Here is a 72,089-nt window from a genome sequence, read left to right on the forward strand (position 1 = left end):
GTCTTGTTTGTCTCTGTAACATTAATCATCTCCTGATACACATTATGTTTCTCCCATTAGAATATAAGCTCCATGAACATAAAGTTTTGTATATTTTGTCTATCAATATATCTAAAACTGTGCCTGACACATAGTGGGAGCACAATACATGTTTGAATAAGCAAAGTACTTCATAACATTTACTTCATGGTACTATAATTTATCTTTTCACTTACCTTGTCCCCACTAAAATCTTATCTAAGAAATCTTTTTCCTCTCTTTTTTGATATTTAATTACCTAGCTAATGCCTAGCATGGAATGTATTGGATGAATGGTTGGGTGACCTGCCAGAGATGTTGTAGAGGGGTTTCAAACATTAGATGTGGTTGGCCTAAACCCATGCTACCCAGATATTAGATACACATGGCAATGGAACATTTGAAGCTTTTCTGAATTGAGATACATTTACAATAGCAAATGCAAAATTTTCAAAAGATTTTGAAACCTTGACATAGAAACATGTAAAATATCTCATCAGCAATATTTTCATTGAGTATATGTTTAAATAGCAATATTTTGATGTACTGGGTTTAATAAATTATATTCTTAAAATTAAGTTCACCTGTCTTACTTCTTTAATCACCAAGAGCAAAAGCTTCTGCACAGCAGAGGAAACAGTCAACAAAACAAAGAGGGAAACCATGGAATGGGAGAAGATATTCGCAAAGGACACTACAAACAAAGGGCTGATATCCAAGATCTATAAAGAACTCTGAAAACAACACACACAAAACAAATAATCATGTCAAAAAAGGGGCAGAAGACATGGACACTTCTCCAAAGAAGACATACAAATGGCTAACAGACACACACAAAAAAATGTTCATCATCACTAGCCATCAGGGAGATTCAAATCAAAACCACATTGAGATACCACCTGACAACAGTTAGAATGGCCAAAATTAACAAGACAGTAAACAACTTCTGCTGGAGAGAACGTGGAGAAAAGGGAGCCCTCTTACACTATTGGAGGGAATGCAAGTCGGTGCAGCCACTTTGGAGAACAGTGTGGAAATGCCTTAAGAATGTAAACATAGAGGGGAGGAGTCAAGATGGCGGAGAAGTAGCAAGCTGAGACTGCTTCAGCTAGCCGGAGATCAGCTAGATAACTTATCTAAAGATTGCAAACACCTGAAGATCCATCGGCAGATCGAAGAGAAGAAGAACAGCAATTCTGGAAACAGAAAAACAACCACTTTCTGAAAGAAGATCAACAAGAAATCCAGCCGAGACCAAGTTCACCTACCAAGGAGTGCGGTTTCAACACCAAGGAGAGCAGCGGAATTCCAGAGGAGGAGAAAGCCAATCACGGAACTCATGGCTTTTTTCCTGTGATTTTTTTTAGTCTTGCAGTTAATTTAGTTTTTTCTTTTTCATTTTTTTTTCTTTCTTTTTCTTCTCGCCTTCGGATAAATTTTTTTTTTTTTTTTAACTGTTACCTTTTTCTTTTTTAACGATTTTTTACTAGTTTATCTAATATATATATTTTTTCTTTTTTACATTTTTCTCAGGTGTTTTCTTTTTTAAAAAAAAATTTTTTTCTTTTCTTTTCCTTTTTTTTCTTTTCTTTTTCTTTTTTTTCTTTCTTTCTTTTTGAACCTCTTTTTATCCCCTTTCTCCCCACTCACGATTTTGGATCTCTTCCAATTTGGTTAAAGCATATTTTCCTGGGGTTGTTGCCACCCTTTTAGTATTTTACTTGCCCCTTCATTTATTCTTATCTGGCCAAAATGACAAGACGTAAAAATTCAACGCAAAAAAAAGAACAAGAGGCAGTACCGAAGGCTAGGGACCTAATCAATACAGACATTGGTAATATGTCAGATCTAGAGTTCAGAATGACAATTCTCAAGGTTCTAGCCGGGCTCGAAAAACGCATGGAAGATATTACAGAAACCCTCTCGAGAGATATAAAAGCCCTTTCTGGAGAAATAAAAGAACTAAAATCTAACCAAGTTGAAATCAAAAAAGCTATTAATGAGGTGCAATCAAAAATGGAGGCTCTAACTGCTAGGATAAATGAGGCAGAAGAAAGAATTAGTGATATAGAAGACCAAATGACAGAGAATAAAGAAGCTGAGCAAAAGAGTGACAAACAGCTACTGGACCACGAGGGGAGAATTCGAGAATTAAGTGACACCATAAGACAAAACAACATTAGAATAATTGGGATTCCAGAAGAAGAAGAAAGAGAGAGGGGAGCAGAAGGTATACTGGAGAGAATTATTGGGGAGAATTTCCCCAATATGGCAAAGGGAACGAGCATCAAAATTCAGGAGGTTCAGAGAACGCCCCTCAAAATCAATAAGAATAGGCCCACACCCCGTCACCTAATAGTAAAATTTACAAGTCTCAGTGACAAAGAGAAAATCCTGAAAGCAGCCCGGGAAAAGAAGTCTGTAACATACAATGGTAAAAATATTAGATTGGCAGCTGACTTATCCACAGAGACCTGGCAGGCCAGAAAGAGCTGGCATGATATTTTTAGAGCACTAAACGAGAAAAACATGCAGCCCAGAATACTATATCCAGCTAGGCTATCATTGAAAATAGAAGGAGAGATTAAAAGCTTCCAGGACAAACAACAACTGAAAGAATTTGCAAATACCAAACCAGCTCTACAGGAAATATTGAAAGGGGTCCTCTAAGCAAAGAGAGAGCCTACAAGTGGTAGATCAGAAAGGAACAGAGACCATATACAATAACAGTCACCTTACAGGCAATACAATGGCACTAAATTCATATCTCTCAATAGTTACCCTGAATGTGAATGGGCTAAATGCCCCTGTCAAAAGACACAGGGTATCAGAATGGATAAAAAAACAAAACCCATCTATATGTTGCCTCCAAGAAACTAATTTTAAGCCCGAAGACACCTCCAGATTTAAAGTGAGGGGGTGAAAAAGAATTTACCATGCTAATGGACATCAGAAGAAAGCAGGAGTGGCAATCCTTATATCAGATCAATTAGATTTTAAGCCAAAGACTATAATAAGAGATGAGGAAGGACACTATATCATACTCAAAGGGTGTGTCCAACAAGAAGATTTAACAATTTTAAATATCTATGCCCCCAACGTGGGAGCAGCCAACTATATAAACCAATTAATAACAAAATCAAAGAAACACATCAACAATAATACAATAATAGTGGGGGACTTTAACACTCCCCTCACTGATATGGACAGGTCATCCAAGCAAAAGATCAGCAAGGAAATAAAGGCCTTAAACGACACACTGGACCAGATGGACATCACAGATATATTCAGAACATTTCATCCCAAAGCAACAGAATACACATTCTTCTCTAGTGCACATGGAACATTCTCCAGAATAGATCACATCCTCGGTCCTAAATCAGGACTCAACCGGTATCAAAAGATTAGGATCATTCCCTGCATATTTTCAGACCACAATGCTCTAAAGCTAGAACTCAACCACAAAAGGAAGTTTGGAAAGAACCCAAATACATGGAGACTAAACTGTATCCTTCTAAAGAATGAATGGGTCAACCGGGAAATTAAAGAAGAATTGAAAAAAATCATGGAAACAAATGATAATGAAAATACAACGGTTCAAAATCTGTGGGACACAATAAAGGCAGTCCTGAGAGGAAAATATATAGCGGTACAAGCCTTTCTCAAGAAACAAGAAAGGTCTCAGGTACACAACCTAACCCTACACCTAAAGGAGCTGGAGAAAGAACAAGAAAGAAACCCTAAGCCCAGCAGGAGAAGAGAAATCATAAAGATCAGAGCAGAAATCAATGAAATAGAAACCAAAAAAACAATAGAACAAATCAACGAAACTAGGAGCTGGTTCTTTGAAAGAATTAATAAAATTGATAAACCCCTGGCCCGACTTATCAAAAAGAAAAGAGAAATGACCCAAATAAATAAAATCATGAATGAAAGAGGAGAGATCACAACTAACACCAAAGAAATACAAACTATTATAAGAACATACTATGAGCAACTCTACGGCAATAAATTTGACAATCTGGAAGAAATGGATGCATTCCTAGAAACATATAAACTACCACAACTGAACCAGGAAGAAATAGAAAGCCTGAACAGACCCATAACCAGTAAGGAGATTGAAACCATCATTAAAAATCTCCAAACAAACAAAAGACCAGGGCCAGATGGCTTCCCGGGGGAATTCTACCAAACATTTAAAGAAGAACTAATTCCTATTCTCCTGAAACTGTTCCAAAAAATAGAAATGGAAGGTAAACTTCCAAACTCATTTTATGAGGCCAGCATCACCTTGATCCCAAAACCAGACAAGGATCCCACCAAAAAAGAGAGCTATAGACCGATATCCTTGATGAACACAGATGCGAAAATACTCAACAAAATACTAGCCAATAGGATTCAACAGTACATTAAAAAGATTATTCACCACGACCAAGTGGGATTTATTCCAGGGCTGCAAGGTTGGTTCAACATCCGCAAATCAGTCAATGTGATACAACACATCAATAAAAGAAAGAACAAGAACCATATGATACTTTCAATAGATGCTGAAAAAGCATTTGACAAAGTACAGCATCCCTTCCTGATCAAAACTCTTCAAAGTGTAGGGATAGAGGGCACATACCTCAATATCATCAAAGCCATCTATGAAAAACCCACCACAAATATCATTCTCAATGGAGAAAAACTGAAAGCTTTTCCACTAAGGTCAGGAACACGGCAGGGATGTTCATTATCACCATTGCTATTCAACATAGTACTAGAGGTCCTAGCCTCAGCAATCAGACAACAAAAGGAAATTAAAGGCATCCAAATCGGCAAAGAAGAAGTCAAATTATCACTCTTCGCAGATGATATGATACTATATGTGGAAAACCCAAAAGACTCCACTCCAAAACTGCTAGAACTTATACAGGAATTCAGTAAAGTGTCAGGATATAAAATCAATGCACAGAAATCAGTTGCATTTCTCTACACCAACAGCAAGACAGAAGAAAGAGATATTAAGGAGTCAATCCCATTTACAATTGCATCCAAAACCATAAGATACCTAGGAATAAACCTAACCAAAGAGACACAGAATCTATACTCAGAAAACTATAAAGTACTCATGAAAGAAATTGAGGAAGACACAAAGAAATGGAAAAATATTCCATGCTCCTGGATTGGAAGAATAAATATTGTGAAAATGTCTATGCTACCTAAAGCAATCTACACATTTAATGCAATTCCTATCAAAGTACCATCCATCTTTTTCAAAGAAATGGAACAAATAATGCTAAAATTTATATGGAACCAGAAAAGACCTCGAATAGCCAAAGGGATATTGAAAAAGAAAGCCAACGTTGGTGGCATCACAATTCTGGACTTCAAGCTCTATTACAAAGCTGTCATCATCAAGACAGCATGGTACTGGCACAAAAACAGACACATAGATCAATGGAACAGAATAGAGAGCCCAGAAATAGACCCTCAAATCTATGGTCAACTCATCTCCGACAAAGCGGGAAAGAATGTCCAATGGAAAAAAGACAGCCTCTTCAATAAATGGTGCTGGGAAAATTGGACAGCCACATGCAGAAAAATGAAATTGGACCATTTCCTTACACTACACACAAAAATAGACTCAAAATGGATGAAGGACCTCAATGTGCGAAAGGAATCCATCAAAATCCTTGAGGAGAACACAGGCAGCAACCTCTTCGACCTCTGCCGCAGCAACATCTTCCTAGGAACAACGCAAAAGGCAAGGGAAGCAAGGGAAAAAATGAACTATTGGGATTTCATCAAGATCAAAAGCTTTTGCACAGCAAAGGAAACAGTTAACAAAATCAAAAGACAACTGACAGAATGGGAGAAGATATTTGCAAACGACATATCAGATAAAGGACTAGTGTCCAGAATCTATAAAGAACTTAGCAAACTCAACACCCAAAGAACAAATAATCCAATCAACAAATGGGCAGAGGACATGAACAGACATTTCTGCAAAGAAGACATCCAGATGGCCAACAGACACATGAAAAAGTGCTCCATATCACTCGGCATCAGGGAAATACAAATCAAAACCACAATGAGATATCACCTCACACCAGTCAGAATGGCTAAAATCAACAAGTCAGGAAATGACAGATGCTGGCGAGGATGTGGAGAAAGGGGAACCCTCCTACACTGTTGGTGGGAATGCAAGCTGGTGCAGCCACTCTGGAAAACAGCATGGAGGTTCCTCAGAATGTTGAAAATAGAACTGCCCTATGACCCAGCAATTGCACTATTGGGTATTTACCCTAAAGATACAAATGTAGTGATCCAAAGGGGCACATGCACCCGAATGTTTATAGCAGCAATGTCCACAATAGCCAAACTATGGAAAGAACCTAGATGTCCATCCACAGATGAATGGATCAAGAAGATGTGGTATATATACACAATGGAATACTATGCAGCCATCAAAAGAAATGAAATCTTGCCATTTGCGACAACATGGATGGAACTAGAGCGTATCATGCTTAGCGAAATAAGTCAAGCAGAGAAAGACAACTATCATATGATCTCCCTGATATGAGGAAGTGGTGATGCAACAGGGAGGCTTAAGTGGGTAGGAGAAGAATCAATGAAACAAGATGGGATTGGGAGGGAGACAAACCATAAGTGACTCTTAATCTCACAAAACAAACTGAGGGTTGCTGGGGGGAGGGGGTTTGGGAGAAGGGGGTGGGATTATGGACATTGGGGAGGGTATGTGCTTTGGTGAGTGCTGTGAAGTGTGTAAACCTGGTGATTCACAGACCTGTACCCCTGGGGATAAAAATATATGTTTATAAAAAATAAAAAGTTAAAAAAATATATATATATATAAAACTAAAAAAAAAAAAAAAAAAAGAATGTAAACATAGAGCTTCCATATGATCCTGCAATTGTAGTACTGAGTATTTACCCCAAAGATACAGATGTATTGAAAAGAAGGGCCATCTGTACCCCAATGTTCATAGCAGTGATGGCCACAGTCACCAAACTGTGGAAAGAACCAAGTTGACCTCCAACGGATGAATGGATAAAGAAGATATGGTCCATATATACTATGGACTATTATGTCTCCATCGGAAAAGATCAATATGCAACTTTTTAGCAACATGGATAGGACTGGAAGAGATTATGCTGAGTAACATAAGTCAAGCAGAGAGAGTCAATTTTCATATGTTTTCTCTTATTTGTGGAGCATAAGGAATAACATGGAGGACATGGGGAGATGGAAAGGAGAGGACAGTTGGAGGAAATTGGAGGGGGAGATGAAGCATGTGAGACTGTGGACTCTGAGAAACTAACTAAGGGTTTTGGAGGGGAGGGGGTGGGAGGTTGGTTGAACTTGGTGGCGGGTATTATGGAGGGCACGTAATGCATGGAGTACTGGGTGTGGTGCATAAACAATGAATTCTGGAACACTGACAAGAAATTGAATAAATAAATAAAAATTATAAAAAAGAAAATCTTAAATTACATATGTGACTAGAATTATATTTGCATTTAGTAGAACTACCCTAGATATTTTGACAACCTCCATGTTTAAACTTTGATATTTACAAGCTTGTGAGGTTAGGTGTTGAGGGTGCTGTGTAGGTGGGCCCATGTAATTAACACAGAAGATGATTGATTCTCTCTAATCACTGCTCCTGAGGGATTGGTGACAGTAGGACCAAATAAGTACCAGGACAAGTAAGCGCTATGATTTATTACTCGACCTCATCTTTCTCATTCTGCCTTCTCTTGCCCCATAGTCCTCAGAGCTGCTATCAAAAAGCCAGACTGAATGGTTAGAATTTTTTCACCTCCTTTCTTAGTTTCATGCTCATCCTGTCAGTGAGAACAATAAACAGTTTAAATGATCCAAAGGTGAGCTACAAATTCAAAAAGGAAAATATAGTCACCTTGCATCACCTATACCCAGTAGACTTTCGACTTTGGAAAGTCTCTTTCTTCCTGTAATTTTAGTGATGCAGCCAATTCACCTGTCAGAGCTCTGTGCTGAGTTATCCAAATATAGGAAAGTAGAAGACACATCATCTGCCCTTTAAGGTGATTATAATGAAGTTGGGAAACAAAATTTATGTGTGTGGAAAGTTAAATAAGAACACAAAATAGTCGTCCAAGAAATTCTGGGCAGAGTGTGATTAAGGGCCAAATAAATGACCCAGGGAGTTAATGCTTTAGGAATTCAAATCAGTGTCAACCCCAAGGGTCAAGAAAAGTAGAGAAAACTTCCTCACGGAGGTAGTACCTAAGCTGGGGCTTAGGTACTACCTAAGTACCTAAGGTACTTAAGGTATTTAGGTACTTAAGGTACTTAGGATGATCTGTGTGCTGTTACAAAATCCTAGATTTCCAGAGGTTAAATGGCCCTTAGAGACATAGTGTACTCCCCATTATGTAGATAAGGAAATTGAGACCCAGAGAGAAAAGTCTCATAATGAGTAAGGAAAAAGTTGGGATTAAAACCAAGATTTCTTAGTTCCCAATCTACTACTCTCTCCTTCAGGTGCTAAGGAAGAATGGTGTTCTAGGTCCAAAAAAGGCCCAGAAGCCTTAACACTTACTTCTCAATATGCCCCCCTCCCAACACACACACACACACACACACACACACACACACACAAAACACATACACAAACCCCCCCCCACACACACCATCACATATACATATACACATCCTCAAACCTTATATGGGATCTCTTCCTGTTTGTTTGTTTTTTTTTCCAAGACCAGTTTAACTTAGCAGGTGATACAGATAACACTGAATTCAAATTCCAGGTCAAACACCAATTCCTTTTTATTTAATTAGAAATGGGCCATGTGTTGATGAATGGCCTCTCTGATGTAACCTGCCATTTCAAAAGCTTTAAGGTTGAGAGGCCCTCCTTCTGTTCCTTTTTGTCCCATCACCACAAGGTATACAGACTCAATCTGAACTACAGTCACTGCCTGGCTGCCCCGACTCTGGCCTTTGGTGCGGAGGTCCATGGTGTTGTTGCCCTCAGTGTAAAGGTTGTCCCGAATCAACAAGCATTTGGTCCCTGCAAGGGTGATTCCCTGAAGAAACAACTTCTCTCTCCCCTCTCTCGCCAGCAAGATCTGAATTTCTTCCTGGGTTAGTTGAAACAAGTTGCCTTCGGAGTAAGAAGCTAACAACCAGGGTGGAGAATTGGTGATAATTGCTGCATCACAGCACATCCCAGTTTGTAGGAAGAGGGTAATGCAGTCTTGCCAGACCTCTTCACTGATATCCCCTATGCACTGCATGATTCAAGTAAGCTGTCTCTAAATGATGAATAATGTGCTTTCTAGTAATTTGGTCTGAAAAGAAGTTTTTTAGCAGTTGGCTTAAGATGACTGATAAGCTGAGACTGAAATAGCCTAAAAATAGTCTGTTTCTGATGGCCAATCCCCAGAAGCAAAGTGGAGGAGGTCTTGGTGGCTTGTATGGCCCAGCTGTCCTCTGCTGTGATTTATCAAGCTACCTCTTGAGCATGAGTGAGGTCACAAAGGCTCTGTGACTTTTTAGTCATCATCCACCACATCATGGGTGACTTTTGGTAGCAGCTTTCTGAGGCTGTACCTCTAGCTATTGAGATAGACAGTGGAGCAAAGTATACCTACTTCCATAGGATACTATAGGAAGAACACCAACCCCCAACAGTGGAAAAGCTCTCAAAGTAGAATATAGGTGGGCAATATAGGGCAATATATAAGTGGACAATATAGTTGGAAGTTTGTTTATAAAACAGGACATATTTGCTGCAGTAACTAGCATTTCAGATGTTGGCTAATCTTGCTGAGGCCTGAGCTCTAGGTACAAAGTCAAAAACCCCACAGACACAGATCTTTTTGGGAAAACCACAATAGCTTCTTCATGGTTTCCCTGCCTCCAGATTCCTTCCCTCTAGTTTATCTTCTGGCCCACACCAGTTGTGAGTCTAGAGTTATTCATTCTTATCTAGCCATTCAGCAAGTATTTATCAAGCATTCATTATGTGCCAAGTGTTAGGGTCCATAATCAAAGGAGTGAGACTGATACAAAGCGAAGGTCAAGCAAAGCTTTCATCAAGAATCAAACTGACCAGTCAGGGCCGTCTCTTGCAAAGATGCAACCCCTCCCAGCCTCACAGACTAACTTTTATAGAGGTAGTTTAGCTGGGCTATACACAGGTGGCCAATGAGATTGCAATACAAAGAGAAAACTGCACAGTCATACAGAGGTCTGCCACACAGAGAAAAAACTGCTAGGTAACACTCGGGTGGCCAATTGAATTTCAATTTACTCTAGTAGATATATGCATGCCCCACTGATTGGATGTCTTCACCTGGCCTGACCCGCCCTTGTATCTAGGCTTTGCAAGTAAGTTCTTTGGGAGGGATGGAGTCAATCTAAGTTCACTGCATAAACACAAAATTACTCCCTCTGGCTAACCAGGCCCTTATACCAAGTACTCTTCTAAGCACTGGGACACAGCAGCAAACAGAGAAAAACCTCATGGAAGTGACATCAGAATGGGGGAGAAAAACAAATAATTTGAGGCCCATACTTTTCCCCCATATTTCCCCTTTTTAACCCCAGGCTTTCTTTACTCTAGTGGGGGTCCTATTTGACTTCTGATTCTTCTGAAACCTTTGGCAAGCTACTGCCTGTCCCTTAATTTCCTCTGAAATGACATCAACTTGCTTTAAGAAGGAAGTGTTAGGGGAAATGGATAAATTTAATGGTAGATAAAATCTTGGGTAGCTTTGAAAATTTATTTCTGCAACAAGTATTTATTAAGTATCTACTGTATGCCAAGTCTTTTCTAGACTTTGGAGATCTAGCAGTGAACAAAAGTTCCTGCCTCACAATTTGACAAAAAATAAGTGACATTTATAATATATTGGGCTTTCCAACACCCAGACATTATTTTTTCCATCACAAGGCTGATTCAGAGAATACCACTGAATGGCTGCATCTGTCCACACCTCATTTGAGAGATGGTCTGGTCGGCCCTTCATCTGTCATGACAAAAATTATGAGGTTACTGCAATCGTCCAGGACTTAACTAGGCTAATGATAATAGACTAGTAGAAGAGGGGAATAAGAAGAGAATATGCTTTTCAGAAAGTATTCTACTGTGACTTGTCCAAGTTCTCACAGCTAGGAAGCTTTTCAGAAGCCCCTTGCCAGAATGGGTTTGTTCGTCCTATCTCGGTAGGGTGTCATCACTGTTAACATTAGACTTTAGTGGAATTATATAGGTGCCCAGAACACTTACAGCATTAAAGTTTGTGAGAAGAGAGACAGTACTGGAGTATGGGACTTATCTCCCAGGCCAAACCTGTAGCCCAAACCAGAAAACCATCAGCTTTCCATCACAAAGGGCATTTGCCAACAAGCAAGATGGCGAGAGGCCACAGTCAAAGTATCACAATAGAAACCTCCTGGAGGGTCACATGACGAGAGTTTGTGCTGGGGCAGAGAGGGTAGTGGGGGTGGCAGAGTTGAGCAAGTAGAAGCTGGAGTCTGGAGGCAGTGGTAGTAGTGGCTGCGGTGACAGCCCAAGTAGTACTGAGGACTTCAGGTGGTGGGAACATGGACCATGTCATGGTGCCCAAGGTAAGGAGGAGAGCTAGGAGAGGCTGGGAGCCTCCAGCTCTCTTCAGGTGTCCAACGGAGAGCCCAGGCACACCCTTTCAGACCTTTTCTGGGAGCTCTTTGATGCTGTCTTCCCGCGCTGGGATCCGCATCGTTCTCCGTGAGTCACACCCCCTTTCAACCAAATTGTACTTTTCTCAGGGCCGCCTTCTGGCTGCCATGCGTTGGAGAGGTGGTCTGCGCCAACTGTACCCTCACACAATGCAGGGTGTGTGCCTGCCAGGTCTCTCCCTTCCCTGTCCCTCAGACTCCAGTTCCTTCTGGCACCCCAGCAGTCACCTCACACTCCAGCCTCTTAATACACACTGGCCACTCTTGTAACCCTTTTCTCAAATATCCCACAAGCTATCGCATCCTAGAGTTACTTCCTATATCCTGCATTTTCCTACCCTCCTCTTGACTCCCTCTGCCCTTAACCTGCCATGATGGCTGCCCAGACCAGCACCACTGCCCCTGATTCAGTGCGGTTTTAGGTATGGGGGCTACTGCATCTCTCCAGCCCAAGCTGGGCTATGTGCAAAAGAAGGAGGTGTAGCACAGTAGACCTGGCCCTGCTCAGCCAGGAGGAAAAATCCAAAAGGTGGCACCACCAGATCAGTTGGCGCCTGCTTACAGCATTTCCCAGTTAGAACCGCTTCTACTTTTTTTTTTTTTTTTTTTTTTTTTTTTAGATCCTACTTCTTCCCTCCACATTGCTAGGCTCTTTTTATTCCAAATCCATCTACTTCCTGTCCGCTTTCTTTCTGCCATCTGAGACTGAGGATCAAGAAGAGTTCACACAAGTAGTCTCTGCTGATTTTTTTTTTTCTTTCAATCATAATGAACGGACCCAGGCTAATTGCAGTCCACATAGAATTCCAGTATGTTTTAATTGAAAAAAAAAAGGGGGGGTTTGAACCCAGAACACTTGAATTAGAATGCTGGTGCCCCCAGCTACCAGCTGATGGCTTCGGACAAATTATTTTACTTCTCTAAGTATTTCTTTCTTACTGTATTAAATGGGGATAATTAAATTTTCTCTGTTCACTCCACAGGATGGTTATGAGGACTAAATAAAAAGCCATGTGTGAAAACTTTTTGTAACTAGAAAAATGTTCTACCTACGTGTTAACTTAAGATTATGATGCTACCTGTTGGGCATATCAGGAAATATAATCTTCAAACCTCTCCTTTATTGACTCCTTCTTTGGGTTCTTTCTCTGTTGAAGATCATAACATCCTTTGTAGTATACAGCCTTACCTTATATTGGGTCCTTTCTTCTGCAGGTCATGTCATCTGCCCCAGGTTTTCTGTCATGATATAGAAAGGTGGCATCATCAGAGCAAATCATCTGCTACCCAGACTCCCTATTCTCCCAACCCACTTGACCCTGGGCCACCCTACTTTCCTAGCCCCAGATTACTACTTTTTGTACCTGGGTGGTTCAGTCGGTTTCAGCATGGGAGTCTTGATTTCAGCTCTGGCTCCTGTTGTGATCCCAGGGTCCTGGGGACAAGACCTGCCTCAGGCTCCATGCTCAGCAGGCAGTCTGTTTGAGATTCCCTTGCTCCCTCTCCCTTTGGTCCTCCCCCTTGTGCCTATGGGCTCTTTCTCTCTCTCCAAAATGAATAAATAAATTTTAAAAAGAATTACTCCCTTTTTATTATTTATCAGAGAGAGCAGGGAGGCAGAACTGACCTTTTGCTTGAGTATTAAAATATTAAAATCCTCATGTTGGGAGATTAAAGCTATAAACTGGGCTAGCTATATGGTAAAGTAGAAAATGCCATTATCCTACTTATATATAGATAATAATAGCAGCTAATACATTGAATATTTAACTATGTGGCAGACACTGTGCTAAGTGCTTTACATGAAACTGGTCTTCAGTCCTTACATCAACCTATATGGGAGGTACTATTATTATTCCCATGTTACAGATGAGGAAATAGATGTATAGAGGTGAAGTGTGTTGTGTAATAGAGATAGGAGTACTCAGTTTCAGACTGTTATAGAGATGTGGTTAATGCTCAAGAAAACTTTAATTGGCATCATGCCCAGACTCCATTTGTATTGCATGGATGATGGCATGGTTACTTTTGTAATATAAATAAAAACTCCACATGAAGACTTAGTTCCTCTAATAAAATTGGCATTTCATTTTGTGTCTGGCAGAGCTGAGTGCCTACAAGTTGTATGCTGCCACAAGTCTGTTTTTTCTCCTATTATGAGTTTCTGGGAAGGATTAGGGTTGCACTGATGGCTAGGGATTAAGGTGGCCTCTCTCGGTAACTCTCTGTATCCACAAAAGGAAACGATTGTCTTGTCCATCTCAGGACAAAGAGATAACCATGAGCTTGTCAGTCATTAGTTCTGTATGTCAAGTGTAGAAGTAACTTTTATTTTGGGTTTTGTCTTTTTCTTCTCTTGGAAAGACTTTTTAAACAACAATTGAGGTACAACATACATAGAGAAAAGTTTATGTCTACATAATGTAATCTGTTATAAATTATTAATATAAATGCATACTCCATGAATGTTTGCAAATTGCATGCAATCGTGTCACCCTCACCCAGATCAAGAAACAGATTACTCTTCTACTCAGTACCCCTCCCAAGGGTAACCATTATCTTGACTTCTAATAGAATAGTTTTGCCCTTTTTTGGGTACTGAATATATGTGAATTCATATAGTATATACCCTTGTATCTGGCTTCTTTTGCTCACCATTATGTGTGAAAGATTCATCCGTATTATTCCTTGTATTTACTGATCATTCCCATTGCTGTATTTTGTTTGTTAACATGCCACGTGTGATTTCATCCATTCTTTTGTTGATGGGAATTTCTAGTTCTGGCTATTACAACTAGAACTTATTTTTGGTGGATATGCATAAACAATTTTGTTGGCATATATACAGGAATGGAATTTCTGGATCACAGGTTATGCATATATTTACCTAGAGTAGAAACTACCAATTTTGCACTATCACCACTTATGTATGAGAGAGGAATTATCTTTGTTAAGTTATAAACTTAGGGTTTAACAAAGTACCTCAGGGCCAAGCCACAAGTTTAGCGACTCTCTTGTCCAAATCAGGATTTGTCCTTTTTACTTCTGTGTCAGCACCTAGAATTTTATTTATTTATTTATTTATTTATTTATTTATTTGACAGGCAGATACCACAAGCAGGCAGAGAGGCAGGCAGAGAGAGAGAGGGAAGCAGGCTCCCGGCTGAGCAGAGAACCTGATGTGGGACTTGATCCCAGGACCCCGAGATCTTGACCTGAGCCGAAGGCAGCGGCTTAACCCACTGAGCCACCCAGGCGCCTCAGCACCTAGAATTCTTAATTACCTTTCCTTCCCACAATGGAACCTTATTGATTAGGATTTTTTCAGTTAATATTTACTGTTTCATTTGGCTTAGAGATGTACTGTAGTGGTTAAGAGTGTATGTTAGAGCCAGACTGAATGCAAATCTCAACTCTACTTCTTAACCTTTTTATCTTGGCATATGTATACATTCTCTGTGCCTCAGTTTCTTTTCTGTAAAATGATGGTAATAATAATAGTACCTATCTCACTGGGTAGTTATAGGGATGAAATGAGTTAATATTTATAGAAGTGCTTAGAACAGTGCATGGCACATTATTGGTGCTTAATTTAGCTACCAATTACTATCATCACCATCATTAATTGTTATTTACAAAGTGCAACATTGGGAGTTGTTAAGCATACATACATAGCTCTCTTAGTTACAGCAACTGACTGCCTTCTAAGATAATCAAATGAGTAGTTGAGATATTAAGCATAATATCCACAAATGAAAGTAAGAACTTTCACGAGTGGGGCAAATGAAATAATATCAGAGATTAGAGGAAAATAAGGTGTTGTTTCAGATGAGTGTGAGAGGTATGAAATGAAGAAAGTTTTATGGAAGAGTGGCATTTAGACTGAATCCAAATAATAGGATTTTACTCCTCAGAGATTGGGGAGGTGAGAGGGACCAAGGGAACTGTAAGACCATAAACTCAATGTGGTAACTCATTAGGGCAAGGGGGTGAGAGGAATAGAGAGCTATTGTAGATTGTAGAGGCTTGAATGTTACACAGAGAATTTGAACTTAGTTCTAAGTTAACCCTTGAACAACATGGGTTTGAACTACATGGATCAACTTACATTCATTTTTTTCTCCTAAATGTACAGTACTATAAAAGTATCTTATCTTCCCTCTGATATTTTAAATAATATTTTATTAATTTAATTATTTTTTAAATAGTTTAGGTAATAAAATATTATTTTAAATAATATTTTATTAATTCATTGTAACAATAGAGTATATAATACACAGAGCATAAAAATATGTGTTGATCAACTGTTTATATTATTGGTAAGGCTTCCAATAGTAGTTAAGTTGTGGGGGAGTCAAAAGTTTTATGTGGATTTTCAACTGTGTGCGTTTTGGTGCCCCTAATCCCCAGTGTTGTTCAAGGGTCAACAGTATAAGTAGCAAAGAGTTTTGGTGCCCCTAATCCCCAGTGTTGTTCAAGGGTCAACAGTATAAGTAGCAAAGAGTTGCTAAAGCTTGGTAAGTCTAGAAACTTGAATATAAAAGTTAGAAAGAAACTTTTAAATGTTCTTAATAAGGAATGGGAATGCACTTTTTTTTCCAGCATGATGTAAGTGTTCTGAAATTATATATTGTGGTGATGGTTATACAAACTCTGTAAATTTACTAAAAATTAGAGAATTTTACACAAATGATTTTTATGGTAAGTTCAATAAAGCTGCTAACAAATAAATACAGAAAGCGGTAAAAAATAAGATGGTCTAGTGATAATCCAAACCTCTCATGTCACAAATATGGAAGCTGAGGCTCAAATAGCTGAATTTTCTTGTTCAAGATCAACCATACAGCTAGTGGCAAAGTAGCATTGTCTTTTTGTTGTTTAGTATATGTAGCAGGTTCAGACTATGATAAATTGTGTGAAATTGCCATCGGAACAACAGCAAAAATAATTGGAGTACCGGCTGGGTATAGAATGCCATTCTGGATAATAATAATAATAGCAATAATAATAATAATAATAATAATAACGCTTTATAGTACTCTACTGTTTACAAAGTGCTTTTCAAGCCACCATACCTGCTCTCAAGATTATGATTCACATGAAACTTTCCTAAAACCAGATAATTTTTGGCTTGAGTGCCAGGAAACTAATAACCAAATTTAATATTCAATTATATTAACTATATTTGCCCTTGTAGTTAGTATAATAACTTCCTACTCCACTTCATGACTTTGATTTTCTGTTCTAATAACCTAATTTTAGATCTGGGTGGCATTAAAAAAATTTTGTTTTGTTTTGTTTTGATTTTACTGTAAACCACTTCAAATTCATTTAGGATATAAGCAGGGTCAAACTGAATCAAGATAAAACTGGGTAAAGTGTTTTTTCCTTATCAAGTAAATGTGATTTTATTTATACATATATATGTATATTTTAAATCTTTATTTAAATTTTAGTTACTATACAGTACAATATCAGGAGAGTATTCACTAATTCATCACTTACATACAACAGCAGTGCTCATCACAAGTGCTCTCTTTAATACCCATCACCCATTTAGCTCTTTCTCCACCCATGTTTCTTCATCAGATCTCAGTTTGTTCTCTACCATTAAAGGTCTCTTATGGTTTGATTCATTCTCTCCTTTTTTCCCACCTTCATATATGTTCATTTGTTTTCTTTCTAAAATTCTGTATATGGGTGAAATCATATGGTACTTATATTTCTCTGACTTATTTTGCTTAGCATAATACAATCTACCTCTATCCACATTGTTACAAATGGCAAGATTCATTCTTTTTGATGGCTGAAAAATTACATAAAAATTATCCATCTAGAGAGGAGTCAAGATGGCGGAGAAGTAGCAGGCTGAGACTACTTCAGCTAGCCGGATATCAGGTAGATAGCTTATCTAAAGATTGCAAACACCTGAAAATCCATCGGCAGATCGAAGAGAAGAAGAACAGCAATTCTGGAAACAGAAAAACAACCACTTTCTGAAAGGTAGGACCGGCGGAGAAGTGAATCCAAAGCTATGGGAAGATATACCGCGGGGGGAGGGGCCGGATCCCGGCAAGCGGCGGAGCAACCGTGAACAAAATCAGGACTTTTAAAAGTCTGTTCCACTGAGGGACATGGCTCCAGAGGCTAAACTGGGGCTAAGCCCACACGGGGTCAGCGTGGCCTCAGGTCCCGCAGGGTCACAGAAGGATCGGAAGTGTCTGAGTGTCGCAGAGCTTGCGGGTATTGGAACGGGAAAGCTGGCTACAGAGACAAAGCCGAAGGTAAGCTCACAGCTCGGGGTGACCTTGAACCAGTCGCAGGCTTGGTGAGCTCGGAGCGCGGCCGGAGGTCAGGCAGACGGGAGTAACTGGGCGCTGTTCTCTGAGGGCGCACTGAGGAGTGCGGCCCTGGGCTCTCGGCTCCTCCGGGCCGGAGACCAGGAGGCCGCCATTTGTATTCCCGTCCTCCCCAACTCTACCGAAAGCACTCAGGGAACAAAAGCTCCTGAAAGCAAACCCAAGCGGATTACTCACCCCGGCCCCGGGTAAGGGCGGTGTAATTCCGCCTGGGGCAGACACTTGAGAAGCACTACAACAGGCCCCTCCCCCAGAAGATCAACAAGAAATCCAGCCAAGACCAAGTTCACCTACCAAGGAGTGCAGTTTCAATACCAAAGAGAGCAGCAGAATTGTAGAGGAGGAGAAAGCAAAGCACGAAACTCAAGGCTTTTACCCTGTGATTTTTTTTAGTCTTGCAGTTAATTTAATTCTTTTCTTTTTCATTTTTTGTTTTTTTATTCTCGCCTTCAGGTAAAAAAAAATTTTTTAACTGTTACCTTTTTCTTTTTTAGCAATTTTTTACTAGTTTATCTAATATATATATTTTTTCTTTTTTATATTTTTCTTAGGTGTTTTCTTTTTTTTTTAAATTCTTTTCTTTTTTATTTTCTTTTTTCTTTTTTTTTCTTTATTCCTTTTTTGAACCTCTTTTTATCCCCTTTCTCCCCCCTCACAATTTGGGATCTCTTCTAATTTGGCTAAAGCATATTTTCCTGGGGTTGTTGCCACCCTTTTAGTATTTTAATTGCCCCTTCATATACTCTTATCTGGACAAAATGACAAGACGGAAAAATTCAACACAAAAAAAAGAACAAGAGGCAGTACCGAATGCTAGGGACCTAATCAATACAGACATTGGTAATATGTCAGATCTAGAGTTCAGAATGACAATTCTCAAGGTTCTAGCCGGGCTCGAAAAACGCATGGAAGATATTAGAGAAACCCTCTCGAGAGATATAAAAGCCCTTTCTGGAGAAATAAAAGAACTAAAATCTAACCAAGTTGAAATCAAAAAAGCTATTAATGAGATGCAATAAAAAATGGAGGCTCTCACTGCTAGGATAAATGAGGCAGAAGAAAGAATTAGTGATATAGAAGACCAAATGACAGAGAATAAAGAAGCTGAGCAAAAGAGGGACAAACAGCTACTGGACCACGAGGGGAGAATTCGAGAGATAAGTGACATCATAAGACGAACAACATTAGAATAACTGGGATTATAGAAGAAGAAGAAAGAGAGAGGGGAGCAGAAGGTATACTGGAGAGAATAATTGGGGAGAATTTCCCCAATATGGCAAAGGGAACGAGCATCAAAATTCAGGAGGTTCAGAGAACGCCCCTCAAAATCAATAAGAATAGGCCCACACCCCGTCACCTAATAGTAAAATTTACAAGTCTCAGTGACAAAGAGAAAATCCTGAAAGGAGCCCGGGAAAAGAAGTCTGTAACATACAATGGTAAAAGTATTAGATTGGCAGCTGACTTATCCACAGAGACCTGGCAGGCCAGAAAAGGCTGGCATGATATTTTCAGAGCACTAAATGAGAAAAACATGCAGCCCAGAATACTATATCCAGCTAGGCTATCATTGAAAATAGAAGGAGAGATTAAAAGCTTGCAGGACAAACAACAACTGAAAGAATTTGCAAACACCAAACCAGCTCTACAGGAAATATTGAAAGGGGTACTCTAAGCAAAGAGAGAGCCTACAAGTGGTAGATCAGAAAGGAACAGAGACCATATACAGTAACAGTCACCTTACAGGCAATACAATGGCACTAAATTCATATCTCTCAATAGTTACCCTGAATGTTAATGGGCTAAATGCCCCTGTCAAAGGACACAGGCTATCAGAATGGATAAAAAAACAAAACCCATCTATATGTTGCCTCCAAGAAACTAATTTTAAGCCCAAAGACACCTCCAGATTTAAAGTGAGGGGGTGGAAAAGAATTTACCATGCTAATGGACATCAGAAGAAAGCAAGAGTGGCAATCCTTATATCAGATCAATTAGATTTTAAGCCAAAGACTATAATAAGAGATGAGGAAGGACACTATATCATACTCAAAGGGTGTGTCCAACAAGAAGATTTAACAATTTTAAATATCTATGCCCCCAACGTGGGAGCAGCCAAATATAAACCAATTAAAAACAAAATCAAAGAAACACATAAACAATAATACAATAATAGTAGGGGACTTTAACACTCCCCTCACTGAAATGGACAGGTCATCCAAGCAAAAGATCAGCAAGGAAATAAAGGCCTTAAACCACACACTGGACCAGATGGACATCACAGATATATTCAGAACATTTCATCCCAAAGCAACAGAATACACATTCTTCTCTAGTGCACATGGAACATTTTCCAGAAGAGATCACATCCTCGGTCCTAAATCAGGACTCAACCGGTATCAAAAGATTGGGATCATTCCCTGTATATTTTCAGACCACAATGCTCTAAAGCTAGAACTCAACCACAAAAGGAAATTTAGAAAGAGCCCAAATACATGGAGACTAAACAGCATCCTTCTAAAGAATGAATGGGTCAACCGGGAAATTAAAGAAGAATTGAAAAAAATCATGGAAACAAATGATAATGAAAATACAACGGTTCAAAATCAGTGGGACACAACAAAGGCAGTCCTGAGAGGAAAATATATAGTGGTACAAGCCTTTCTCAAGAAACAAGAAAGGTCTCAGGTACACAACCTAACCCTACACCTAAAGGAGCTAGAGAAAGAACAAGAAAGAAACTCTAAGCCCAGCATGAGAAGAGAAATCATAAAGATCAGAGCAGAAATCAATGAAATAGAAACCAAAAAAACAATAGAACAAATCAACGAAAGTAGGAGCTGGTTCTTTGAAAGAATTAATAAAATTGATAAACCCCTGTTTCGACTTATCAAAAAGAAAAGAGAATGGACCCAAATAAAATCATGGATGAAAGAGGAGAGATCACAACTAACACCAAAGAAATACAAACTATTATAAGAACATACTATGAGCAACTCTACGGCAATAAATTTGACAATCTGGAAGAAATGGATGCATTCCTAGAAACATATAAACTGCCACAACTGAACCAGGAAGAAATAGAAAGCCTAAACAGACCCATAACCAGTAAGGAGATTGAAACCGTCATTAAAAATCTCCAAACAAACAAAAGCCCAGGGCCAGACGGCTTCCCCGGGGAATTCTACCAAAGATTTAAAGAAGAACTAATTCCTATTCTCCTGAAACTGTTCCAAAAAATAGAAATGGAAGGAAAACTTCCAAACTCATTTTATGAGGCCAGCATCACCTTGATCCCAAAACCGGACAAGGATCCCACCAAAAAAGAGAGCTATAGACCGATATCCTTGATGAACACAGATGCGAAATACTCAACAAAATACTAGCCAATAAGATTAAACAGTACATTAAAATGATTATTCACCACGACCAAGTGGGATTTATTCCAGGGCTGCAAGGTTGGTTCAATATCCGCAAATCAGTCAATGTAATACAACACATCAATAAAAGAAAGAATAAGAACCATATGATACTCTCAATAGATCCTGAAAAAGCATTTGACAAAGTACAGCATCCCTTCCTGATCAAAACTCTTCAAAGTGTAGGGATAGAGGGCACATACCTCAATATCATCAAAGCCATCTATGAAAAACCCACCGCAAATATCATTCTCAATGGAGAAAAACTGAAAGCTTTTCCGCTAAGGTCAGGAACACGGCAGGGTTGTCCACTATCACCACTGCTATTCAACATAGTACTAGACGTCCTAGCCTCAGCAATCAGACAACAAAAGGAAATTAAAGGCATCCAAATCAGCAAAGAAGAAGTCAAATTATCACTCTTCGCAGATGATATGATATTATATGTGGAAAACCCAAAAGACTCCACTCCAAAACTGCTAGAACTTATACAGGAATTCAGGAAAGTGTCAGGATATAAAATCAATGCACAGAAATCAGTTGCATTTCTCTACACCAACAGCAAGACAGAAGAAAGGGAAATTAAGGAGTCAATCCCATTTACAATTGCACCCAAAACCATAAGATACCTAGGAATAAACCTAACCAAAGAGACACAGAATCTATACTCAGAAAACTATAAAGTACTCATGAAAGAAATTGAGGAAGACACAAAGAAATGGAAAAATGTTCCATGCTCCTGGATTGGAAGAATAAATATTGTGAAAATGTCTATGCTACCTAAAGCAATCTACACATTTAATGCAATTCCTATCAAAGTACCATCCATCTTTTTCAAAGAAATGGAACAAATAATTCTAAAATTTATATGGAACCAGAAAAGACCTCGAATAGCCAAAGGGATATTGAAAAAGAAAGCCAACGTTGGTGGCATCACAATTCCAGAATTGAAGCTCTATTACAAAGCTGTCATCATCCAGACAGCATGGTACTGGCACAAAAACAGACACATAGATCAATGGAACAGAATAGAGAGCCCAGAAATAGACCCTCAACTCTATGGTCAACTAATCTTCAACAAAGCAGGAAAGAATGTCCAATGGAAAAAAGACAGCCTCTTCAATAAATGGTGCTGGGAAAATTGGACAGCCACATGCAGAAAAATGAAATTGGACCATTTCCTTACACCACACACCAAAATAGACTCAAAATGTATGAAGGACCTCAATGTGCGAAAGGAATCCATCAAAATCCTTGAGGAGAACACAGGCAGCAACCTCTTCGACCTCAGCCGCAGCAACATCTTCCTAGGAACAACGCCAAAGGCAAGGGAAGCAAGGGCAAAAATGAACTATTGGGATTTCATCAAGATCAAAAGCTTTTGCACAGCAAAGGAAACAGTTAACAAAATCAAAAGACAACTGACAGAATGGGAGAAGATATTTGCAAACGACATATCAGATAAAGGACTAGGGTCCAGAATCTATAAAGAACTTAGCAAACTCAACACCCAAAGAACAAATAATCCAATCAAGAAATGGGCAGAGGACATGAACAGACATTTCTGCAAAGAAGACATCCAGATGGCCAACAGACACATGAAAAAGTGCTCCATATCACTCGGCATCAGGGAAATACAAATCAAAACCACAATGCGATATCACCTCACACCAGTCAGAATGGCTAAAATCAACAAGTCAGGAAATGACAGATGCTGGAGAGGATGCGGAGAAAGGGGAACCCTCCTACACTGTTGGTGGGAATGCAAGCTGGTGCAACCTCTCTGGAAAACAGCATGGAGGTTCCTCAAAATGTTTAAAATAGAACTGCCCTATGACTCAGCAATTGCACTATTGGGTATTTACCCTAAAGATACAAATGTAGTGATCCAAAGGGGCACGTGTACCCGAATGTTTATAGCAGCAATGTCCACAATAGCCAAACTATGGAAAGAACCTAGATGTCCATCAACAGATGAATGGATCAAGAAGATGTGGTATATATACACAATGGAATACTATGCAGCCATCAAAAGAAATGAAATCTTGCCATTTGCGACAACATGGATGGAACTAGAGCGTATCATGCTTAGCGAAATAAGTCAAGCGGAGAAAGACAACTATCATATGATCTCCCTGATATGAGGAAGTGGTGATGCAACATGGGGGCTTAATTGGGTACGAGAAGAATAAATGAAAGAAAATGGGATTGGGAGGGAGATAAACCATAAGTGACTCTTAATCTCACAAAACAAACTGAGGGTTGCTGGGGGGAGGGGGTTTGGGAGAAGGGGGTGGGATTATGGACATTGGGGAGGGTATGTGCTTTGGTGAGAGCTGTGAAGTGTGTAAACCTGGTGTTTCACAGACCTGTACCCCTGGGGATAAAAATATATGTTTATAAAAAATAATAAATTATATAAAAAAATTATCCATCTATATATCTATGTCTATATCTAGATATTATCTATCAATCTACCTATCTATCCTCTATCTATAGCACATCTTCCTTATCCATTTGTCAGTTGATGGACATTTGGGCTCTCTCCATAGTTTTTCTATTGTTACTAATACTGCTCTAAACACTGGAGTGCACGTACCCCTTCACTGTGTATTTCTGTATCCTTTGGTAAATAAATAAGTACTAGGGAAATTACTGGATCATAGGGTAGTTCTATTCTTAGCTTTCTGAGGAACTGCTATACTGTTCTGCAGAGTTGTTGTACCAGTGCACCACCAGTGGTGGTGCATCCCCACCAGAGTGCAAGAGGGCTCCCCTTCCTCCACATCCTGCCCAACCCTCTTGTTTCTTGTGTTGTTAAGTTTAGTCATTCTGACAGGTGTGAGGTGGTGTATTATTGGGTTTTGATTTGTATTTCCCTGATGATGAGTGATGTGAGCATCTTTTCATGTGTCTGTTAGCCGTTTAACATAAATGGAGAGAGAAACCCCTGGATGTCTTCTTTGGAAAAGTGTATATTCATGTCTTCTGCCCATTTCTTAACTGGATTATTTGTTTTTTTGGGGGGGCTGTTGAATTTGATAAACTCTTTATAGATTTTGGATCCTAACCTTTTATCAGTTTGCAAAAATCCTCTCTCATTTTATAGGCTGCCTTTTAGTTTTGTTGATTTTTTTTCCTTTGCTGTAAAAAAGCTTTTTATCTTTTTAAAAAAGATTTTATTTATTGACACAGAGAGAGAAACCAAGAGAGGGAACACAAACAGGGGGGGTGCGAGAGGGAGAAACAGCTTCTTGCAGACAGAGCATGGAGCCTGACATGGGGCTCGATCCCAGGACCCTGGGATCATGACCTGAGCTGAGGGAAGACACTTAATGACTAACCACACAGGTCCCCCTAAATACTTTTTATCTTATGAACTCCCAGTGGTTCACTTTTGCTTTTGTTTCTTGAGCCTTTGGAATCATATCTAGCAAGAAGTTGTTGGGGCTAAGGTCAAAGAGGTTGCTGCCTGTGTTCTCCTCTAGGAGATAGTTTCCTGTATTATATTTAGGTACTTAATCCATTTTGAATTTGTTTTTGTGTATGGTATAAGTAGGTGGTCCAGTTTCATTCTTCTGCCTGTTGCTATCCAGTTTTCCACACACCATTTGTTGAGGAAACTTTTTACCTTTTTAAAAAAATATTTGTGGAATAAGTCAAGCAGAGAGAGTCAGTTATATGGTTTTGCTTCTTTGTGGAACATAAGGAATAACACAGAGGACATGGGGAGATGGAGAGGAGAAGGGAGTTGGGGGAAATTGGAGGGTGAGAAGAAGCATGAGAGACTATAGATGCTGAGAAACAAACTGAAGGTTTTGGAGGGGAGGGGGTGGGAGATTGAGTGAGCCTGGTGGTGGGTATTATGGAGGGCACGTATTGCATGGAGCACTGGGTGTGGTGCATAAACAATGAATTCTGGAACACTGAAAATAAATTTTTTAAAAGATTTTATTTATTTATTTGTCATAGAGAGAGAAGCGAGAGCAAGCACAGGCAGACAGAGTGGCAGGCAGAGGCAGAGGAAGAAGCAGGCTCCCCGCCAAGCAAGGAGCCCGATGTGGGACTTGATTCCAGGACGCTGGGATCATGACCTGAGCCGAAGGCAGCCGCTTAACCAACTGAGCCACCCAGGCATCCCCTGAAATGAAATTTTAAAAAAATAAAAGGAATTTAAAACATGTTATTTTTTAAAAAATTATTTATAGGAGAGAGAGAGAGAGAGAGAGGGAGAGAGAGAGAGAGAAGGATCATAGGCAAATGGAGTGGCAGGCAGAGGGAGAGGGAGAAGCAGGCTTTCTGCTGGGCAGAGAGCCTGATGCAGAGCTTGATCCCAGGATATTGGGACCATGACCTGAGCCACCCAGGCACCCTGAGACTGTTTTTTTTCCATGGGACATTCTTTCCTGCTTTGCCAAGTTTAATCAACTGTATAGTTGTGGGTTCATTTCTCTGTTTTCTATTCTGTTCCATTGATCTATATCTCTATTTTTGTTCTAGTACTATACTAACTTGATGACTACAGCTTGGTAATGTAACTAAAAAATCCACAATTGTAGATGCCTCCCATTTTGTTTTTCTTCTTAAGATTTGCTTTGGCTACTCGGGGTCTTTGGTGGTAACATACAAAATTTAGAATTGTTTTTTCTAACTCTGTGAACAATCCTGGTGGAATTTTTTGAAGATTATTTCACTACAAAATTAAGGGTCCATATCTGGGCTCTCTACTCTTTTCCACTGGTCTCTATGTCTGTTTTGGTGCCAGTACCATGCTGTTGTAGTGATCATAGCTTTGTAATAAAGCTTGGAATCAGGCCACATCATGCCCCCAGTTTTGTTTTTCTTTTTTAATATTTCCTTAGGAGTTTGGCATCTCTTTTGGTTCCATACAAATTTTAGAATTGTTTGTTCCAGCTCTTTGAAAAATGCCAGTTGGATTTTGATCGGAATGGCATTGAAAGTATAGATTGCTCTAGGCAGTATAGACATTTTTTAAAAAAGATTATTTATTTATTTATTTATTTGAGAGAGTGAGATCACAAGTAGGCAGAGAGAGAGAGAGAGAGAGAAAGAGAGAGCGGGAAGCAGGTTCTCCACTGAGCAGAGAGCCGGACATGGGGCTTGATGCCAGGACCCTGAGATCATGACCTGAGCTGAAAACAGAGGCTTAACACATTGAGCCACCCAGGCACCCCCCAGTATAGACATTTTAACAAAGTTTATTCTTCTGATCCATGAGCATGGAATGCTTTTCCATCTTTCTGTATCTTCTTCAATTTCTTTCTTGAGTGTTCTGTAGTTCCTTAAGTACATATCCTTTACCTCTTTGGTTAGGTTTATTCCCAGGTGTCTTATGGTTCTTGGTGCTATAGTAAATAAAATCGATTCTCTAATTTCACTTTCTGTATTTTCATTGTTAGAATATAACAAATCAACTGATTTCTGTACATCGATTTTGTATCCTTTCATGTTACTGAATTGCTGTATGAGTTCTAGTAGTTTGGGGTAGAGTCTTTTTGGTTTTCCATATAAAGTATCATATCATCTGCAAAGACAGATAGTTTGACTTATTCATTGTCAGTTTGAATGCTTTTTATTTCTCTTTGTTGTCTGATTGCTGTTGCTAGGACTTCTAATACTATGTTGAACAAGAGTGGTGAGAGTGGGCATCCTTGTCGTGTTCCTGATCTCAAAGGGGAAGTTGTTAGCATTTCTCCATTGAGAATGCTATTTGCTGTGGGATTTTCATAGATCTATTTTATGAAGTTTAGGAATGTTTCCTCCATCCTGTACTTTGAAGCATTTTAATCAGGAACAGATGCTGTATCTTGTCAAATGCTTTCCATTGAGAGGACCATGTGGTTCTTCTCTATTCTCTTATTGATTTGTTCTATCACCTTGACTGATTTGCGAATGTTGAACCACCCAAGGATAAATCCCATCTGGTGATGATGGATAATCTTTTAAACATAGTGTTGGATCCTATTAGGTCGGATCTTGTTGAGAATCTTAGCAGTCATATTCATCAGGGATATTGGTCTGATATTCTCCTTTTGGATGGGGTCTTTGCCTGGTTTTGGGATCAGGGTAAACCTGGCTTTATTAAAAAAAAGTCTAGAAGTTTTCCTTCTCCTTCAATTTTTTGAAATAGCTTCAGGAGAATAGATATTATTTCTTCTTTGAATGTTTGATAGAATTCCCCAGGGAATCCGTGAGGTCCTGGACTCTTGTTTTTGGGAGGTTTTTGACCACTGCTTCAATCTAGTTACTAGATATCAGTCTATTCAGGTTTTCAGTTTCTTCGTGATTTAGTTTTGGAAGTTTATAGGTTTCCAGGAATGCATTCATTTCATCTAGGTTGCTTAACTAATTGGCATATAATTGTTTATAATAATTTCTGATGCTTGTTTCTATTTCCTTGGTGTTACACATGATATTTCCCTCTTCATTCATAACTTTTTAATTTGAATTTTCTCTCTTTTTTCTTTTGGATTAGTTTGGCCAATGGTTTATTGATCTTATTGATTCTTTCAAAAAAAACAGCTTCTGGTTTTGTTGATGTCTTCTACTGCATCTCTAGTTTCTATCTCATGGATCTCTGCTCTAACCATGATTATTTCCCTTCTTGTCTGTGGGGTTGGCTTAATTTGTTGTTGATTCTCCCATTCTTTAAGGTGTAAGGATAGCTGGTGTAGTGTGGATTTTTCCTTTTTTTTCAATTGTCCACTATTTTTTAAAAATTTCTTTTCAGGGTAACAGTATTCATTGTTTTTGCAAAAAAAAAAAAAAAGTTGGATGGCTATGTGTTTCCCTCTTTAAGACCACCTTTGCTGTAGCCCATAGGTTTTGGACTGAAGTGTCCTCATTGTCATTGTTTTCATGAATTGTAAGTTCTTTGATGTCCTTCCTGGTTGATCCAAACGTTCTTAAGCAAGGTTGTCCCTAGCCTCCAGGTGTTTGAATTCCTTCCAAACTTTTTCTTGTTATTGAGTTCCAGTTTCAAAGCATTGTGGTCTGAGAATACTCAGGGAATAATCTCAATATTTTGGTATTGGGCAAGTCCTGATCTGTGACCCAGTATGTGGTCTATTCTGGAGACAGTTCCTTGTGTGCTCAAGAAGAATGAGTATTCTATTGGTTTAGGGTGGAATATTCTGTATATATCTACGATGTCAATCTGGTCTGATGTGTCATTCAATGCTCTTGTTTCTTTATTGATTTTCTGCTTGGATGATCTATTACCAAGAGAGGTGTGTTAAGGTCCCCTACTATTAATGTATTCATATCAATATGACTCTTTATCTTGATTAACAGTTGTCTTATGTAGTTGGGTTCAGGTGGCACATTGGTAGCATAAATATTGGTATTGATGGCATAAATATTTACAAATGTTATATCTTCTTGGTGGATAGACCCTTTTAGAATGATGTAGTGGCCTTCTTTATCTCTGACGACAAGTCTCTAGTTTAAAATCTAACTTATCTGATATGAGAATCACTACCCCAGCCTTCTTTTGAGGCCTATTGCAGGAAAGAGTCTTCTCCATCCCTTCACTTTCAGACTGGATGTATCCTTAGGTTCAAAATGGGTCTCTTGTAGACAGCATATAGATGGGTCCTGTCATTTTATCCAGTCTGCAGCCCTGTGCCATTTGATGGGAGCATTTAGGCAGTCACATTGAGAGTGATTCTTTTTTTTAAATTTATTTTCAGCGTAACAGTATTCATTATTTTTTTCACCACACCCAGTGCTCCATGCAATCCATGCCCTCTATAATACCCACCACCTGGTACCCCAACCTCCCACCCACCCCCGCCACTTCAAAACCCTCAGATTGTTTTACAGAGTCCATAGTCTCTCATGGTTCACCTCCCCTTCCAATTTCCCCCAACTCCCTTCTCCTAACTCCCCTTGTCCTCCATGATATTTGTTATGCTTCACAAATAAGTGAAACCATATGATAATTGACTCTCTCTGCTTGACTTATTTCACTCAGCAAAATCTCTTCCAGTCCCGTCCATGTTGCTATAAAAGTTGGGTATTCATCCTTTCTGATGGAGGCATAATACTCCATAGTGTATATGGACCACGTTTTTCTTATCTACTAGTCCGTTGAAGGGCATCTTGGTTCTTTCCACAGTTTGGCGACCGTGGCCATTGCTGCTATAAACATTGGGGTACAGATGGCCCTTCTTTTCATGACATCTGTATCATTGGGGTAAATACCCAGGAGTGCAATTGCAGGGTCATAGGGAAGTTCTATTTTTAATTTCTTGAGGAATCTCCACACTGTTCTCCAAAGAGGCTGCTCCAACTTGCATTCCCACCAACAGTGTAAGAGGTTTCCCCTTTCTCCACATCCCCTCCAACACATGTTGTTTCCTGTTTTGCTAATTTTGGTCATTCTAACTGGTGTAAGGTGATATCTCAATGATGGGCAGGGGGTACAAATGGCGGGGAAGTAGGAGGAGGCGCCTTTTTAACCTGTACCCTAAAGTGACCTGATTACCTACCAAAGAACTCCGATCACCCATTAAATCAGCCTGAGATCAGAATTATACACATCTGGATCTCTACAGGGGCAGAAGACACCAGTGGGCAGGTAAATTGGAGTGGGAACAGCAGACTTATATCGGAAGATAAACAAAAGTGGGAGGGAGCCACCAGAGGCGACCAGTTCGAAAGTAATACCCCCAATACGAGCGAGAGTGCCCTGCATCTGGGGACCAGCATTAAGTTGGAGACTGGTTGAAAGCACTCCAAAAGAGCAAAGTATCGTGGTGGGAGGGATATTGTTGGAATCGGGGTGGCTAGGGACAGGGGCTTAAGTCCCTGGTCCCAGGACCGCCTCCTCTTGTGCTGAGCCAGAAAGTGTGGTGGAGAAACCAGGTCTTGGTTCCTAAGCCACCAGCACACCTGAGGGGTCTGGTTCCTGTGAGGGGCTGGGAGCCATGCCAGATGGCAGAACACGCAAGCCCTGCTATAGAGCCTGAGATGTGCATGCCCCTCATCCTCCCCTGAGAGAGGTACAAAGGCTTAGCTGGTGTCATTTGATACGCGCCATTGTTTCAGAGCCTAAGGTGCGTGCACCAAACTCTCCTCCCAGAGAGGTGTGTGAAGGCCCAGCCTGATGCTTTTGGACCTGTGCCCGTTCTCAGAGCCTGAAATGCGTGCGCGACCCACAGCCTCCCCTGAAAGAGGTGCATACAAGCTGGGTGCTCTTAGACCCAGAAAGACCAGGCACTCCCAGCCCGGGCCAGCGGGAAAATCTCAGTGTGCGATCACTGCTTGGAACCTCTCTGGTGGTCTGGAGCTGCCCAGACAGCTGCCGCTGCCATGACTTTGGGTACAAGCAAAAGATCCTGTGTCCCCAGGGACTGCGACTCGGAACCTGCTCTGCCAGTGGCCAAGGGGGAATTTATTTGGGCCCTGCAGCCAGACTGAGGCTTCTCTCTGAGAGGGAGGGCAGGGTGCAGTTTGTTTTCCTCTAAAACTACAAAAACCATCAAAAGTGGTCAAGGTGAGAGAAAAAAAAAAGTGAACAAACATAAAAACCGCCAGAGAACAAAAGCCTGAAAAAAACCAGTTCCCCCAGAACCCACCCCCTTGAGGGGGGGGGCGGTAGGACTTAACTCAGGGAACATCATTAACTGAAAACCCACGTGGCAGGCCCCTCCCCCAAAAAACAAACCAAAAAAGGAAAAACAAAAAAGGATGACAAGAGAACAACCACCACTACTTCATAGGAAAACTTTTATTTTTTACTCGTTCCCACTCTTCTGGTTCTTTTTTTTTATATATAGATAATTTTTTTAACCTATTTACCATCACAATGAGCTGTATAGTACATCAAATTCCATAATAATCTTCTAACCTGAACTTTTTGATAATACACCTATGTTTTTCTTTTGCATTTCTATTTTTCTAATTTCTTTTTTTAAAATTTTAGTTTAGTGTAGTCTAGTTTATTCCTTTTTATTTTATTTTCTAATATTCATATAGAGTTAAACTTCAAAGTAATCCCCTTTCCCCAATCAATACTACCCCTATAGGTAAACCAATTTTTAATCCCCCTTTATCTTAGGAAAGTTGAGTCCTTTAAAAAAGATATCAAGATACATCCAGGAAGAATCAAAACAACGTTCCTTGCCCACACTGAGAACTTATAACCACTCTCCCATCTTTTTCTTCCACCACTGTTTCTGTGTTTTTGTGTTTGTCTCGATAGTATATAAATCTTACACTTGGGGTTCTTTTTGACGAATTATTCCTTTATTTGCATATATATTTTTTTCTCTTGTCATATACTTTTATCAGTCTTTTTATTTGTCTGTTTTTGTTTGTCTACTTCATAAATCTTACCTTGGGTCCCATCTGGGCTGAACCTTCTCTTTCATCTTCCCTTTCTTTCCTGTCTCTCTCTTTTTTTTTCTTTTTCTTTTCTTTTGTCTCTCATTTGGGTGGGGAATCCTGATTGCTCAGAAGTGTTCCAGGGTGCCCCTTGACTGCACCACGGTCAATACATCCAGCTACATCTGTTCAGTCATCTCTTACCAAAATGACTAGGAGAAGGAATGCCCAACAGAAGAAAAATACAGAGGATGGACCTTCTGCAACAAAGCTAATGGTTATCAGCATAGACAATATGTCAGAAAGAGAATTCAGGCTAACAATTATCCAAGCAATAGCTAGGTTGGAAAAAGCCATGGATGACCAAATGGAATTGATTAGGGCCGAGCTGAAAGCCACCAGAGATGATGTCCACAATGTTAGGGCAGAGCTAAAAGCTACCAGGGCTAATGTTAACAATGCTCTCAATGAGTTCCAATCTAATCTAAATTCTCTCAAAGCTAGGGTAACTGAGAGAGAAGATAGAATTAGTGATCTGGAGGACAAACAGAGAGAAAGGATTAGGAGGAAGCCTGGAACAAACAGCTTATAAACCACGAAAACAGAATCAGGGAAATAAATGATGCCATGAAAAGTTCCAACATCAGAATTATTGGAATCTCTGAAGGAGAGTGATTCTTGAGAGATACATTTTTATTGATATCGTGTTGCCTGTGAAGTCTTTGTTTCTATAGACTGTCTCTGTAAATTCCTGTTCTATGACACTCTTGGGTTCTTTCTTCTTTTATTAACCCCCATTAATATTTCTTGTGGTGCTGGATTTGTGGTACATACTCTTTTAAACCTTGCTGTCTTGGAAGCTCTTTATCTTTCTCTTCATTCTGAATGTCAGCCTTGCTGGATAAACTTTTCTTGGATGCACATTCTTTTCTTTCAGTGCCATGAATACATATTGACAGCTCTTTCTGGCTTGCCAGGTTTCTGTACACAGGCCTAACATTATTCTGATGGGCCTTCCTCTGTATGTAAGGAATCTCTTTCCCTTAGCAGCTTTCAAGAGCTCCTGTCCACAATTATGATTCATCAGTTTCACAATCAGGTGTCATGTGGTCTTTCTAGATTGTGTGATCTTGGGGGCAAACATTTCTGCCTCTAGGATACGAACACTGGTTCCATATCCCACATTGGGAATTTTTCATGGAGAATTTATTCAACTATATCTTCTAGTCTTCTTTATTTCTCCTCCCTCTCAGGGTTTTCAGTCATTCTGATATCAGAACTTTCCATGGCATTATTTATTTCCCTAATTCTGTTTTCATGGCTTTTAAGCTGTTTGTTCCAGGCCTCCTCCTGATCTTTTTTCTCTATCAGTTTGTCCTCTAGATTACTAATTCTATCTTCTGTCTCAGTTACCCTATCTGTAAGAAAATTTAGATTAGATTGGATCTCACTGATAGCATTTTAGCTTCTTCCATGTTGGCTTTCACTTCTTCCCTAATCTATTCCATGGTGTCATTAATGGTTTTCTCCAATCTAGCCTTTGCCTGGGTAATTGTTAGCATGAATTCCCTTTCGAATATAATGTTTATGTCCATATCCAATAGCTCTAATGGAGAGGGGATTGTCTCTGAATTTTTGCACTGTTGGGCCTCCCTCCTCCTAGTCATTTTGGTGAGAGATGGCTGAGGGTATGTGTAGCTGAATTTATTAACCATGATCCAGGCAAGGTGCACCCTGGAATGCTTCTGAGCAATCAGGAGTCCCCACCGAAAAGAAGGAAAAAAGAAAAAAAAGAAGGAGAGAGATACAGGAAAAAAAAAAAAAGAAAAAAAAAAGAGAATACCTAGCCAGAATGTGCCCCAAAGGTAAAATTTATAGAGTATATAAAAAAATGGACAAACAAAAAGACTGACAAAAAGAAATGACAATAAAAAGAAGAACATAGCCAAAATGCACCCCAAGTATAAGATTTTTATACTATCAGAAGAAAAACAAATACACAGAAACACTGAGAGAAGAAAAAGATGGAAGGGTGATTATAAATCCTCAGTGTTTGTGAGGAAGGTTATTTTGATTCTTCCTGGGTGTGTCTTGATATCTTTGTTAAAGGACTCAACTTTCCCAAGATAAAAGGGGGCTTAAAACTGGTTTATACATAGGGGTAGTATTGATTGGGGAAAGAGGATTACCTTGAATTTTATCTCAATATGAATATTAAAAAAATAGAAAATCATAATAAAAACAGATATATGTATAAAAAAGTTCAAGTTATAAGGTTAATACAGATTTTTTTGTATTGAACCTCTCGTTGTGATGTAAGTAGGTTATAAAAATTTCAAAAAATTAAAAAGAATGAGAATAGTGAGAATGAATTAAAAATGAAAATTGTATCACTACGTCTGTATCTTTAGGGTAAATACCCAATAGTGCAATTGCTGGGTCATAGGGCAGTTCTATTTTCAACATTTTGAGGAACCTCCATGCTGTTTATAGCAGCAATGTCCACAATAGCCAAACTATGGAAAGAACCTAGATGTCCATCAACAGATGAATGGATCAAGAAGATGTGGTATATATACACAATGGAATACTATGCAGCCATCAAAAGAAATGAAATCTTGCCATTTGCGACAACATGGATGGAACTAGAGCGTATCATGCTTAGCGAAATAAGTCAAGCAGAAAAAGACAACTATCATATGATCTCCCTGATATGAGGAAGTGGTGATGCAACATGGGGGCTTAAGTGGGTAGGAGAAGAATCAATGAAACAAGATGGGATTGGGAGGGAGACAAACCATAAGTGACTCTTAATCTCACAAAACAAACTGAGGGTTGCTGGGGGGAGGGGGTTTGGGAGAAGGGGGTGGGATTATGGACATTGGGGAGGGTATGTGCTTTGGTGAGTGCTGTGAAGTGTGTAAACCTGGTGATTTACAGACCTGTACCCCTGGGGATAAAAATATATGTTTATAAAAAATAAAAAATTAAAAAAAAATGAAAATTTTATCTATGACATATACAGGTTTTAGTCCAATACCAGGAGCTTAATATTTTCTTTTTCCCTGATATTAGGGTTTTACAGTTTTATGGGGTTATCCTCTTGGTTTGTTTTGTTTGTTTTTGTTGTTGTTGTTGTTGTTGTTGGATGGCTTTCTGGGAGAGGGGCCTGCTGCTTGTTTTTTAGGCAGTCTTGCTATAATTGAGTCCTCCTGCCCCCTATCAAGGGGCTGGGCTCTGAGAAAACTGGTTTTTCAGGCTTTTGTTCTCCGGATGTCCCCCCCCCCCACCATTGGTGGCTTTTGGTGGTTCTTCGGAGGTTTAGAGGAAAGCAAACTGCCCCCAGACTTCTGTCTCAGAGGTAAGCCTCAGTCCGTTCCCCTCTGGGTGGTCCAGAGCACACAGACTCCCCCTCTGGCACCTCCCACTGGCAAAGCACGTCCCCAGCCACAGTCTTAGGGGTCACAGGAGCTATTGCTTATCTCTACCGGTGCTACTAAAACCTCAGAGAATCTTAATCCAGAAAGCCCACTCTCCAGTGCTTGCCTTTGCCACAGCAGTCTGGGCAGGTCCAGACTACTGGAAAGAACTCAACCAGAGATAGCACACTGAGATTTTCACGTTTTCTGGGCTGGGAGTGTTCAGACTCTTGCTGGTCCTAGAGAGCACTGGCTAACGCCCAGACGGACCTCTCTCAGGGGAGGGTGTGGAGTGCAACTCAGACCCCAGTTGTGCATCGTGCATTCAGAGTGCAAAAGACAGTGGTTTTAGAGAGCACCACCCAGACACTCTCATGTGCACCTGCACCTCAGATACCAAGGCCTGGATGCTTTGCTGCACTCTCTCTGGCACAGTGCTGGCAGTGGCTGTCCTGGGTCTATGGGCTTAAGCCTGTGCCAATAACTGCCCTATTCCACCAATTTCCCCTTAAGATCTTTTGCTGTTTTAGAGTTCTTTGAACCAGACTCCAAGTTAATGCTAGTCCCCAGTCACAGGGAACTCTTGTATTGGGGTATTACTTTCCAATGGGTTGCTTCTGGTGGCTCCCTCCCCCTTCTGTTTATCCTCTGATATCAGTCCGAGCATTCCCACTCCACTTTACCTATCCACTGATGTCTGCTATCCCAGTAGAGATCAGGAAGTGTATAATCCTACATCTTAGGCTGATTTCATGGGTGTTCAGAATGTTTTGGTAGATAATCAGCTCACTTTAGAGGACTGATTGAAACAGCATCTCCTACTTCTCCACCATCTTGCCCCCCTCTAGAGCATGTTGTTCTGCCACAAATCTGATATATCTTCCCTAGTAGGTTAAGCACTTTTTCCCTTGCTCCTTTCAAGATTCTTTCCTTGTTTATTTTGTGAATTTGACTATGATATACCTTGGCAATGGTCAACTTTTTTTTTTTTAATTTAAGGGAGTTGTCTGTGCTTCTTGGATTTTGATATCTGTATCCTTCCCCAGATTAGGGATGTTTTCAGCTATAGTTTGCTCAAATATATCTTCTGCCATTTTTGCTCTCTCTGCATCATCTGTACTACTGTGATACAAATTTTATTGTTTTAATAAGTCACTGATTTCCCTAAGTCTATCTTAATGATTCCATTACCTTTCTTTTCCTCTTTTTTTTCAACTTCATTCTTTTCCATAATTTTATCTTCTATATCACTGATTTCATCCTCTGTTTCATTCATCCTCATTTTTATGGCCTTCATTTGTTTTTGCATCTCAGTTATAGTATTTTTAATTTCAGACTGACTAGATTTTAGTTCTTTAGTGTCTTGCTCTTTTTTCAAGCCCAGCTAGTTTCCTTATAATTTTTTTTTTCATCATTAGGAGAGAGTTTTATTTTAAAAGTGTCAACTTAAAATGCAAAAATGTCCGTTAAACATCACAATTAAACATGCCAAAGGAGAAGCCATGTTGTCAAAATGCCCACTTAACCCACCCAAACATCTCAAACCCACCCTTTGCTGATCTTATATAACCCCATTTTTTAAAGTTTTTTTTTTTCTTTTTTTTAAACAAGAGAAAGTAGACAGGTACATGTTGGTAAATGCTAACTGTCCATATTCACATAGAGACACAGTGTAATCTCTGAGCCCAATATACAGAGAAAGGAGGAAAAAAGCTAGAATTCTATGCACTACTACACAGGGGCCTAGCACCCTCCAGCTTCTAGCAGAGCTAAGAGAGCAGAAGGTTTTTCTTTTTTCCCACAGAGCACGGTGGTGTTGATTCCATAAAGTTTTTGTTTTTGTTGTGACAGGAAGGGACAAAAATGAATTTGGAACAAAAAGGGGTAGAGATTCTTTTCCCACTGTATTCTGCTCAAGGTATTTCCCCCCAAAATAAGTTGAGAACCATGGTATAAAGGGAAAGAAAAAGGAGACTTCAAAAAACAGGGCGAATGAGCACAAGAGGAGAAAAGAAAAAGAAAAAGGAAAAAAAAAAGAAAGACGGCAACTTGCTCCCAGGGACTGAAGAAAATTAAAAAAGGAAGGTTGGAATCCATGAGTGTTCCATTAGTCATCTTCCCCTTCATCCTCCTCTCCTTCCTCCCCCTCATCATCATCTTCATCTTCTTCACCTTCATCCTCATCTCCTTCTTCATCAATATCTTCCAATCCTTCTTCTTCTTCATCATCATCAACATCCTCTTCTCCTTCCCCTTCTTCATCATCCATATCGGGAACCAAGTAGTACTGTAATGGATTTGGCCAAATATTATCTTTGATGACTTCTCCTAACTCATCTGCACCTGCATCAGAATGGTCAGTAAACCAGGTGAAGAAGCTCTCTGGTTCCTCATGCTGTCTCTTCCTGCTGGTTTTATTCTGTGTTTGACTTGAACGTTTCACAGCATGGCCCCCAAATGCCAGTCTTCGCTCCCGCCTCAAATGAACAAACCGAGACAGCCCCCTGCCCCCAAGCCAGGGCAGACGTCAACATCCCAGCACTTGCATAGAGGAGAAAAAGAACAGCAAGAAGCAATTGAACATATTGATGAAGTACAAAATGAAATAGACAGACTTAATGAACAAACCAGTGAGGAGATTTTGAAAGTAGAACAGAAATATAACAAACTCCGCCAACCATTTTTTCAGAAGAGGTCGGAATTGATCGCCAAAATCCCCAATTTTGGGGTAACAACATTTGTCAACCATCCACAAGTGTCTGCACTGCTTGGGGAGGAGGATGAAGAGGCGCTGCATTATTTGACAAGAGTTGAAGTGACAGAATTTGAAGATATTAAATCAGGTTACAGAATATATTTTTATTTTGATGAAAACCCTTACTTTGAAAATAAAGTTCTCTCCAAAGAATTTCATCTGAATGAGAGTGGTGATCCATCTTCAAAGTCCACTGAAATCAAATGGAAATCTGGAAAGGATTTGACGAAATGTTCAAGTCCTTATAATTTTTTTAAATTTTAGTTCAAACATCTCTCATCTGTATTGATTAAATCCTTGGCCATGAGTTCTATTTCCTGTTCTTCATTTTAGGGTGAATTTCTTTGTCTTGTCATTTTGTCCAGAAAAGAAAAAGAAAAACAAACAAACAAAAAGAAAAAAGAAAAACTAGATCCTGTGTGTGTTTTGGTTTGCTTATTAAAAGAAGATAGATCCAAAAATGAAACAAAATGAAATGAAAAAATATATAAAAAGATATGTAAAAATAAAAATTAAAAATAACATTAAAAAAGAAAAAGAATTAAAAAATACTTTTAAATAAAGTATTAACCATAAAATAAAAATAAAAGTAAAAAGGAAGCTAGATCTAGTTGGTTTGTATGAGTTTTTGTGCTGGTCTTCTGGGGGTGGGGCTCGTTGCACCGATTATCAGGGGGATTTGCCCTACTGGAGATGCACCTGCAGGGCACAGGGGGCAGGACTTAGTCCAAGCATATCTGCCTCCACTGGGTGATGCTATTTTGCTCCCTGATGTCTTTTAGGATTGATGGGTGAGATAAAAATGGCAATACCCACCTCTCCAGTCCTGGGGCTGAAAGTCTCCACCCCACCATTCTTAAGGAAACCCTCACAGAAGAGTAATCAACCACTCCACATGTGTCTCCACCTTCCACCAGATCCCTGCCTTTACCTGCCTGTGTCCAAGCTGTTCTGTTTCAGGCGTGTGACTGGTTTCAAAACTCCAAATTTTAGGCACTTCCACAGTGGGAGGACCTGCACTGATCTACTGGGGGAGAGTCTCATCACACTTTTTCTGTTTGCCATCTTCTGCCAGGATATTGGTCACACAACCATTCAGTGGTTTGGAGTTTATGTCAAAGTGGAGCATAGAGCTGGACCCCAGGCTTCCTGTCCTCTGCTGGAAACCTGCTCCTATGCCTGAGGACATTGGTGTCACCTGTTCTTCTAGTAAAGCAAGGGATCCTAAGAGGATCAGGTCCACTCCTAGGTCTGTGCTCTGCTTCCCCACCTGTGCTTCTTTAAGTCAGGCATAACTCTTGTGATGGTGGACTTCTAAAATTTCAGATTTTGAGCACTGATTCTTATAATACTTTGTGGTAGTGTCCAAAAGCAGGACTCCCTCCTCTCCACAGTACCCACAGCTATATCTCCCTCAGATCAACTTTCCACACCTCCTACCTTCCAGAAGGTGGTTGTTTTTCTACTTGTAGACTTTTAGCTTTGTTCTCTAAGAAGCTGGATTGTTTTTCTGGGTGTTCAGAATGATTTGATAATTATTCAGCTGTGTTTGAGGGATGAAGCGAGGTTAGGGTCCCCCTACTCCACTGCCATCTTAATTCCTCCCAACAAATGCAATTTCTAAAGGTGAGGATTGTACTCCACTTCCATTTCTCAAAAGTCCAAATCTAGTTGCCTTTACTTTGATGTGAACACACAGAGGTGGGTTTGAATTCTAGAAGTATTATTTCTTAGCTCTGTGTTCTTGGGAAGACTACTCAAAAGTTCTGAGTCTCAGTTTCCTCATTTGCAAAATGGGGAAATAGTTACTTCTTGGGACTATGATAAATATTAAGACAAAATATAAGGACCTCGTACATATTAAGTACTTCATAACTGTGTATTCCCTTCTCTTTCCATCAGAGCCAAAGAGTGGTGGAGACTTTAGTATATATTAGTCCTGGGAGGTCTCAAAAATCAAGTGTGTAAACCTGGTGATTCACAGACCTGTACCCCTGGGGATAAAAATATATGTTTATAAAAAATAAAAAATAAAATTTTTTTTAAAAAATCAGCCTGTATCAAAGAGGTATATGCTCTTGAGCATCCATATAGGTTCCTGTTACTAGAGTGAAACAAGAGAGGCTACTGATGAATGGCAGTGGTCTAGGATTTTGGCTACTGTTTTGTAGGCATTGGAATCATTTTCCTTACCACAAAACCTTCTTTTACCTCACTTTATACTTGGAAAACCTCAACTAAGCTGTTACTTCTAGAAACCCACTGTGATTTTGTTGGAGGGTTGTATCTTTTTAAGATGTCATTTTGTGGTTTTGTGGTGTAATTCTTATATGTTATAGAAAGAGTTTTTGATAAGCTCCATGAAATTTTTATTATTTGAGAAACCCATGATGGACAGGGAATCAAGAGACCTGGATTCTGGTCCCAGCTCTGATACTGACAGGCTGTATGAACTTAGGCTTCATTTTCCTAGTGGGTAAAATAACAATATCTAACATTTATTGAACTATTACTATGTGTCAGACCCTATTCTCATTGTTTTACTGAAATATTACATATGTATATGATTATTTAACACACAACAGTATTACTGTCCTTATTTTAAAGATAAAGAAATGAAGACCCAGGAAGCTTAAGTAACTTTCTCAGAGCCATAAAATGAGACAGATGGACTGTGTCTTAAAAGCATGTGCTCTTAACCCATGAACTGTACTGCTTTAATAGAATGAGAAGATCAGATTATACCAGCATTTTCTACACCTTGCTCCTGCTAACCTGTCCATAAGATAAGTTGTTTTAAAAAAAGAAAAAAAAATCTTCCGCTTAAGAAAAAAATATATAAGTTGTTTAAAACAACAAAAAATGGTTCTAAGGTAGTATATGTTGATACTACAAACATTGTGGAGATTCATAGTGAATTTTCATCTATTTAAGTCTCTGAGAAACCCTGCAACAAAGAGACTTGCTTATATTTGTTTAACCCAATGTTTCCCTAACCTGACCACGTATGTATGGATACCTATTAATGTCTGGTGGACTAGGGTTCATAGAACATAATTTGAGAAATGCTGATGTCAATTGGGAAAGTTAATTCTAACTCTGAAGTGTTTCCAACACTTAATAAAGATAGATGTGTGGACTGTGAAATGCAGCATTCCTTTCTGAGTCTTGAATTTGCTTTAATTGGAGAGGTGATGAAAAATGGGGTGTAAAAAATAGGACATAATTCAAGACTAGTCTGGGTTGCTATTTAAATGCTTGCTTCAAATAACTTTGTACATGTTGACAAAAAATACTTCATTTGCCCTTCACCTTTTCCTTTCCTCTCTCCTGCTGTGTTACATATTTTCACTTATTACTTTAAAGAAGAGACCTAAATCAGAGATGCTTGTTATGAAAGTAGGAGAAAGCCTTTTTAATACATGCAAAGCACAGCAGTTGTTTTCATGACAAATGCTGTCTGCTGTCAGAGGTGATGCCACATGGGCCAGGGCTTATGTGAAACACGTACAATTGATAGATAGCACATTGTTGGTCCTCCTGAAACCAGATGTCTCATCTTTTATTTATTTTTTGCAGTGTATCCAAGTCATTACGAATAGTTGTGGCAAACCAGGAGAGTAAATCAATTCAGAGGTCTCTAAAGTGCAACTGATTTCTTCCCTTCCTAGGAGGGAAGTGTAAAAAAACAACATGGTTTATGATCCACAGCTTCTCCAAGAGCAAAGATCTTATAAATGTCAGAGTGCTCTGTCTATAGCCCAATAGTGCAAAACTAACAAAACATTTGGGTGGTCTGTCTTTAAAATAGAGTCTGTATAGTACTTAGTGGTGGTTAGTGTCTTTTCTCCCCCTTTCTCTCTATCTCCTCCTCATCTCTCTCCTCTTTCCTCTCCCTCCCTCTTTTTCCTTTTCCCCCCTTTATCCTCCTTCTTTTTTCTCCCTTTTTCTTCTTCTCTCTCCCTTTTCCACATTTGCTTTCTCTCTCCCTATCTCTTTTTCTTTCCCCCCTCACACACACACATAGTATGGGACCCAGGTTTCTGTAGAATAAAAGCATGCTAAGCAGAGGAACCTTCTTACCATGCTGTCTCAGAACCGAGAGGACTCTGGTGCCCATGAGTAGAGAAGGGGGAGGATCTGGATAATTGCAGATCTTCTAGAAGGTTCTATAGATACAGGTTCCCTGCAATGTGGAGACCTATAGGAAATCAATATCAACAGTTTCCATTTCTTCCAATGCTTCCTTAGGGGACACCCACCAAGAAGCATATAGCACTCTTCATTCATGGACATTGTAGCCTTTTGTTAGGCAGTAACTTGTGACTTAGCAGGAACTTCTCGAGTGGCTAATTTTTTCTCTTATTGAAAATCTCCTACTGTACAAGCCAAATATGCTTTATAGTTTCAATTTCTACTCCTCACTTCTTGTCCATTCTTTTCCTGAAGTGTGACTTCTTTTCCTCAGTGTGAGAAAATGAGCCCTTATTACAATTGGCACTGATTTCTTCTATTAACCTAATCACAATATGTCCTTCTGGAGACAACAAGCCTACTTTCTTTTTAACTTTCAGTTGGCTGAAGCTATCACATGCTTTTACCAAACTGTTCTCACCAAGTTACATAGCCTCTTGTGTACAGATTAAAGGAAATGGTATGTACTTGTCTCTTACAGCATTCCTTTGCTGTCTTCCCCATAAACATTTTCTACTCCTTTATTCCTACCCCTCTTATTCTATGCCTGAAGATTACTATGGATTCCCCCCCCCCTTTTTAGTCTATTTGGGCTGCTATAACAAAATACTGGAGACTGGGTGGATTATAAACAAGAGAAATTTATTTCTCACAGTGCTAGAGGCTGATAGTCTAAGATTAGGTGGCTATTACACTTGGGTTCTGATATAGTCCCTCTTCTGGGGTGCAGACTGCCAACTTCACACTGTGCCTTCACAAGGTGATGGGGGCAAGGAATATCTCTTGAGCCTCTTTCATAAGGACACTAATTCTATTTATGAAGACCATGACCTTAAGACCTAAATCATCCCCCCAAATTCCCACCAGAAATACCATCTCATTAGGCATTAGGTTTTCAACATATGAAATTTGGGAAGAACACGAACATTCCGAGTGTAGCATCTCCACTTGGGTTTTTGGCCTTAAAATTTCTCCTGGGTTTTAACAAATCTTTTTCATTTGTCTTACACTGGACCTTCAGAATCTGGCTTTTCACTTAACTATTTATTCCTTCTCTAGTCTTGTCCCACCTCCCTCCTTTTTGTAGTCTCCCTCCCTATTTTAATTGGACACTTCTTTTTTGTGAGAATTATTTATTAATTTATTTTGAGAGAGAGAAAGAAGCGGGAGGGGCAGAGGGAGATAATTTTTCAAGAAGACTCCCCATTGAGCATGGATCCTGACATGGGGTTTGATCCCAAAACCCATGAGATCATTACCTGAACTGAAAGCAAGGGTTAGACACTCAACCCAGGCACCTATATAATTAGACACTTCTTGCTGTCTTCCCCTTCCTCCTTTTTCTCCAGCCACCCCTTAGCCATCTTCTATATCTTTATCTCTAGCAAGGATAACTGCTGGAGATAAATGCCTTCCTATCCTATATAAGAAAATAAGATTAGTTTTTTTGAGGATGGAAAAAAGCTCTGTGTGTGTGTGTGTGTGTGTGTGTGTGCATGTGTGTGTGTGTTAAAAATAACTTGTAATTACCATTTTAACAATTTTGAAGCACACAGTTTGGTATTGCTAACTATATTCACATTATTGTGCAACATTTCTGTAGAACTTTTTCATCTTGCAACACTAAAAACTGTATGTTTACTAAACAGTAATTCCTGCTCCACCTCCTCCCAACACATGTCATTCACCTTTTTACTTTCTGTTTCTATAATTTGATTACCATAGGTCTTTCATGTAAGTGGAATGATGTAGTATTTGTCCTTTTATGACTGAGTTATTTCATTTAGTGTAATGTCATCCATGTTGTGGTGTGGTGTCCTTTTTTCGAGAGAGAGATAGGGTATGAGGAGAGGGGAAAGGGAGAGAGAGAGAGACAATCCCAAGAGGGTTCTGTGTCCAGTGTGGAGCCTGATGCAGGTCTCTATCCCATGACCCTGAGTTCATAACATGAGCTAAAATCAAGAATCAGATGCTTAACTGACTGAGCCACCCAGGTGCCATAGGATATCCTTTTATTGAGGCTGCATAACATTTCATTTTGTGTAAATATCACAGGTTCTTATTCATCTATCTATGAACATTCCAGTTACTTGTACCTTTTGGCTATTTTGAATAATGCTGCAGTGAACATGGATGTGTAATTATTGCTTCAAGAACCTGCTCTGAATTATTTTTATATAAATCCAGAAGTGAGATTGCTGGATTAAATTATAGTAATATTTTTCATTTTTGGAGCATTTTCATAATGTCTGCACTATTTAACTTTCCCACCAGTATTGTGGAAGTGTTCCAACTTCTTTGTATCTTCATAAACATTTGTTATTTTCTGTTCTTGTTTAGTACTCATTCCAATAGGTGTGAGGTGCTATCTCATGGTTTTGATTTTATTTTCCCTTGTAGTTAGTGATGTTGAGCATCTTTTCACATACTTGTTTTGTTTTGTTTCATTTATTTTTATTTTATTTTTTTAAACTTGGAATACTGAAAAAACCTCATTGGTCATTTGTATATCTTCTTTGGAAAACTGTCTATTCAAGTCTTTTGGTGATTTTTAAAATCAGGGTTTTTGTTGTTGTTGTTGTTGAGTTCTTTATATGTTCTGCATGTTAGCCCTTTTTCAAATATATGATTTGCAAATATTTTCTATTCTCTAGGTTTCTATTTACCCTGTGAGATGTTTCTTTTGATGTACAGAAGTTTTTAAGTTTGATGTAGTCATATTTATTTATTTTTACTTTCACTGTCTGTGGTTTTGGTGTCATATCCAAGAAATAATTGCCAAATCCAATGTCCTAAAGGTGTTTCCCTATATTTTGTTTTTTATACTTTTTGCTTTTACGCTTAATCAATTTTGAGTTAATTTTTGTGTATGATACAAGGTAAAGGCCCAAATTTCTTCTTTTGCATGTGAATATCCAGTTGTTGCCCCACCCTTTTTTTTCTTTTTCAACTTTATTTAAATCCCAGTTAGTTAACATACAGTATAATATTTCATGTGTAGAATTTAGTGATTTATCACTTCCATACAATAGCCAATGGTCATCACAAGTGCTCCACTATTAATACCTTTCACATATTTAACCTATTCCTCCACCCACCTTCCCTCCAGCAACCTGCAGTTTGGTCTCTGTACTTGAGAACAAAGATATACAAACCTTCCCTGGTTTGCCTCTCTTTTACTCCAACATGTTCATCTGTTTTGTTACTTAATTCCACATATGAGTGAAATCATGTGGTGGTTGTCCTTCTCTGACTGATTTCGCTTAGCATAATGATCTCTAGCTCCGTCCACGTCATTGCAAATGGCAAGATTTTGTTATTTTTGATGGCCGAGTAATATTCCATGGTGTGTGTATACACACACACACACACACACACACACACACAATATCTTCTTTATCCACTTATCAGATGATGAATATTTGGGCTCTTTCCATAATTTGGCTATTAATGCTGATATAAACATGGGGTGTATGTATCCTTTCAAATTGGTATTTTTGTATCCTTTGGGCAAATGCCTAGTAGTGCAATTGATGGATTGTAGTTCTATTTTACACTTTATGAGGAACCTCCATACTGTTCTCCAGAGCATCTGCACTAGTTTGCATTCCCACCAGAGTGTAAGAGGGTTTCCCTTTTAGCCATTCTTAAACGTGTGAGGTGATATCACTTTGTAGTTTTGATAATGAATGATACAGAGCATCTTTTCATATGTCTGATATCCATTTGTATGTTTTCATGGGAAAAAAGGTATTTATGTCTTTTGTCCATCTTGTAACTGGATTATTCATTTTCTGTGTGAAAAGTTTGATAAGTTTTTCATACATTGTGAATACTAACCCTTTATCAGATATGTTATTTGCCAATGTCTTCTTGCATTTTGAAGGTTGCCTTTTAGTTTTGTTGATTGTTTGTGATGCACAAGCTTTTTAGCTTAAGGAAGTTCCAACAATTCATTTTTGCTTTTGTTTACCTTGCCACAGGAGATAGATCTAGTAAGGAGTTGTTATGGCTGAAGTGAAAGAGGATACAGCCCGTTTTCCTCTAGGATTTGAATGGTTTCCTGTCTCACATTTAGGTCTTTGATCCATTTTGAATTTATTTTTGTGTTTGATATGAGTAAGTGGTCCAGTTTCATTCTTTTACATGTTGCTAACTAGTTTGTCCAGCATCATTTGTTGAATGTTGTTGAAGACATCATTTGTTGTCTTTTCCCAATTGGATATTCTTTCCTGAATTGTTGAAGATTGATTGACCATGTAGTTGTGGGTTCATATCTGGGTTTTCTATTCTGTTCCGTAAATCTATGTGTCTGTTTTTGTGATACTGCCATATTGTCTTGATAACATTGTAATACAGCTTAAAGCCTGGAATTGTGATGCCTCCAGCTTTGATTTTCTTTTTGAGATTGCTTTGGCTATTGAGGGTCTTTTGTGGTATGATAGAAATTTTAGAATTGTTTCAAGCTCTGTGAAAAAGGCTGGTGTTATTTTGATAGGGATTGCATTGAATGTGTAGATTGCTTTGGGTAGTACAGACATTTTAACAATATTTGTTCTTCCAATCCATGAGAATGGAATGTTTTTTCTAATTCCTTTGTCCTTTTCAGGTTTTTTCATAAGTTTTCTATAGTTTTCCAAGTACAGAAATTTTACCTTTTTGGGTAGGTTTGTTCTTAGGTGTCTTATAGTTTTTGGTGCAATTGTAAATAAGATTGATTCCTTGATTCCTCTTTCTGCTACTTCATTATTGATGTATAGAACTGCAACAGATTTCTCTATGTTGAATTTGTATCCTGAAATGTTACTGAATTTGTGTATCTGTTCTAGCATTTTGGGGGGAGTCTTTTGGGTTTTCTACATAGAGTGTCATGTCATCTGCAAATAGTTAAAGTTTGATTTCTTCCTTGCTGATTTGGATGCCTTTTATTTCTTTTTGTTGTCTGATTGCTGAGGCTAGGACTTCCAAGTCTATGTTAAATAACAGTGGTGAGAGTGGGCATCCCTCTTTGCCTTGACCATGGAGGGAAAGCTCTGTTTTTCCCCATTGAGGTCGATAGTAGCTGTGGGTCTTAAATGTATGGCCTTTATGATGTTGAGGTATGGTCCCACTATCCCCACTTTCTTGAGGGTTTCTATTAAGAATGGGGATGATGTTGTTTGTCAAATGGTTGTTCTGCAAGCATAAGATTCTATCGAGAATCTTATGGTTCTTATGGTTTCTTTTATTTGTGTGGTATATCATGTTGATTGATTTCTGAATACTGAACCACCCTTGCAACTCAGGCATAAATCCCACTTTATCACGGTGAATGATTCTTTAAATAAGCTGTTGAATTTGATTTGGTAGTATATTGTTGAGAATGTTTGCACCCATGCTATTCAGGCATATTGACCCGTATTTCTCCTTTTTAGAAGGGTTTTTGGTTTTTGAATCAAGATAGAGCTGGCCTTGAAGAATGAGTTTGAAAGTCTTCCATTTCCATCATTTGGAACAATTTGAGAATAGGTATTAACTCCACTTTATTTATTTTTTAAACTTTGTTTTATTTTCTCAGTGTTCCTAGATTCATTGTTTATGCATCTCACCCAGTGCTCCATGCAATATGTGCCCTCCTTAATACTCATCATCAGGCTCACCCAACCTCCCATCCCCGTCCCCTCCAAAACTCTCAGTTTGTTTTTCAGAGTCCACAGTCTCTCATGGTTTGTCTCCCCCTCCGATTTCCTCCAACTCCCTTCTCCTCTCCTTCTCCCAATGTCCTGTGTTATTCCTTATGTTCCATAAGTAAGTGAAACCATATGATAATTAACTCTCTCTGCTTGACTTATTTCACTCTGAATAATCTCTTCCAGTCCTGTCCCTATTGATACAAAAGTTGGGTATTCATCCTTTCTGATGGAAGCAAAATATTCAATTGTATATATGGACCATATCTTCTTTAACCATTTGTCTGTTGAAGGGCATCTTTGCTCTTTCCATAGTTTGGTGCCATAGCACCAAATGGCCATAGCCATTGCTGCTATGAACATTGGGTTACAGATGGCCCTTCTTTTCACTACATCTGTATCTTTGGGAAAAATACCCAGTAGTGCAATTACAGGGCCATAGGGATCATAGGGTAGCTCTATTTTTAATTTCTTGAGGAATCTCCACACTGTTTTCCAAAGTGGCTGTACCAACTTGCATTCCCACCAACAGTGTAAGAGGCTTCCCCTTTCTCCACATCCTCTCCAACACTTGTTTACTCTTTAACTCTTTTTTAAATGTCTCATAGAATTCTCTTGGGATGCCATCTGGTCCTGAACTTTTGTTTGTTAGGAGATTTTTGATTACTGCTTCAATTTCATAGGTGGTTATGGACCTGGTCAAATTTTCTATTTCTTCCTCATTCAGTTTTGGTAGTTTTTATGTGTCTAGGAATTTGTCCATTTCTTCCAAATTGCCCAATTCATTGACATATACAGTTTCTTAATATTCTCTTAGTATTGTTTGTATTTCTTTGGTGTTGGTTGTTATTTCTCTCTCCTTTGTGAATTTACTTTTTTGGGTCATTTTTCTTTTTGATAAATATGGCTAGGGGGTTGTTTATTTTGTTAATTATTCTAAAGAATCAGCTCCTAGTGTTACAGGACTTCTATTCCCTTAGTGCCTGTGGTTCTTGATCATTCCACTTCAAAGAATGAAGAGGTAGATCAGATGAAGATTGGTGGGCAGCCAGGCAAAGTTTATTGAATGATAGTATCTATCAGGTTACTGTTTATGCACTGATGGTCTTTTTGGGTTGACATCTGGAGACTTATAGCTTAATTAGTTATAGTGACAGTGTTTCATGGTGAATTGTTTTATCTCAGAACCTTTTCTAAAAGTCATTTCTGCAGAAGCTGCTAGACAGTGTGCTATTGTGGTCTTGTCTAAGCTGTAAGACAGGATGCTAGTATGGCTTCTGGATTATCTGTCCCTGCTCCCTGTTTCCTTGTAGAGCATCTTGGCCCTGACTGCTTAATGGTCCAACTAACTCCTAACATTAGTTTCATTGATTTGTTCTACTATTTCTTTCTTTCTTTCTCTTTCTTTCTTTCTTTCTTTCTTTCTTTCTTTCTTTCTTTCTTTCTTTCTTTTGTTTCTATATCATTTATTTTTTTCTCCAATCTTTATTATTTCCTTCTGGCTTTGTGGTTCATTTGTCATTCTTTTCCTCTCACCTTTATGTATAAGGTTAGGTTCTATATTAGAGATTTTTCTTGATTTTTGAGGTGGTCCTATATTGCCTTATATTTCCCTCTTATGACCACTATCAGTGCATTCCAAATGCTTCTGACATCCTGTTACATCTTTATTTCTTTCCATGCATTTTAAGTTTCTTCCTTAATTTCCTGGTTAACCTATTCATTCTTATTCAGATGTTCTCTAACCTCCATGTATTTGTAGTCTTTCTAAATTTCATCTTGTGGTTGAATTCAAGTTTCATAGCATTGTGGTCTGAAAATGTGGATAGTATCATTTCTATCTCTTTGTATTTCTTGAGGGCTGATTGTGACCCAGTTGTTTTTTTTTTTTAATCTACTCTGGCAACTGTTCCATGTGCAATTGAAAAGAATGTGTATTCTGCTGCTTTAGGATGAAATATTCTGAATATATCTCTTAAGTCCATCTGGTCCAGTGTTTCATTCAAAGCCACTGTTTCCTTGTTGATTTTTTGCTTAGATAACCTGTACATTGCAGTAAGTGGGCTGTTAAATTTTCCTACTATTATTGTATTATTATCAATGAGTTCCTTTAAGGTTGTTATGAATTGTTTTTGTATTTGGGTACTCCCAAGTTGGGAGCATAAATATTTACAATTTTTAATTTTCCAATTGGATACACAGACCCCTTTATTATGATATAGTGCCCTTCTTCATCTCTTGTTACAGTCTTTATTTTAAAATCTAGTTTCTCTAAGGTTTTTATTTTATTTTATTTTATTTTTTTATTTCTCTGGCTTTGTCTTGATATCCATCAGCATGATCGTTTTTTCTGCCCCTACTCTTACTTTCAGTTTGGGGCTGTCTTTTGGTCTAAAACGTGTCTCTTGTAGGCAGCATGTAGATGAGTATTTTCTTTACCCATTCTGATACTTTATGTATTTTGATTGGAGCATTTATTCCATTTACATTAACCATTGATAGAAATTAATTTAGTTCCATTGTATTGTCTGTAAAGTCGCTGATTGTGGAGACTTTCTCTGTTCCCTTCTAGTTTTGTTACTTTTGGTCTTTCTTTCCCTCTGAAGAAGTTTTCTTCAATATGTCTTGCAGGGCTGGTTTAGTGGTCAGAAATTCCTTTAGTTTTTGTTTGGGTAACTCTATATTTCTCTTTCTGAATGACAACTTCAGTGGATAGTGTATTCTTGGATGCATATTTTTCCCATTCAGCACACTGAATATATGCTCCCACTGTCTTCTGGCCTGGAGAGATCTGCTGCTAATCTTATTTGTCTTCCCTTGTAAATTACTTTTTTCCCCCCATTCTGCTTTTAGGACTTTTTTCTTTATCTCTATATTTTGTAAATAAAACTATGGTATGTCTTGGCATAAGCCAGCTTTTGTTGATTTTGATGAGTGTTCTCTGTGCATCCTGGATTTGGATTTTTTTCTCCCTAATTTTTAGCTTCAATTTCCTCAAATAAACCTTCTGTCTCTTTTTTCCTGTCTTCTTCATCTGGTACTCCTATGATTTGAACGTTATGCTTTATGGAGTCACTGAGTTCCCTGAGTCCACATTAGTGATCTAATATTTTTCTTTCCTTCTTCTTTTCAGTTTCATTTCCCCCCCTAAATTTATCTTCTATATCACTATTCATCTCTCTACTTCTTCGCTCCTTGTGTTCATTACATCCAATTAGATTTTCATCTTGGTTTATTGCTGCCTAGCTAGATTTTAGGTCTTTTATCTCTGCGATAAGGGCCTTCCTGTTATCGTCTATGCTTTTCTCAAGCGGCACTAATATCCTTATGATTATTGTTTTAAAATCTGATTCAGGCATATTACTTATATCTGTTTAGATTAGATCATTGTCCATGACCTTTTGTTGTTCTTTCTTTTGGGATAAATTTTTCCATCTTGGCATTTCATTTATGTCTGTCTTCTCTGTGTTAGGAAAGTGTGTTATGTATGTTTCATGCTTCTGAGAGTAAAGGATATATTAAGAAGGTGTAATATACTGACCAGGGTCTCATGCTTCAGGAAGCATTTCTGCATAGACTGTGTGCACTCTGCTGTTGTGTTTTGACTGCTCTTTCCATCAGGTCAGTCCTCTGCAGAGTTTCACCTTGCCTGCAGTTGGAAGTATTTGGACCTTGTCTTGTATGTGTTGAGTTTTAATTAGGTGTATTTTCATGTCTTTGTTTTTTTTTAAAAAAAAATAGCCTAGATTTAATATTCACTAGAGCTGACATTTTTCAGTGTTCTGTTGTTAGTAGACTTGGTGCATGCAGGGGGTTTGTGCTCATCTTCTGGAGAAAGAACTCTGCTTTTCTGGATCTCAGACACACTTGCCCTAATAACAAAGCATCTGCAGAGTTCAGGGTGGTGGGGCTTGTTGTAAATGGCTAAGGCTCCACTGTGGGCGATGTGCTTCTCCCTGAAGTCCCTTTGTGCTAATTGGTGGGATATAAAAATGGCATCATTCCTTTCTTTCATCCCTTGAGAGGGAAGTTTGCACATGCTGCTGTTCAGGAAACCCTCATAGAAGAGTGATGAATCTCCCCTTGTGTCTTGCTATATTCTATATTCTCAGATCCCTAAGTTAACCTTATCTGTCTCCAAATTGTCTTCCCATATGGCAGCACAGTACTCCTGTGTTTTACTCCAGGTGGACTGGCTGGGTTTTAAAACTCCAAATTTTGGGGACCTGGCATACCACGGACCTGTGCTGATCTTCTGGGGGAGCATCTCACTGCACTGTGGCTGGTGCTGTTTTATTCAAGAAGGGCAGGCACATGAACACACAGGGTCTTGGAGTTTATGACAAAGCATAGCAAAAAAGCCAATGTCTGGGTTTTGCTGCTTTCAGCAGTTTCCTCCATGCCTATGCTAATGTGAATGGGGCAGCTCAATGGTGCCCACCATCTCTTTTTTGCCCTAAGAGGCAGTGCTGCCTGTTGCAAAAGCACTCTAAGAAGGGTATCTACAGACCATGGTCTGCAGTCCCAGACTGCATCTTTGTCATCTTCCACAGAAGCACCACTAAACTGACAGACTCCACTGTGGCAATGGTACTGACCTCTAAAACTTCAGACTTTAATGTACCTTTACTGTACATAAAAATGTACAGTAATTGGGGCACCTGGGTGGCTCAGCGGGTTAAAGCCTCTGCCTTCAGCTCAGGTCACGATCCCAGGGTCCTGGGATCAAGCCTCGCATCAGACTCTCTGCTCAGTGGGGAGCTTGCTTCCACCTCTCTCTCTGCCTACTTGTGATTTCTGTCTGTCAAATAAAAAATCTAAAAAAAAAAAGTACAGTAATCAACCCCTCTTGTTTTCCTAGTCAGTAGCTTTGGGGAAATATTTCTCTTGTGTAATCCCTAGCATGTTGCCACCACCATATCTTCATGATCAGGGCTCCCTCCCCTCTGTAGTGCCCATGATCTTCTTCTTCCCCAAATCATGTCTCTGCACCTCCTACCTTCTATGATATGGCCTCTTCTCTCCCTCTGGTAGTGCAGTTCTTTCAGTCCTCAGATCAATTTCTTGAGTGATCACAGGATTTGATATTTATCCAGTTATATTTGAGGGATGAAGCAAGCATAGGGTCCTCCTATTACTGTGCAACCTTAACTCCCACATGAAAACTATTATTTCTTTAAGAAAATTATTTCTATAAGTAAACTTTTGGTCACCTTGTCTTTCTCTTCTTTTTCTGGGACTCCTGTAATACAAATGTTATTATGTTTTATGACATCATTGAGTTCTCTAAGTCTACTCACGTTTTAAATAATTCTTTTTTGTCTCTATTCAGTTTGATTACTTTCTATTACTCTGTCATTGGTTTGTTTCTCTTCTTTCAGTCTGTTATTCATTACATCAAACATGTTTCTGATTTGCTTGTTGAGCCCTTTATCTCTCCTTTGTTATTCCCTATCTCTGTGTTAATGGTCTCACTGATGCCTTCTACTCTTCTCAAATCCATTGAGTATCCTTATGATCATTTCTTTAAACTCCCTATTTGTCACATTTGTTTGTTTATTTATTTAAAATTCCATTGGCCAAGATATAGTACTTCATTAGTTTTTGATATAATGTCCACTAGTTGAATATATCACCCAGTGGTCATATTATATCACATGACCTCTTCAATGCCCATCACCAGGTACCCCATCTCCCCACCCATCTCCCTTTATGCAACCCTCAGTTTGTTTCCCAAAGTCAAGGGTCTCATACGGTTGTCTCCCTCTCTGATTTCTTCCCATTCAGTTCCCTCCTCCCCTATTCTCCTCTGCACTGTTCCTTATCTTCCACATATGAGCAAAACCATATGATATTGTGTTTCTCTGATTGAATTATTTCACATAGCATAATCTTCTCCAAGTTCCATCCATGTTGATGTAAATGGTAGATATCCATCCTTTCTGATGGCTAATATTCCACTGTATATACGAATCATATTTTCTTTATCCATTCATCTATTGAGGGACATTTCGGCTCCTTCCACCTTTTAACTATTGTGAACATTGTTGCTATGAACATTAGGGTGCATGTGCTCCTTCTTTTCAATACATATGTGTCTTTGGAGTCAGTATCTAGTAATGCAATTGCTGGGTCATAGAGTAGCTCTATGTTTAACATCCTGAGGAACTTCCATAATTCTTTCTGGAATGGCTGTACGAGCTTGCATTCCCACCAACAATGAAAAAGGGTTCCCCTTTCTCCACATCCTTGCCAACAGTTATTGTTACCTGTCTTATTAATTTTAGCCATTCTGACTGGTATGAGATAGTATCTCTGTGGTTTTGATTTGTATTTCCCTAATGCTAAGTACTGTGCATCTTTTATGGATGTCTTCTTTGGAAAAGTGTATATTCAGGTATTCTGCCCCTTTTTTTGTATTTTTTAAATTTCTTTTCAGCGTAACAGAATTCATTGTTTTTGCACCAAACCCAGTGCTCCATGCAATATGGGCCCTCCATAATATCGACCACCTGGCTCCCCCAACTTCCCAGCCCCTTCCCCTTCAAGACACTCAGGTTGTTTTTCAGAGTCCATAGTCTCTCATGGTTCACTTCCCCTTCCAAGTTCCCTCAACTCTCTTCTCCTCTCCATCTCCCCATGACCTCTCCATTATTCCTTATGCTCAAAAAATAAGTGAAATGATATGATAATCGACTCTCTCTGCTTGACATATTTCACTCAGCATAATCTCTTCCAGTCCCTTCCATGTTGATACAAAAGTTGGGTATTCATCCTTTCTGGTGGAGGCATAATACTCCATAGTGTATATGGACCAGATCTTCCTTATCCACTCGTCCGTTGAAGGGCATCTTAGTTCTTTCCACAGTTTGGTGACTGTGGCCATTGCAGCTATGAACACTGGGATACAGGTGGCCCTTCTTTTCACTACATCTGTATCTTTGGGGTAAATACCCAGTAGTGCAATTGCAGGGTCATAGGGAAGCTCTATTTTTAATTTCTTAAGGAATCTCCTCACTGTTCTCCCAAGTGGCTGCACCAACATGCTTTCCCACCACAGTGTAAGAGGGTATCCCTTTCTCCACATCCTCTCCAAGACATGTTGTTTCTCATCTTGCTAATTTTGGACATTCTAACTGTTTTCAGTTGGTATCTCAATGTGGTTTTAATTTGAATCTCCCTGGAGGCTAATGATGATGACTATTTTTTCATGTGTCTAATAGCCATTTGTATGTCTTCATTGGAGAATTGTCTGTTCATATTTTCTGCCCATTTTTTGATATGATTGTCTGTTTTCTGTATGTTGAGTTTGAGGAGTTCTTCATAGATCCTGGATATCAACACTTTGTCTGTAGTGTCATTTGCAAATATCTTCTCCTATTCCGTGGGTTGCCTCTTTGTTTTCTTGACTCTTTCCTGGGCTGTGCAGAAGCTTTTGATTTTGATGAAGTCCCAAAAGTTCATCTTCACTTTTGTTTCCTTTGCCTTTGGATACATATCTTGAAAGAATTTGCTGTAGCTGATATCGAAGAGGTTACTGCCTATGTACTCCTCTAGGATTCTGATGGATTCCTGTCTCAAGTTGAGGTCTTTTATCCATTTCAAGTTTATCTTTGTGTATGGTGTAAGAGAATGGTCGAGTTTCATTCTTCTGCATATAGCTGTCCAGCTTTCCCAGGACCATTTATTGAAGAGACTTTCTTTTTTCCACTGTATATTTTTTCCTGTTTTGTCAAAGATAATTTGCCCATAGAGTTGAGGATCCATATCTGGTCTCTCTATTCTGTTCCACTGGTCTCTGTGTCTGTTTTTATGCCAGTACCATGCTGTCTTGGTGATCACAGCTTTGTAGTAAAGCTTGAAATCAGGTAACATGATACCCCCAGTTTTATTTTTGTTTTTGAACATTTTCTTAGCAATTCAGGGTCTCTTGATTCCATGCAAATTTTAGGATTATTTGCTCCAGCTCTTTGAAGAATACCGGTGGAATTTTTATCAGAATGGCATTAAAAGTAGAGATTGCTCTAGGCCATATAGACATTTTAACAATATTTATTCTTCTGCTCCAAGAACATGGAATGGTCTTCCATCTTTGTGTGTCTTCTTCAATTTCTTTCCTGGGTGTTCTGTAGTTCCTTGAGTACAGATCCTTTGCCTCTTTGGTTAGGTTTATTCCCAGGTATATTATGGTTCTTGGTGCTATAGTAAATGGAATCGATTCTCTAATTTCCTTCTCTGTATTTTCAATGTTAGTGTATAAGAAAGCCACTCATTTCTGTACATTGACTTTGTATCCTGCCACATTACTGAATTGCTGTATGAGTTCTAGTACTTTGGGGTGGAGTCTTCTGGGTTTTCCAGATAAAGTATCATGTCATTAGCGGAGAGAGAGAGTTTGACTTCTTCTTTGCCAATTTGGATACGTTTTATTTCTCTTTCTTGTCTGATTGCTGTTGCTAGGACTTCTAATACTATGTTGAACAAGAGTGGTGAGAGTGGGCATCCTTGTCATGTTCCTGATCTCAATGGGAAGGCTGTCATCTTTTTCCCATTGAGAATGATATTTGCTGTGGGTCTTTCATAGATAGATTTGATGAAGTTCAGCAATGTGCTCTCTATCCCTATACGTTGAAGTGTTTTAATCAGGAACGGATGGTGGATTTTGTCAAATGCTTTTTCTGCATCAATTGAAAGGACCATGTGGTTCTTCTCTCTTTTCTTATTGATTTGTGCTATCACACTGATTGATTTGCGAATGTTGAACCATCCTTGTAACCCAGGGATGAATCTCACCTGGTCATGGTGGATAATCTTTTTAATGTGCTATTCGATCCTGTTTGCTAGGATCTTGTTGAGAATCTTAGCATCTATATTCATCAGTGATATTGATCTGAAATTCTCCTTTTTGGTGGGGTCTTTGCCAGCTTTGGAGATCAGGATAATGCTGGCTTTGTAAAAAGTGTCTGGAAGTTTTCCTTCTGTTTCAATATTTTGAAACAGCTTCAGAAGAATAGGAGTTATTTCTTCTTTGAAAGTTTCGTAGAATTCCCCAGGGAATCCATCAGGTCCTGGGCTCTTGTGTTTTAGGAGGTTTTTGATCACTGCTTCAATCTCGTTACTAAATATCAGTCTATTCAGGTTGTTAATTTCTTCCTGGTTCAATTTTGGAAGTTCATAGTTTTCCACGCATGCATCCATTTCATCTAGGTTGCTTAACGTATTGGCGTATAACTGTTGATAATAACTTGTGATGATTGTATCTATTTCCTTTGTGTTATTTGTGATCTCTCCCTTTTCATTCATTATTTTATTAATTCGGGCCTTCTCTCTTTTTCTTTGCATTAGTATGGCCAATGGACTATTGATCTTATTGATTGTTTCACACAAGCAGCTTCTAGTTTCATTGATGTGTTCTACTGTATCTCTAGTTTCTACATCATTGATCTGCTCTAATCTTGATTATTTCCCTTCCTAAGTGTGGAGTTGGTTTGATTTGTTGTTGATTCTCCAGTTCTTTACAGTGTCGAGACAGCTGGTGTATTCTGGATTTCTCAGTTTTTTTTTTTGATGGAGGCTTGGATGGCTATGTATTTCCCCCTTAGGACTGACTTTGCATAGGTTTTGGACCAAACTGTCTCCATTCTCATTGGTTACTATGAATTGTTTAAGTTCTTCTTTGATCTGGTTAATCCAGGCATTCTTAAGCAAGGTGGTCTTTAGCTTCCAGATGTTTGAGTTCCTTCCAAACTTTTCCTTGTGGTTGAGCTCCAGTTTCAAAGCATTGTGATCTGAGAATATGCAGGGAATAATCTCAATCTTTTGGTATTGGTAGAGCCCTGATTTGTGACCCAGTATGTGGTCTAGTCTGGAGAATGTTTCTTGTGCAATCGAGAAGAATGAATATTCTGTAGTTTTAGGGTGGAATGTTCTATATATATCTATGAGGTCCATCTGGTCCAATGTGTCATTCAATGCTCTTGTTTCTTTATTGATTTTCTGCTTGGATGACCTGTTTATTACTTGGAGTGGTGTGTTAAGATCCCCTAATACTTGAATCTCCCTGAGGGCCAATTATGATGAACATTTTTTCATGTGTCTGATTGTATGTAATCTCTTCGATATCAGCCACAGCAACTTCTTTCGAGATATGATCTCCCTGATATGAGGAAGTGGTGATGCAACATGGGGGCTTAAGTGGGTATGAGAAGAATAAATGAAACAAGATGGGATTGGGAGGGAGACAAACCATAAGTGACTCTTAATCTCACAAAACAAACTGAGGGTTGCTGGGGGGAGGGGGTTTGGGAGAAGGGGGTGGGATTATGGACATTGGGGAGGGTATGTGCTTTGGTGAGTGCTGTGAAGTGTGTAAACCTGGTGATTCACAGACCTGTACCCCTGGGGATAAAAATATATGTTTATAAAAAATAAAAAATTATAAAAAAAAAGATGCATCTCCAAAGGCAAAGGAAACAAAAGCGAAAATAAACTTTTGGGACTTCATCAAAATCAAAAGCTTCTGCACATCCAAGGAAACAGTCAAGAAAACAAAGAGGCAACCCACGGAATGGGAGAAGATAGTTGCAAATGACAGTACAGACAAAAGGTTGATATCCAGGATCTATAATAAACTCCTCAAACTCAACACACACAAAACAGACAAGCATATCAAAAAATGGGCAGAAGAATTGAACAGACACTTCTCCAATGAGGACATACAAATGGCTATCAGACACATGAAAAAATGTTCATCATCACTGGCCAACAGGGAGATTCAAATTAAAACTACATTGAGATATCACCTTACACCAGTTAGAATGGCCAAAATTAGCAAGACAGAAAACAACATGTGTTGGAGAAGATGTGGAGAAAGGGGAACCCTCTTACACGTTGGTGGGAATGCAAGTTGGTGCAGCCACTTTGGAGAACAGTGTGGAGATTCCTCAAGGAATTAAAAATAGAACTTCCCTATGACCCTGCCATTGCACTCCTGGGTATTTACCCCAAAGATACAGATGTAGTGAAAAGAAGGGCCAACTGTACCCCAATGTTTATAGCAGTAATGGCCACCGTCGCCAAGCTGTGGAAAGAACCAAGATGCCCTTCAACAGATGAATGGATAAGGAAGATGTGGTCCATATACACTATGGAGTATTATTCCTCCATCAGAAAGGATGAATACCCAACCTTGCAGCCCTGGAATAAATCCCACTTGGTCGTGGTGAATAATCTTTTTAATGTACTGTTGAATCCTATTGGCTAGTATTTTGTTGAGTATTTTCGCATCTGTGTTCATCAAGGATATCGGTCTATAGCTCTCTTTTTTGGTGGGATCCTTGTCTGGTTTTGGGATCAAGGTGATGCTGGCCTCATAAAATGAGTTTGGAAGTTTTCCTTCCATTTCTATTTTTTGGAACAGTTTCAGGAGAATAGGAATTAGTTCTTCTTTAAATGTTTGGTAGAATTCCCCCGGGAAGCCATCTGGCCCTGGGCTTTTGTTTGTTTGGAGATTTTTAATGACTGTTTCAATCTCCTTACTGCTTATGGGTCTGTTCAGGCTCTTCAATAAATGGTGCTGGGAAAATTGGACAGCCACATGTAGAAAAATGAAATTGGACCATTTCCTCACACCACACACAAAAATAGACTCAAAATGGATGAAGGACCTCAATGTGCGAAAGGAATCCATCAAAATCCTTGAGGAGAACACAGGCAGCAACCTCTTCGACCTCTGCCGCAGCAACATCTTCCTAGGAACAACGCAAAAGGCAAGGGAAGCAAGGGAAAAAATGAACTATTGGGATTTCATCAAGATCAAAAGCTTTTGCACAGCAAAGGAAACAGTTAACAAAATCAAAAGACAACTGACAGAATGGGAGAAGATATTTGCAAACGACATATCAGATAAAGGACTAGTGTCCAGAATCTATAAAGAACTTAGCAAACTCAACACCCAAAGAACAAATAATCCAATCAACAAATGGGCAGAGGACATGAACAGACATTTCTGCAAAGAAGACATCCAGATGGCCAACAGACACATGAAAAAGTGCTCCATATCACTCGGCATCAGGGAAATACAAATCAAAACCACAATGAGATATCACCTCACACCAGTCAGAATGGCTAAAATCAACAAGTCAGGAAATGACAGATGCTGGCGAGGATGTGGAGAAAGGGGAACCCTCCTACACTGTTGGTGGGAATGCAAGCTGGTGCAGCCACTCTGGAAAACAGCATGGAGGTTCCTCAGAATGTTGAAAATAGAACTGCCCTATGACCCGGCAATTGCACTATTGGGTATTTACCCTAAAGATACAAATGTAGTGATCCAAAGGGGCACATGCACCCGAATGTTTATAGCAGCAATGTCCACAATAGCCAAACTATGGAAAGAACCTAGATGTCCATCCACAGATGAATGGATCAAGAAGATGTGGTATATATACACAATGGAATACTATGCAGCCATCAAAAGAAATGAAGTCTTGCCATTTGCGACAACATGGATGGAACTAGAGCGTATCATGCTTAGCGAAATAAGTCAAGCAGAGAAAGACAACTATCATATGATCTCCCTGATATGAGGAAGTGGTGATGCAACATGGAGGCTTAAGTGGGTAGGAGAAGAATAAATGAAACAAGATGGGATTGGGAGGGAGACAAACCATAAGTGACTCTTAATCTCACAAAACAAACTGAGGGTTGCTGGGGGGAGGGGGTTTGGGAGAAAGGGGTGGGATTATGGACATTGGGGAGGGTATGTGCTTTGGTGGGTGCTGTGAAGTGTGTAAACCTGGTGATTCACAGACCTGTACCCCTGGGGATAAAAATATATGTTTATAAAAAATAAAAAGTTAAAAAAAAAGAAAGGATGAATACCCAACTTTTGTAGCAACATGGACGAGACTGAAAGAGATTATGCTGAGTGAAATAAGTCAAGCAGAGAGAGTCAATTATCATATGGTTTCACTCATTTGTGGAGCATAACAAATAGTATGGAGGACATGGGGAGATAGAGAGGAGAAGGGATTTGGGGGAAATTGGAAGGGGAGGTGAACCATGAGAATCTATGGACTCTGAAAAACAATCTGAAGGTTTTGAAGGGGCGGGGGGTGGGAGGTCGGGGTACCAGGTGATGGGTATTATAGAGGGCACGGATTGCATGGAGCACTGTGTGTGGTGCAAAAATAATGAATACTGTTATGCTGAAAATAAATAAAAATAAATTAAGCAGGAAAAAAGACTCAACTTTCCAAAGATACATAGGAATTCAAAACTGGTTTTCCTATAGGAGTAACATTGATTGGGGGAAGGGGATTAACTTGAAGTTTAACTTTAGATGAATATTAAAAAATAAAAATAAAAAACAATGAACTAAACTAAACTAAAATTTAGAAAATATTAAAAAATAGAAAAGCAGAAGAGAAACATAAGTATATAATCAAAAAGTTCAGGTTAAAATGTTATTAGGAAATTTGATATACTGGACATCTCACTGTCATGGTAAATAGGTTAAAGAATCATCTATAAAAAAATGAACCAGAATATCGGGAACAAATTAAAAATAAAAGTTGTATCTATGAAGTAGTGGTGGTTGTTCTCTTGTCTTTTTTTTTTTTTTTTTGGTTGTCTTTCTGGGGGAGGGACCTGCTGCGTGTTTTTTTGGCAGTGGTCCCTGAGCTAAGTCCTCCTGCCCCCATCAAGGGGGTGGGCCCTGAGGAAACCAGTTTTTCAGGCTTTTGTTCTCTGGAAGTTTGTTTGTTTGCTTGTTTGTTTTTTCTTGCCTTGGCAGCTTTTGATGGTTCTTGGAAGTTTAGAGGAAAGCAAACTGTCCCCAGACCTCCCTCTCAGAAAGAAGCCTCAGTCTGTTCCCCTCTGGGTGCTCCAGAGTGCATAAATTCCCCCTTTGTGCTGTCAGTGCACATTCCCAGTCACAGTCGCTGGGGTCACAGGAACTCCTGCTTGTATCCAAAACCACCGATAGCTGTGGCTGTCTGGGCAGCTCCACACTGTCAAAGAAATTCCAAGCAGAGATAGAGCACTGAAATTTTCCTGCTGGCCCCGGCTGGGAGTGCTCAGACTCTCCAGGTCCGAGAGAGCATAGGCTGGCCCCTGCATGGACCTTTCTCAGGGAGGGGTGTGGGACTCAGACTCTGGTAGCACAGCCTGTGCAGAGAGTTCAAAAGACTGGTTCTGCCAGTTGGCGAAGCTCCCTGCTTCTCATGGGAGCTGCCACCCAGACGCTCTTAGGTGGGCTGTTGGCTCAGGTGGGGCTTCTCCACCACACTCTCTCTAGCTCAGCGCCAGGGGTGGTTGTCCTGGGTCCAGGGACTTAAGCCCCTGTCCCTAACCGCCCCCATTCCCACAATTTTTCTCCATGATCCTTTGCTCTTTTTGAATGCTTTCAACCAGACTCCAAGTTAATGCTGGTCTCCAATTGATGAAGTTCTAGAACCTAGGTGAGGTTTGGTGGGCTGAGGTCTGGAGCCGATGACCAAGAAAGAATTCTTGAGACATCTTTGGTGCAAAATGGTGGTTTATTAAAGCAAGGGGACAGGACCCGTGGGCAGGAAGAGCTGCTGCCCCGGGTTGTGAGGGATGGCAGGTTATGTACCCTGCTGTTGGGGGAAGGTGAGGGGAAGGGAGGTTTCAGTGGAGTTTTCATATGCTAAAGAGGGCCTACAAGGTGCCAGGATGTTCCAGGCCTGCCGGAGGCCTTGCCCTTGCTGCTGGATCAATGTTGTCTTTAGACCAGCCATTAACATTAAGATCTTTGGGAGACTTTTTGGTGGGGTGTCACAATCCTGCTATCAATCGTCTTTGTTAGTGAGATTTAGAACATTTGTAAGCCAAGGGAGACTCCAGTCTAGCAGGATTGTGAGCTCTGCAAGTTAACTATTTGCTTATTGTTCATGGCAGTCAGGGCTGCCTGAGGGATGCTACACATATGGAGGGGAGCGGATGAAGGGGGGGGTGCAAGGCGCCAGCTTTTGCTTTGTCCTCAGCCAGCCTCCTGCTCCCTCATCACAATCACAGGGCACTCTCGTACTGAGGTATTACTTTCCAGTGGGTGGCTTCTGGTGGCTCCCTCCCCCTTTTGTTTATCTTCTGTATCAGTCCAACTTTTCCACCCCACTTTACCTGCCCACTGTCTTTTGCCCCCACAGAGATCCAGATGTGTACAATTCTAATCTCAGGCTGATTTCATGGGTGATAGGATTTTTTTGGTAGGTAATCAGCTCACTTTAGGGTACAGGTTGAAACGGTGCCTCCTCCTACTTCCCTGCCATCTTGTCCTCCCCATCTCTGCCCATTTTTTAAATTGGATTATTTGTGGTTTTGGGTGTTGAGTTTGAGAAATTCTTTAAAGGTCTTGGATACAAGCCATTTTTCTGTTATTTGCAAATATCTTCTCCCATTTTTTAGGTTGCACTTTATTTTGTTGATTGTTTTCTTTATTGTGCATAAGTTTTTATCTTGATGATGTCCCAATAGTTCCTTTTTGCTTTTGTTTCCATTGCCTTTAGAGATGTATATTGTAAGAAGTTGCTTTGTCCAAGGTTGAAGAGATTATTACCCGCATTCTCCTCTAAGATTTTAATGGATTCCTGTCTCACATTCAGATCTTTCATCCATTTTTAGTTTATCTTTGTGTGTGGTATAGGAGAATGGTCCAGTTTGAATCTTCTGTATGTGGCTGTCCAATTTTCCAGTACCATTTATTGAAGAGACTGTCCTTTTTCTATTGTATATTCTTTCCTCCTTTGTTGAAGATTGGTTAACCATAGAGTTGAAGGTCCATTTCTGGGGTCTCTGTTCTGTCCCATTGATTTATGTGTCTGTTAGTACCATGCTGTTTGGCACGATATTTATATGTTTCACTTAGATCTCTGGCTGTGGACTTGTCCTGCTCTTTCATTTGGGACAGATTCTTCTGTCTTCTCATTTTATCTAAATCTCTATGCCTGCTTTCATGTATTAGGATAAGTTAGGTACTCCCTGCTCTCGAAGATAGTGGCATTATGAAAAAGAGGTCTTATAGTATATTGTATCATCTTCCTATCTCCCATGCCTTGCCACTTCATTGAGTGCCTCCAGTGTGTGCTGTTTTTTTGTTTTTGTTTTTGTCCTAGCTTCTTTATCTTTTAGACAGATCGTCTACAGAGGCTTTCTTTGTGTGTTGTGCACAGTGTTTGTTCCCTAGGTTGAATGTAGCAAGTTTTAGCTAAGTTTGCTCTTGTATGTGTATGAGATGGCATCTTTCACCACTGCCACTAGAACTGAGGCCTGGTAAAACTCCTGGATCAGGAGTCATGGTTTGGGCAGGGATTTTGGCCAGTCTTCTGCAGGAAGGGGCCTATAGAGCTGGGACTGAGGTAAGCATGACTGGGAAAGGCAGTTGCACCAGAAGGGGAGGAGGTGGGTCTTGGTATAAGCAAGTTAGGGTTATACTGAGCAGCAGGTGAAGGAAATGGCCCTAGGCAGTTCCTTTGTTCCTGGAGGGGTCTCTCTGTGAATGCTGCCCTTCTTGCACTCACTTCAAGAGCAAATAACCTCTCCATGGCGTGTCATAAGTGCTCTTATTGTCACTGTTTGCACAGTGTATGTCTGCAGGCTGTTTGCCCTGCCTTCTTTTAATGAGAAGCACAATATCCTCTGGGCTCTCTCTGAGCCAAGTCCACTGACCTTAAGAACTCTTGACTTTAAGTCGTGCTTGTTGCAGAGACTCATGAAATTCAGCCCCTTTTGCTTTCCAAGATATTGCCATAGGGGATCATCTTTCCCATAGGCTCCTCTCTATACTTGTGTGTCTCTCACTGTTCTCTGTGACTGCAGCTTCCTCCCCATGGCAGCAGTCATGATCTGTTTCTTTCCCAAAGCATGTATCCATACTTCCTATCTTCCTTGGATGGCTTCCTCTGTATCTTTAGTTGCAGAGTGTGTTCTGTCAGTTTTCAGATCAATTTCTGGGGTACTTGGTATGATTTGGTAGTTATCTACTTGTATTTTTGGGATGAAGCAAGTGTAGGGCCCTTATGCTCCACTGACATCTTACCAATGCTCTATAAGTGCTTTTCAAGTTGCTGCTTCTATGTTTTTCTTTGGTGAGGTTGTTTTTTATGCTTGCTTGTTAAAGGTGGAGACTCAGTGTCCTATTGCTCTCTAACTCTTCCAGAGCTAAGCCTGTTGATGTTTAAAATATCTGCAGCTAAGCCTTGTTGATTGCAAAAACTTAGGAAGTTAAGTCCCGTTGATTTTCATAGCCAAATGTTATGGGGACTCCTTTTCCCAGTATAGGTCCCTTGTGTCTGGGTTGCTTGGTATAGTGTCTACTCTTCTCCATTCTCTGTACTTATGGTGTCCCTTTTTGTTCATTGATTGTTTTGGACCATATCTATGCTTCAGCTTTTTTTTAATGTGGTCTTTGTTTTGTCTTTTTAAAAAGTTTTTAAATTTTATTAAGCTATGTTAATCTCCATACAGTACATCATTAATTTTTTCAAGTTTGTTATTGCTATTGTATATGCTGGAAATAAAAATACATGTTTATAAAAATTTTTTACTTTTATTTAAAAAAATTTCTTTTCAGGGGCGCCTGGGTGGCTCAGTGGGTTAAACCCTTGCCTTTGGCTCAGGTCATGATCCCAGGGTCCTGGGATCGAGCCCTGCATCAGGCTGTCCGCTCAGCAGGGAGCTGGCCTCCCCGCCCTCTCTCTGCCTGCCTCTCTGCCTACTTGTGATCTCTGTTTGTCAAATAAATAAATAAAATCTTAAAACAAATTTCTTTTCAGTGTTCCAGAATTTATTGTTTTTGCACCACACCCAGTTCTTCATGCAATATGTGCCCCCCTTAATACCCATCACCAGTCTAACCCATTCCCTCCCTCTGAAACACTCAGTTTGTTTACCCATAGTCCATAGTGTCTCATGGCTTGTCTCCTCCTCTAATTCCCTGCTTCATTTTTCCCTTCCTTCTCCTAATGTCCTTTTGACATCCCTTATGTTCCACGAGTAAATGAAACCATATGATAATTGTCTTTCTCTCCTTGAGTTATTTCACTTAACATAATCCCCTCCAGTTCCATCCATGTCAATGCAAATGGTGGGTATTCATCCTCTCTGATGGCTGAGTTATATTCCCCTAGATATATGGAACAAATCTTCTTTATCCATTTATCTTTTGAAGGGCATCTCAGCTCTTTCCACAGTTTCGCTATTGTGGCTATTGCTGCTATTAACATTGGGGTTCAGGTGCCCCTTCTTTTCAGTACATCTGCATTTTGGGGGTAAAGAGCCAGTAGTGCAATTTCTGGGTCATAGGGTAGGTCTGTTTTCACCTTTTTGAGGAACCTCTAAACTGTTTTCAAAAGTGACTGCACCAAATTGCATTCCCACCAACAGTATATGAGGGTTTGCCTTTCTCCACATCCTCTCCAAATTTTGTTCTTTCCTGCTTTGTCAATTTTTGCTGTTCTAACTTGTGTAAGGTCTTATCTCAATGTAGTTTTGATTTGAATTTCCCTAATGGCTAATGAGGTTGAATATTTTTTCATTTTTATGTTAGCCATTTATATGTCTTCTTTGCAGAAGAGTCTGTTCATGGCTTCTGCCCATTTTTTGAATTGATTATTTGTGTTTTGAGTATTGAGTGCAAGAAGTTCTCTATAAATATTAGATACCAGATTTTTATCTGTGGTGTTGTTTACAAATATATTCTCTCATTCCATGGGTTGCCTCTCTGGTTTTTTTTTTTTTTTTTTTGACTGTTTCCTTTGCTGTGCAGAAGCTTTTGATCTTGAGGAAGTCCCAAAAGTTCATTTTCGCTTTGTTTCCCTTGCCTTTGGAGACACGTTTTGAAAGAATTCACTGTGGCTAATGTCAAAAAGGTACTGCCTATGTTCTTCTCTAGGATTTTGATGGATTCCTGCCTCACACTGAGGTCTTTCATCCATTTAGAGTTTATCTTTGTATTAGTGTAAGCTAATGGTTGAGTTTCATTCTTCTGTATATAGCTGTCCAAATTTTCTAACACAATTTATTGAATTTAATGGTCTTTTGTTCATTGGATATTTTTTCCTGTTTTGTTACAGATTAGTTGACCATAGAGTTGAGGGTCCATGTCTGGGCTATCTATTGTGTTCCATTGAACTATGTGTCTGTTTTTGTGCCAGTACCATGCTGTATTGGTGTTCACAGCATTTTTTAAAAGATTAATATTTATTTATTTATTTCAGAGAGAGGAAGAGTGAGAGAGACCACAGAGGGAGAGAGAAAGCAGCTCCCTGTGCAGGATTCAATCCCAGGACCTTGGTACCACAACCTGAGCTTAAGGCAGACACTTAACCAACTGAGCCACCCAGGCATCCCACAGCTTTGTATTATAGCTTGAAATCAAGCAATCTGATGCCCCCAGCTTTGTTTTTCTTTTTCAAAATTTCCTTAGCAATTTGGGGTTTTTGTGGTCCCATACAGATTTTAGGATTGTTTGTTCCAGAACTTTGAAAAATGCCAATGATATTTTGATTGGGATGGTGTTGAAAGTATAGATTGCTTTGGACAGCATAGATATTAAAACAATGCTTATTCTTCTGATCCATGAACATGAAATGTTTTTTCAACTTTTTATGTGTTCTGTAGTTTTTAGATCCTTTTCTTTGGTTAGGTTTATTCCAAGGTGTCTTACGGTTTTTGGTGCTATTGTAAATGGAATCAATTCCCTAATTTCCCTTTTACAGTTATGCTGTTAGTGTATAGGAAAGCAACTCGTTTCTGTGCGTTGATTTTTGAATCCTGCCACATTACTGAATTACTCTATGAGTTCTAGTAATTTGGGGGTAGAGTCTTTTGTGTTTTCCATTGATGTGGCTTTTCATCTTGTATTTGTTTGGGTAAGCTAATTCCTAGATTCTATGTGGTCTCTGTTGCCAATATTAACAATATTTTCTTTAATTGCCATTACTTATATAGAAAAATACTATTGAATTTTGAAGGTTGATATTTTATCTGGAAACTTTGTTGAATTCCTCTCATATTAGTTCTAATAACTTGTTAGTTCTTTTGCTTGATTTTTTTTTTCTTTGTAGGTAATTATCTTCCCTGTATATTATGCCAGATACAGCATTTTCCTTGCAGTTATTGCATTCTTAAATGTCTCCTCTTTTGGGGTGCCTGGGTGTCTCAGTGGGTTTAAGCCTCTGCCTTTGGCTCTTGTCATGATCCCAGGGTCCTGGGATCGAGCCCCACATTGCCTCTCTGCTTGGAAGGAAGCATTCTTCCCCCCTCTCTCTCTCTGACTGCCTCTCTGCATACTTGTGATCTCTGTCTGTCAAATAAATAAATAAAATCTTTTAAAAAATATCTCCCTTTCCATAGTTTGGCTATTGTGGACATTGCTGCTATAAACATTCGGGTGCATGTGCCCCTTTGGATCACTACGTTTGTATCTTTAGGGTAAATACCCAATAGTGCAATTGCTGGGTCATAGGGCAGTTCTATTTTCAACATTTTGAGGAACCTCCATGCTGTTTTCCAGAGTGGCTGCACCAGCTTGCATTCCCACCAACAGTGTAGGAGGGTTCCCCTTTCTCCGCATCCTCGCCAGCATCTGTCATTTCCTGACTTGTTGATTTTAGCCATTCTAACTGGTGTGAGGTGATATCTCATTGTGGTTTTGATTTGTATTTCCCTGATGCCGAGTGATATGGAGCACTTTTTCATGTGTCTCTTGGCCATCTGGATGTCTTCTTTGCAGAAATGTCTGTTCATGTCCACTTCCCATTTCTTGATTGGATTATTTGTTCTTTGGGTGTTGAGTTTGCTAAGTTCTTTATAGATTCTGGACACTAGTTCTTTATCTGATATGTCGTTTGCAAATATCTTCTCCCATTCTGTCAGTTGTCTTTTGATTTTGTTAACTGTTTCCTTTGCTGTGCAAAAGCTTTTGATCTTGATGAAATCCCAATAGTTCATTTTTGCCCTTGCTTCCCTTGCCTTTGGCATTGTTCCTAGGAAGAAGTTGCTGCGGCTGAGGTCGAAGAGGTTGCTGCTTGTGTTCTCCGCAAGGATTTTGATGGATTCCTTTTGCACATTGAGGTCCTTCATCCTTTGAGTCTATTTTTGTGTGTGGTGTAAGGAAATGGTCCAATTTCATTTTTCTGCATGTGGCTGTCCAATTTTCCTGCTTTGTCGAAGATGAGTTGACCATAGATTTGAGGGTCTATTTCTGGGCTCTCTATTCTGTTCCATTGATCTATGTGTCTGTTTTTGTGCCAGTACCATGCTGTCTTGATGATGACAGCTTTGTAATAGAGCTTGAAGTCCCGAATTGTGATGCCACCAACGTTGGCTTTCTTTTTCAATATCCCTTTGGCTATTCGAGGTCTTTTCTGGTTCCATATAAATTTTAGAATTATTTGTTCCATTTCTTTGAAAAAGATGGATGGTACTTTGATAGGAATTGCATTAAATGTGTAGATTGCTTTAGGTAGCATAGACATTTTCACAATATTTATTATTTATTATTCCAATCCAGGAGCATGGAACATTTTTCCATTTCTTTGTGTCTTCCTCAATTTCTTTCATGAGTACTTTATAGTTTTCTGAGTATAAATTCTGTGGCTCTTTGGTTAGGTTTATTTCTAGGTATCTTATGGTTTGGGGTGCAATTGTAAATGGGATGGACTCCTTAATTTCTCTTTCTTCTGTCTTGCTGTTGGTGTAGAGAAATGCAACTGATTTCTGTGCATTGATTTTATATCCTGACACTTTCCTGAATTCCTGTATAAGTTCTAGCAGTTTTGGAGTGGAGTCTTTTGGGTTTTCCACATATAGTATCATATCATCTGCGAAGAGTGATAATTTGACTTCTTCTTTGCTGATTTGGATGCCTTTAATTTCCTTTTGTTGTCTGATTGCTGAGGCTAGGGCCTCTAGTACTATGGTCAATAGCAGTGGTGATAATGGACATCCCTGCCGTGTTCCTGACCTTAGTGGAAAAGCTTTCAGTTTTTCTCCATTGAGAATGATATTTGTGGTGGGATTTTCATAGATGGCTTTGATGATATTGAGGTATGTGCCCTCTATCCCTACACTTTGAAGAGCTTTGATCAGGAAGGGATGCTGTACTTTGTCAAATGCTTTTTCAGCATCTATTGAAAGTATCATATGGTTCTTGTTCTTTCTTTTATTGATGTGTTGTATCACATTGACTGATTTGCGGATGTTGAACCAACCTTGCAGCCCTGGAATAAATCCCACTTGGTCGTGGTGAATAATCTTTTTAATGTACTGTTGAATCCTATTGGCTAGTATTTTGTTGAGTATTTTCTCATCTGTGTTCATCAAGGATATTGGTCTATAGCTCTCTTTTTTGATGGGATCCTTGTCTGGAGAACCTAGATGTCCATCCACAGATGAATGGATCAAGAAGATGTGGTATATATACACAATGGAATACTATGCAGCCATCAAAAGAAATGAAGTCTTGCCATTTGCGACAACATGGATGGAACTAGAGCGTATCATGCTTAGTGAAATAAGTCAAGCAGAGAAAGACAACTATCATATGATCTCCCTGATATGAGGAAGTAGGGATGCAACATGGGGGCTTAAGTGGGTAGGAGAAGAATCAATGAAACAAGATGGGATTGGGAGGGAAACAAAACATAAGTGACTCTTAATCTCACAAAACAAACTCAGGGTTGCTGGGGGGAGGGGGTATGGGAGAAGGGGGTGGGATTATGGACATTGGGGAGGGTATGTGCTGTGGTGAGTGCTGTGAAGTGTGTAAACCTGGTGATTCACAGACCTGTACCTCTGGGGATAAAAATATATGTTTTATAAAAAAAAAAAAAAGATAAAGAACTGAATTAAAAAAAAAAAATCTCCCTTTTTCCATATGTATGGCTCAGATTTCTAAAACAGTAGTAGTATGAGTTGGTGTCTTGTTAATAATTTTAAATTAATGTATTTAGTTTTATGCATTTAGTTAATACATTTAGTTAATCCATTATGCATAAAATTCTTTGAAGAATGCAGGATTTTGTTATATATAATCTTTATCAATTTAAGGATATTCACTCTGTTTCTAATTCACCAAGTTATCATGATAACAGAATTGAATTCTATTAGATGTTCCTTATTCTGTACCAGTTGAATTAAAGCATTTGACTTTTTTAATCTCATTATGTGATATGTAATATTGAAATTTTCTGATATGGAATTATTTTACTTTATTGAGATACATTACATTTGATCAAAAGTATTTTTATAGTGCTGATTCCTTAACTGTATTTTTATTTGGAGTGTTTTTGCATCTATATTTCATAAGTGAAATTGGTCTAATTTTTATTTTCTTATACTGGTTTATTTGGTTTTAGAATAGATTATCTTTCTTTTGTAATCACTACAATCAATTGGATGAAGTAGTCATTAACAGTTTCCTAAAAGTTTGTTAGGATTCACCTATAAAATCATGGACCTGAGGTTTTTTATGAGGGGGATTTTTGACTAATAGTGCTTTTCAATGTTTTTCTTGGAATTTTGTCAGTACCCGTGAGTTTTTCCATTTATAATATTGTTCATGGGGCACCTGGGTGACTCAGTGGGTTAAAGCCTCTGCCTTCGGCTCGGGTCGTGATCCCAGGGTCCTGGGATCAAGCCCCACGTCGGACTCTCTGCTCTGCAGGGAGCCTGCTTCCTCCCCTCTCTCTCTCTCTGTCTGCTTCTCTGCCTACTTGTGATTTCTCTCTCTCTGTCAAATAAACAAAATCTTTAAAAAAATATTGTTCATAATAACCTTGCTTTATTTTTTTTTTCTTATATTGGTTACTGAAGGAGAGCTGTTTGGGGGGGTGGGTCAAACAGGTGATGGGGATTAAGGAGTGTACTTGTTGTGATGAGACCTAGGTATCGTATGGAAGTGTTGAATCACTATATTCTACAAATGAAACTAATATCACACCATATATTAACTAAGTGGAATTAAAATAAAAACTTTTTTTTAAAGGATTACACTTGTGATGAGCACTGGGTGATGTATGGAATGGTTCAGTCTCTAGACTGTACACTGAAACTAATATAATACTGTATGTTAAATGTTAAAATTAAAATTAAAAATATTCTTACATTGTTTCCATTTTTTCATTCATATTTTGTTTGTTTGCCTTTTAAACTGATCCGT

At 39.2% G+C, this 72,089-nt stretch overlaps 1 protein-coding gene and 2 pseudogenes across 3 annotated transcripts; 1 reads left to right on the top strand and 2 right to left on the bottom strand.

The window, feature by feature from the left end:
- Positions 1 to 8,850: 8,850 nt before the first annotated feature.
- Positions 8,851 to 9,312, bottom strand: LOC309855910 (profilin-2-like; the record flags this gene model as incomplete). Its single annotated transcript, XM_082716521.1, has 1 exon — positions 8,851 to 9,312. One exon carries the CDS (start codon positions 9,310 to 9,312, stop codon positions 8,851 to 8,853), a length of 462 nt encoding a protein of 153 aa, XP_082572647.1.
- Positions 9,313 to 36,737: 27,425 nt separating this feature from the next.
- LOC309855911 (protein SET pseudogene) lies at positions 36,738 to 37,733 on the bottom strand (annotated as a pseudogene). Its single transcript has one exon. The product of its transcript is annotated as a protein SET pseudogene (transcript).
- LOC309855912 (protein SET pseudogene) lies at positions 37,734 to 38,306 on the top strand (annotated as a pseudogene). Its single transcript has one exon. The product of its transcript is annotated as a protein SET pseudogene (transcript).
- The last annotated feature ends 33,783 nt before the right edge of the window (positions 38,307 to 72,089 follow it).

Source organism: Mustela nivalis, assembly GCF_964662115.1.
Source record: "Mustela nivalis genome assembly, chromosome: X".
Taxonomy (NCBI): domain Eukaryota; kingdom Metazoa; phylum Chordata; class Mammalia; order Carnivora; family Mustelidae; genus Mustela; species Mustela nivalis.